Source organism: Castanea sativa, chromosome 12 (assembly GCF_040712315.1).
Source record: "Castanea sativa cultivar Marrone di Chiusa Pesio chromosome 12, ASM4071231v1".
Lineage (NCBI taxonomy): Eukaryota > Viridiplantae > Streptophyta > Magnoliopsida > Fagales > Fagaceae > Castanea > Castanea sativa.
Window position 1 is genome coordinate 28,360,531 of NC_134024.1, and position 72,089 is coordinate 28,432,619.

Sequence of the window (72,089 nt, forward strand, 5' to 3'; positions counted from 1 at the left end):
GGGGTACCTAATGAACTGCATATAAGATATTGTACCTAAGTTTTGCCACATATATATATATATATATATATATATATATATATATATATATATATATATATATATGTTTATGTATATTTATGTTGTAGAGTTCATATCTTGTGCACAGATTGACTCGTAAAACAGCCCAACAAAACTACAATAAGTCAAGCTCAATCCACTAACTATCAACACCATCCTTTGGAGGCCCAGGATCCCTCCAGAATATTGGGCCTGGGCACTGTCTAAAGTGAAAACCCACAAATCTAAAATTTACCCCTTTACTTTAACAACAAAATAAAATTTTCTTTTAATTACCATAAGAATCTCAGTTTGCTCTTTCCTTGTCAATCACAATAATATTTTCAATAGATCAAACTTCCTTTCTTCTTCAACAGAGATGTCGGTGTCGCATGCCTTAGGGTCCGTTTGGATGCAACTGAAAACTGAAACCTGAAAATTACTGTAGCAAAACGCGGGTACTGTAGCGGAGCTGAAATTTTTTAAAGCACGTTTTTTTTTACTGTAGGGGAGCTGAAAATCCCTTTATTTCTTTTTCTTCTAGAGTATTCGCTCCTCACCCACAGATAATAGTTCTCATGCCTTGGAGAAGAGACTTCCACGCCCACCTGAGAAATCCCCGAGGAAGACTGCCGACATCGGCGAAGAGCCCAGAAGAGATATCCACGAGGAACGTGACCTAGTCCGACGCCGGCGAAGACAACCCAGTCCTTCCATAAACCCATTTCTCCTTCTTCCCCAATTTCACTCCTCTCCCACCCATGACTGTACTCGTTGAAACCCAGAAGCTAAATTAGCCTGAGCTCAAAAACCCCTTTCAGCAAAAAAATATCGAAACCCACTTCCCTAAGGTGAGTGTTCTGTACTTTTTTTCACTATTTCCTATCCTATGTTATCCAAAATGCTGTTCTTGTTAATGGGTTTCTTTTCATTTGCTGGAATTTACTTCATTTGACCCACATACAGTGCAAGGTTAATGGCTTGGAATTTCAGCTCTTGTTAAGGGCTGAATTTCATTTTTTTTTTATAAAGTTTTGAGCTTTTAAATTGAGAAAGACCCATTTCTAACAAGTTTAGATTTGGGATTTTGTTAAGTCATAGGTTTTTGTTGTGGCAAGACCCATTCCCCTCCCCCATTCAAATGAAGAGGTATGTGTGCTGATGGTTCGACTTGCTGTGTGGTTGTGGCATTTTGCTTTTTGTTTCTATTTTGTTTATTGTTATTTGGGTTTTTCTTGTTTTGGCTGTTTTGTTTGTAGGAGTTTGGTTTTTTTTTTTTTTTTTTTAGGAATTGTGATTTTTTTTTGGATCTTTAAATGTGAATTTGTGGTCTAAAAGGATTGCCAAGTGCCAGATCAAGCACTGTACTTGGTATTTTTAGTTTATCAGCCATATCAACAGTGGTTGATTCTCCCCTGCATAGGGTACCCTCGTCACTGTGCAGCTGTAATAATGTTTTAATTCAAACTGTATCAAGCATGTGAACCTGTTAGCTACATGATAAGTAAACAGGTGATGTTTTACTTAAATTGTATGTAATTGTAATTAGTGTGATAAGTATGGCATGTATTAATGGTTTTGATTTAGCTACAAAATTCTATTTTTTGACATTTGCCTATAAATTTTGAAAGAGTAAACTATATGCGTATGTTTTCTTTATTCATCCAAAGAATAAACAACCTAGGAAATTGTCCGAACTGGTTCTTTGTTCTAATTGGAGAGTTTCTCTAACTGTTTTTAAAGATTAGGAGTTGTATCTAGTTTGGTTGGTAACGGTTGTTGTTTTGGTGGGTTGAAGCAACTTTTGCTGCTTGTTCCACCCATTTCAATTAAAGATGTTTCATCAAATCACTTCTGGATATATTACACATGGTATAGATAAGGATGTGAGCATATACTCTTTTCATTGATGAATGGTAAAGTGAGTTCTCATTCAGTTTACTAACAGCAAATGTACTAACAGCAAATGGTAAAGACTGCATTTTGGTGTTTCGATAGACATCTAAACAAACTAGTTTTTTTTTTTTTTTTTGCCATATGCATCGTTCATAATGATAAAAATGTTAGTCCACTGCTAAACAACAATTTCAACACTGGTTCAATTATTTGTCATTACACTTCACATAAAATCTACTATTGTCTAACTGATGCTTTAGGTCCTGAGAATTCTTCTATTTCAACAATATCTAATTTATAGCTTTTGTGGTTTGGTCATTTGTGGGTCCAAACATGTTAAAATCTACTGCCAGTTCCTACGAATGTTGGGAACAAGTAATTATCTCTCCAGTTCTGATGGCCATGTTTGTGATGTTGAGACTGCATCATTAGGACGTCCCTAAAACTTCATACATTTGGTAGGAGGTTTTATACTTGTCGCTATTGGTCACCAGTAAGTACCATATCCAAGTATTGCATGTATACATACTATTGTTGTGTGTTAACGAACCAACTCGTTGTTAGACTGTTTATGTGTTGTATTGTATTGTGCAGGATGACGACCGTGCATGCAAGTTCTTCAAGTGGTTAGACACCAGCATTTGTTGTACGCATGACGCAGCAATAACACCTATAGTTATAGCCAAATTCAAGCGATTGGAGTATGTGGTTGAAGTTTCCAATGAAGAGTTGAAGCAAGCACACGCCTTGATAGACGCAGCATTGGAAAGGGAGCGAGTTGCAAAACGAAAGGTTGAAAGAGCCAATACTGAACGCATGATTTCTATAGACACACGCCTTATTATTATTACATTTGTTTTGTATGTTAATCGTACTAGTGCAAGTTACAATTTTTGATATGTATGTAGTTGTACTATTGCAAGTAAGAATTTAAAACAGATGTGGAGACGTTTGATGGAGACAATGTCTATATTTCCTCGTTCAAGGAGATTGTAAGTTTTGTTGTTCTATATAGTTTGATATATATATATATATATATATATATATATATATATATATATATATAATATTTATTTATGTGTGTACACTTTGCCAGCAAATTACTTTAAAACAAACTTCATTTGATTTTGTTTTCTTCATTTTCGTTTTAAATTCCTGGCAAATTACTTTTGCCAATCTGAAAGACCATTGAGTTTGTAATTTGTTCAGATAAGATTGGACTTTATTCCGAAATGCGGTATGAGCTTAGAATCTACTAGTGTACTACTAATGAGTTCTACATGTGACGATATACACCAAATTCATAAATGATATGGTATTACAATCAAGTTTTTTGAGCCATCAGTTTCACTTTACCAACAAAAAATCACCATAAAACAAAATGAGGTTACATTGAAGTTTGTGACAGTTGTTAATGATCCCTACATATCGATGTAGTGATGTTGTTCCGAACCTCTCTCATCTCAGCAGAGTCCAAGTAAGAGACCACATGTGACACTCCATCGTAATGACCTCCCTCATTACCTCCATATGTGCCCCGTGCAGGATTCCCACGTTCACCGTCATTGGGTTCATGTGCTCTAATAAAATTGTGAAGAACCATTGTAGCAACAATGATGTGATTTTGAGTGCGTATATGAAAGGCTGGCATGCTTTTCAAAATTTTCCATCTATTCTTCCACACTTCAAAAGTTCGTTCTATGACCGTACAAAGTGAGGAATGGAGATAATTAAATTTCTCCTCTGGATGATGCAGTGCTGCACCTTGCTGAAAATCAGGGATGTGGTACCTCTCCCCCTTATATGATGCAAGGAACCCTCTCTTCATAGGGTACCTTAAATCAACAAGATAGTACTTCCTGCAAACGAACACGTTTATTACATTAGCATTTTCATTACATAATACATATTGATATACTCTAATTAAACTTCATCTTTACAAACCTTCTGGAGGTTTTGGGAAGTTGTCCCTCTCATTATTGTGGCAATTTAAAAAGATCCTTGTGTCATGCGCTGACCCTTCCCATCCAACACACGCAAATGTGAATTTCATATCGAAATCACTTGCGCACATGCAGTTCACTGTTGTGATCCCTTTCCTTCCTCTATATGGGTGTTGCTCCTCAACTGGTAAGACCATGGGGACGTGAACCCCATCAATCACACCAATGCAACCCTAACCATGTGAAATGAAATACGTGGTATGAGCATAAATATAATTCGAAAAAATCAAGTCAAAATGCCAAATTCACAAAGTACCTTGAAATGTGGCCAATATGACTGCGAATATGTGATGGCACGTCCTCGAATGTAGGATCAGCAAGCTTGATAATGTCTGCTGCCATAACGATGGCTAACAATGTCACTACCGTGGCCACGTGTTGATGCACTGTCTCCCCCGAATGCTGAAATCTATCCTGCACCATTTTGTTACCCATGTTATTACCAAGTATCACCAATGTCATCGCCACTGACTCCTCCAAGCAAACTCTTTAAGTACCTTGATATCCATACTGAGTGCGCAATGTATTACACAATTGCCGAAACACATGGCTTGACAATCTAAACGCATTGCGACATTTGTTCTCATTTCCATTTAATGTATACAGTACCCATTCATACCCTGTCTGTATATTCGTATGCATTGGTACTTTGCTCATATAGGTGTCCACGTAAACGTAGACACTTACACACCCAGCTATATATGTTGCGAGGATAATGTCGTCGCTTATATCGAAGTTTGCGTCCCTGCATATGCATTTGAATTTAATTGCATGTAACAACTGGTATATTCACATATTTCCATGAAAGTATTGAAACTCACTGGTGCTCGGAATCGGATGAGTCGTTTAGCAAATCCATCCTTCTGTTAATTGGGAACTAGTACAGTCAACTTTTACCTAATTTTGTTTTAATTGGCAGAGAAAAATGCCTTATAATCAGGCCAAGATTGACAAAAACTCCTATGTAATGAGCACTGTAACTATTCATAGCTAAATACCCCCTATCAATGTTCATACAAAAATATCACCACTAAACTGTAAATTAACAATATTCAAATCTGGATCCCTTGTGTATAGCAAGAAAATGCATTAAATAAGTTCCAGTTTTCAAATTCAAAGGTAATCATATGCTCAATATGCTAATCAATTCAGCAGGTACTAGAAGCTCTTGTGCGCATGTTAATCCTGCTATCAAAATTGCTTTTGCAAGCTTTGGTAATTTTCCATGGTCTAAGGTATATAATTTTGGTTTTTGGATATGTACAATGTGTAGCAGTGTAGGTACTAAAATTGAAGTTGTCCCTTTTTGCGTGATTGTGTAACAGGTTCCACTCTATATAATAGCACAAATATTGGGTTCTGTATTGGCAACATATGTTGGATAGTCAGTTTATGGTTTAAAACCAGAAATTATGACCACCAAGCCAATACAAGGTTGCAATTTTGTGTTTTGGGTGGAGCTGATTGCAAGTTTTATAATCATGTTCCTAGCTGCATCATTGACATACGAAGCTCAATCTGTAAGAAGTTTGAACCTTTACTGTGTGTTGGTTCAGCTTGTACTAAAATTAGGACTAGGATTTTGCTTGCTTTAGAAGCACCTGGACCCAAGAGGGTCCAAGATACCTTTAATAGCATTAATGAAGAGTTTATAATTTCCATTAGTTAAATTGAAAACATTTTGCAGATAGGCCACTTGTCTGGCTTTGCTGTTGGAATCAGTATTTGCACTTAACAAAGTGGTGTCATATATTCTTTTAAGGTAGTAAAATAATTTATAATTGAATTTTTAAGCAATTTTATACATTATTAAATAATTACTCAAAGATTAGATTTCCGTTTTATTATGAAGATTCATTTTGACGAGTCTCATGATTGCAAAAGCCAAAAAGCATGTGAAATTTAAGTGAAATAAAACATCAAATTTAGTAAACTGAATGGTGTCAAATAAAACATCCAATAATTTAAGTGAAATTTTCTTTTAACTCTATAAAATAATTACACATTTCACTATGACAATAATTTAAATTCAGCCAAAAAATGCCAAGTCAATAATTTAATTCCTTCAGCCATGGTTCTCAAATAGACAGAATAGCAGATCATTATTATAAAATTTGAAAATAAAATACAATGAAGTATTATAATGCAAGCTGAATCCCACTAAAAAGACCAAACTGTATCCCACAGTCTCACTGAAAAGCATTCACACACAACACTTATCATGTTATCAAAAAAAAAAAACACACACACACACAAGTTCTTGGGGCAGTTTGAGCCCATGCTTTGAGGATACAGGTCAACACAGTAAGACCAACCTTTGAAAGTAGGAACCTGTTAAGCCAACAGAAGGCATTTTCTGATTTTCAATGCATGATTGTGATAGAAATCAGAGCTAAAACTTCAAGGAAAAAGCTAGAGTGATAATGTTATTTATTGAACTTCACTAGTGGATTTCCAACGTGGCTTTTGATATATATGTGCATATTTACACTTCAGAAGGACAATGAACAAAGACAAAAAGTATTTATACCCTAAAGTCTTTATTTTTTATTTTTTATTATATCCTATATCACCCAAATGCCACCTATTTTTGGAACAATTAATACTAATCACACAACAAAAGTTTAAGTTTAAGACCTAAATAAGCCCCCCTCCCTACCCCTTAGGAGTGTCATAGAGCAATGCATAAAGGCAGTAGGATCATGCTAATGATTTTTACGCTAATATGATTAGATTTGGGAGTCCCATAGTGATATAATGTTCAAACCCAGAACTCTCTCATAGGCATAGTACACTCAAATCTCCATTGGGTTGAGGTTTCTTACAATTTTTATGTACTTTTAAAGAACATGTTCAAAACTGGTTGTACTTTAAGCACAAATCCTTAATCAATTGGGCCACCACAAGTCAATTTTCCACCATTGAGTCCATCTGTATATGCTAATATGTCTCCCAACACAGTGAACAAAACTCACTCACATGTGTGTGGAATTAAGGTAGCGTATGGATGGTGATATCATGACTCAGTGCACAGTGTTCCCTTGATGAAGGAGAATCAGTCAGATAACAACTCACTAATCACATAGGAAATTTCATGCATACTTCCCATTTTCAATAGATAAAACCTTCAAAGATTGTGGGTTTTTCAATGGATGATATAAGTCACCAATTTATAGAAATCATATAATCTCAGCTACACTCTAAAACAATAAGAGTCTTTTACACCTACAATATACTAGTTTTCTAGTGCAAACATGTTCCACCATAATGAACAGAGCCTTACAAGAGAAAAATGAACCGTTTATCATTCACATAAGATATTTACAGCTCAGAATACATTGATCCCATATGCATAACACCAATTTTTTAAAAATCAACCTCTTTTTAATCACTCAAACGAGATGAATATTCCAAAAAAAAACCCAACTGAATCAAAAGAAACAACATTGTTTTCAACAAAAAAAAAAGTTTCAAAATGCACCAATCAATAAGATTAGAATAGAACAGCTTTGACCCACCAGGTCTAGGAAACTCTGCTTATCAGTAACTCCATCCACACATGCAATTCCTACACTTAGCCATTATTAAGAAACTCAACCTTGTAGTGGACATATCATGATATAATTGTATGAAAAGGAAAACATGATAAGCATTTCACCTTTGGTGTAAGATCTTGATGCACCACGCCCTGAAGATGACAAAATGCAACCACATTCAGTATCTGTAGCGTTACACATTAAAAATAGAGGTAAGCAGTTTGTATAGATTTGTCATTAGACAACCCAACAAGTGTACAGATTTGTATAGATTGTGAAATGCCTTCCAAAAGCAGTTTCACTTCACCCAGCAAGTTGGAAAATGAAGAATTAATTATAGATGCCCGTTATAGACAGTAGCAGAACAAAAAGGAACAGGTAATCATACATAAGATTAGGTAGTAATAAGAGTCTTACATACACATGGTGGCCATATAGTTTGTGCCCATTAAAAATAAAAAAAATAAAAAATAAAAAAAATAAAAAATAAAAAAGACTGCAACAGGTACAACAAGAAATAATTACTGCTTAATTGTCTAAAGAGTGCAACATGTAAAACACCAAGGTTTTGGGAATTAGGGTTGTAGACAAGCCCCTTTCCTATAAAGCAAAATGCAACTGAGGGTTCATGGTGTACTGCATCTCTAGCCACTTCAGCTGGACCTCCTTCTTCTCTCTATTAGCTACAAACATGTTCCTACCGTCTAGGTTATTAACGAACAAACAGGTGTTGAACATATAAAGGCAATCACCGGCTTGCACCCCAGGAAGACTCAACACCATGTCCATAATTGCTTGCATCTCATTAGCGGCTGCGGAAGCAAATGGTGTACGAGTACTTACACTTCTACTTTCAACAATAATATTTGAGATGCTCTTTAAATAGTCGAACAACTCTTGCACAACTGAGCATTTTTCTTGGTTTCTTGCAAATTCCCCTAAAAAGGTGGACACCGTTTGCCAAGCCTTTCCCCTTATTGACTGCCGATGTTGCCCTCGACGATGATGGGCCTTCAACCTCCATTGGGTCAACATTGGCAGAGGGTTCACATTGGGGGTCGACAAATTCTATGCTGTTATTGGAGTCCCCAGACCCTTCAGTGCATGCCTTTGGCATTTCACCACTCGGGCAGAATGCATTTTTCCCTATTGCACAAGTGCCTTCAAACATGATTTCCATAGACTGAACATTTGGCAAAGGTTTGTTTTTATAGTTTAATGCCTTGGGACATGCCTACATGTGGACAATCGGTAGTTAGAACACAATATAGTTGTTGACAGTTGGGTTTTCTCAAATTATGTAAAGTGAACTAACCTGAAGCTTTCAGGTCCACCACTCATCACTGGCCTCAAGGTCCCCAGTTACAGGATCAACACCCAACCCAGAGTCACGGTCAAAACACTCCCTCCAATTCTTCCACAGTCTTCTCAAATGATCCCATTTGTTTTTGAACTGTACGTGAGTCACTACTTTTCCAATTTCAGTCAACTGCTCAATCACTGCATCAACCCCTTCCCTTCTCAAATATCCTTGATGCCTCTTGCCATCTAGGACTTGAGCAGCACTCAAATCACAAAAATCTTTTACTTCCTTACTATCTTTCCACCCAATTCTGACCTCATTACCACCGTCCTTCGATTTCCCCTTACCCATTTTTGCACCTTTGAACTGGTGTTGAAAGGAACATAATCACAGTAGATTTTAGGTTCCAATGTTACCAGACAACATATGGTGTATAAACAAAAATAAAATACCATTACCACTTCCTGAGGGGAAAATAACCCCCAAAGTTCTCACCAATGTACAAGTTGTTTCTACAGCCAGGCATGAACACAAAAGCCAATAAAATCTTTGGCAGGATACTGAGAACAACTTCTCAACCCCTCTATCTCAAACTGGAAGCTTGTCTTCCAATAAATTAAAAATATATATAAAAAATGTTGCTCCCTAACCTACCAACTTTACCAATGTGGGAAGAATCAGGGGAGTACTAAAGTTAGACAAGGGAAATACACTAGACTCTCTGAAAACACATTCAATTGTTAAAGGTTGATAAGCAATGGGGATAATGTTCGGGAATCCCTGATCCTGGTTCAGACAAGAGAAACCCTAATTCAAATTAAGTTGTGAAATATTACTAATTGAACTACAAAATACCAATGATTTTAGGAAAAGCCAAAAAAAAATACTATTGTCAAGAAGAGAAACACACAAAATTAGACGACGAAGAGCACAGCCAAGCGTAGAACACAAAACACACAAAATTAAACCCACATACTAGTGGCATGGAAAACACACAAAGCACAGCCAAATGTAGAACACAAAACCACAAAATTGAAGCCTCATTTGTACAATATAAGAACACACCAACAGATCAGAAAGTATGAGAAGTTAGACAGAACTTACCCGTGAATAAAGAGACCCACAGTGGCGGCAACGACGTCCCAAGCGAAGCGAAGCTAAGTTGGAGCGAAGGAAGAACAGAGGAGGGCTTTGTTTGTTCCTTCTAATGGGTTTGCTCTGTTTCCTCAGTTTTTATGGGTTATTGGTTGGTGGGTAGGTGCACTTCATTGAAGACGAAAAGGATGAAGCATTGAAGGAGATTGAAGGCATCACTGCCAAAGTGGTTGAGAGGAATCACGATACAATGAGAAAATAGCCGTTGGATCCAAACGCACTGTTTTGGGGTTGAGCTTTCTTTCGTGGGTTTGAGATTTGGGTTTTTGTTCAGTACAGTGTGTGCAACGCATTTCCTGGGATTTCAGTCCATGAATACTGTAGCTGCAGACGCGTTATTTTTTAATGAAACGGTGCGTGTAATAGTTTTTCATCCAGCGTTTTCCTGCGTTTCTTTCGTGCCCCTATAGACACGGGTCCCACAGCCATCCAAATGCAAACATCCAAACGCTGAGTAAAACGCTGCATCCAAACGCTCTCTTAGTCGTTGATCAAGGACCACCACTAAAATTTAAATATTTCTCAAATTTTTCTTAGAGATTTGTGTTATGCTTGAGTCCATATATATTTATAAACCTCAATCTAAATGGGTCTAAGTTTTGCTTGTTCTACCTGTACTAGTGTTTTTCACTATCACACAACTAAACGACTTCAATGCAATGCACATTGTTAGTCAATTCATGACAGCTCCACAATCTTCTCACTATGTTGATATCATTTGCATTTTTTGATATTCAAATACCTTGGTCAATGGGCTCCAATTTTGGATTTGGATTTGGATTTGAGGAGGGCTAAATCTAAATGTTTTGTTCGGTTAACTTAAAATGAGAAGAATTTGAATTTGACCCAAATCCATCATGGATTTTAGGGTCCAAATCTATTGATTTCAAATCCCCTCACAAACCATGGAATTTGAAAATCCCCCACTACACGCTCTTCACTATTCTCGCGTTTCTCTACCTCTTTCTTCCTCGGCGCCACAAGCTCTTTCTTCCCTCTCTTTTTCGCGGCAACACAAGTTCGTCACTCTCAACTCTTCTCTTCCTTTTTAATCTCTCTATTTCTCTATTTCTACTAAATATGAATCCATATAGGCTCGGGGTTGTGGGTTTCATTTGATTTTTTGGTGGGTTTGCTTGGGTTTCATTTGATTGTTTGTGGGTTTTGTTCATTTGTTTGTGCATTTTGTTTCATAATATTTTTAATGATTTGTTTTGGGTTTGTCTTTATTTTCTATTTCTATTTTCTTTTGTAAGTTTGTAATGCAAATTATGTGTTTGATGAAATGCTTCTATGAACTATCTATGAATTGTGAAGTAATAAGTAATTGATTTGATAAATATTTGTAAATTGTTGATTCGTTGTAGGGTAGTTACTTAGCTCCTCTGTCCATGGCATCTCTTCAATTGATGAATTTCAAATCTCTTCAAAGAATTTTAAAATCAAGGGATTTCAAATCAAGACATTTTAAATAAATAGATTTCAAATCCAAATTCAAATGTTGCCATCCAAACACAACCTAATTTATTGGCAAAAGGCAAATTATGATTGCTTGTTCCAACATAAAAACTGAGTATAGAGCACTTACTAACACCAACTCATAACTTTGGCAGCTATGATGACTTATTTAATATCTGTCTTATGCTCCTATCTCCTGTAGCATGCCTATGACAATTAGAGGGCAATATAAATTGCATACAATGATGTTTTTCATAGATGTACCAGCAATATTTTTAAATTAATTGTCACTTCGTTTATCACCACATTGTCTAAAGCACCTTATGAGCCATATTCATTTTCTTTCCATGATCGATTGGCTAATATCTTTACCAAACCTTCTCCACCGGAACTTTTTAGGAATCTTGCATCCAAATTTAAGTTGGCCTACCACAACGCAACATTAGTTTAATAGAGAACGGTAAAACATAGGTCCAACCGTCCAAACCATAGCTTGTTTATGTTCAGTGTATTAGTATGCATGCTTTGTTACATTGTATTATTATACTATCATATACTCAATGCCGGCTCAACGGCGAAAATGGGCTTTTGCCCTTTTCGCAAAAAAAAAATCACCATGTTGCTCCTTTTTTCAAACTAATTAGGGAAATGCCCATCTTTTGAAACTTGATTTTCTCAAAATCAAGTCCTATAGCAGTGTTTTAAGGAGCCTATAGTGGCGTTTTGAAACTCGATCTCCATGAAATCGAGTTATAAGGAAAAAAAAAAAAAAAAACTTGCATGGAACTCGAGTTCCAAAACGCCACTATAGGTCTTGAAAACGTTACTATAGGCTCCTTAAAACACCTCTATAGGGCTCCATAATTTTTTTTTTTTTTTGAAACTCGATTTTGAGAAAATCAAGTTTCAAAAGAGAGGCATTTCTCTAATTAGTTTGGAAAAGGAGGCAACACGCTGATTTGTTTTCACGAAAATGGCAAAAGCCCATTTTCCCCCCGGCTCAACACTATAAGTAATTGATGAGGTTGCATAAGGCCTCAAGTAGAAAAATGTAAAAAGGGCCTCAATTTTAATTTAATTAAACCCAAATATTAGCTAATAAATAAAATAATATCTTTTTTATTGTATGAAAAACAAAAAATGTTATGTGCACAACATTTCTCACAATACTTTTACAATAAATTCTAAGTAACAAATTTTTATTGACTATTATTGATGACAAAAAAATGATTTTAGTGGTGGATTCAAATTAAAACTAGTAACAACTTAACACCTAGTATTTGTTGTGAAAAATATTGTGAATATAGTACTTCTAAAAAAAAAAAAAAGCAATACACAGAAAAAAAAAAATTCATAACATTTTTCACTATAGTTGATTTAGCAAATTTTTACTAGTTCTCATCTAGATCCACCACTAACATCATTTTTTTACTTACTACTATCAATCTACCACATTAACAGGTGTAAAAACTTTTGTCAATTTTTTTGTATCTATATAGGCTTTCAATAAAAAATAAAAATAAAAATCTATATGGTTCATGTTAATCTATATATATATATATCCTGAGCTTCTTTAAATAGACTGGGTGGAGCTTAGGAACCTCTGAGGGAGCTTAGGATCCTTTTAAGATTCCTGAATTTCTGAGGGGGTAATTTGCTTTTTCAGATGGTGAAAACCTTTTTCACCAACAGTAGACGGGAACCTCAAAAGAGCAGCGTAGCTGTGACACCGTTCATGTTTTGTCTCTTTGTGTCAGCTGGTACTGTTCATGAATAGTAACTTGTCTGCTGGTACTGTTCTGCATAGTGATCGAATTTGGAACTGTTTGGAACTATTCTGAGTAATGACTGGTGCTACAAGAATAGTCTAAAAACTATCCAAATTATGGCCCTCGTAGGGGTCTTGAGAATTCTAGAAGGGGTCAAATGGTTGGTGACTGGTAGATGCTTCAGAAGAGGTAGGAGAACTCTTTTCTTCCTCTTTTAACTATGAAGCCTAAAGGAGCAATTGATCAGCAAGATCTTTTAATTTTCTGCTAAATTTTCTAGCGACTGAGATGGATTCTAGGCTAGATTGAGACCTTGTCTTCTGGGCAATATCTCTGGGGACTAGGGGAGGGAAATCCTTATTTATTTGATTGATGACTGGATCAATTTTGAGGCTAGCCCACCATTTTACTGAGAATTCTTTGTTTAGCAGATTGTTGCTAATTGCATAGGACCACATACTGATGGTCATATGCAAAATTGCTGGAAACTAGGAATTGTGATGGTTGACTTGTAATCTTGAACTAAAATACTTGAGGGCATCTTGGAGAGGTTCTAGGAAGATCCAAGGGATTGATCCAAACATTTCTCGCCACTTAAGGTACCATGTCGATATTTGGCTATTGAAATTTTTGTCAAACATTAAGAACCATGAATGATCAAAGTTCTTATTCTGATAAAATAAAATCTTTTCAAAGGCGTCAATATAGTCATAATAACTATATTGGATTTTTGAGCCTTCTATTGTTCTGAGCAAAGAGGGGTGTTGGCCCCATTCTTTGCAACTGACAAACCTGGTGATGATGAGCTTGTGGTAAAGGAAATGCCAATTTGGTGGCAAAATTTCCATTGCAAGGGCCAATGGATCTTTTATATGAATCATGTGAGGGAGGATGCCACCATAACCAATGTTAGAGGCATTTGTCTGGACAATCATGGAAGAATTTACTGAGGGAATTCCTAAACAAGGGAAAGTCTTGACATATTTTTTGATTTCTTGGATGACTAATGTATGAACTGGGTCCAAGGAGGTGGATTGGATCAAAGTCTATCAAAAAATGGTTTGCATTGCTGCCTAAGATTTTGATAGAAATTTGATATGTAATTAAGAAATTTTAGAAATCTCTGAAGCTGGGTTTTGTCAAGGATCCATATATATATATATATATTGTAAGGGCTAAAATTGACCTTCAACCCAACAGATATGAGCAGTGGCCCAATAGGCCCACAACAATAGATTTTAGAGAATGAGTTTAACAGATGAAGACTTAATGAATCAAGTATGAATCACAGTGAATTGGTTTAGTGTTGTAATGATTGAGAAGTATAATTTGAAGAGAAAAACACTCATCGATCAAATCCGAGGAACGTATGTTCTTATAGATATCTTAGACTTACACGAATACACAGAGTTCCTAGTTTTATAGAGTTCTTTTCTTCCATCTTCATTTTTTCAACTCCCCCTCAATGTCAAGGAATCCCTTCCCTTATATACTCATTCTTCTTCTTCCCATCTTAACCTTCCACTTGTTGATCAAGTAAATGATCTCCTTGATTTTATCCCATCAGAATCTTCCTGAAATCTCTATGTGTAGCTGTAAGGCTAAAAATCACTGTTTAGGCATCACCTCCACATAAATGTGGCCAGTTGGTTAGGTGTAGAGCATTCAATGTGGTGGTAGCAGCCTTCCTCCCAAATATTTTTTAGTTTTCTGTTGACTTATCTCTTTGAAGCTTATCCTCCCAAGCATGGTTGCCTCTTGCCGAATATTTGTTGGATGGTCGGGCTCCAAACTCCTGTTCTACTTTTCAAGGAAGTTTGGCTCCTCGGGCAACATTACCTATTTGTTGTTATCGGCCCTTGTCCTCAGCCCACTAACCTACTAGCCCTTATTAATGCTTGGTTGTCCTCGAGCTCCTTGGCATCCTCGGGCATGGCCCATGGCCCAATACCCTTATTCGGTTCTCTTATCCCCCCCTACACACACACACACACACACACACACACACACACACATATAGATATATATATATATATATATATATATATATATATATATATATATATATATATATATATATATATCAATAGGTAAAGCTGAGAGAAAATCCAATTAGATTTCAAATTAAAATTCAATTAGAGTCTAATTTTGCATCACGTGTCTCATCTAATCTAAGTTTTTGAATTTTTGTACCAAGTGAGTTAATTTAGTGGGAAAATTGGATTTCAATTAGAGTTTAATTTTGTGCCACATGTTCTCATCTAATCTAAGTTTTTTAATTTTTGTACCAAATGAATTAATTTAGTGTAAAAAAACGAGAAATCCAATATAAATAAACCATAAAAAAACTAAATCGTTTATTTAACTCTATATATATATATATAATTAGAGGAAAGAAGAGTTTGAATGATTTTATATTTATGAGCTTTTTTTTTTTTTGTATAACTAGAAACAATTCAAATATATGTCATTTATATAATATACCATTACTATGTACGGTCCATTACTAACTAGGTAATATATATATATATATATATATATATATATATATATATATATATATAGAGAGAGAGAGAGAGAGAGAGAGAGAGAGAGAGAGAGAATTCAATTAGAAATCAAAATTGGATTTTGCTTTTATTAGTTTTCCATACAAATTAAATTATTTAAATTTTTGTTGTTATTTTTTCTCTGAACTAATAAGCATATTTTTTATACTATTTTTATTCATATATTTTGTATTCGAAGATATTGAACATAAAAAATTATAACTGAGCTGAACAATCTCATGCACCTATTCACATTCAATATAGGAGATACTATTTGACCAACTTATCATATTATTTTGTGTTTTATTTAGTAAAATTTCATAGACAATAATTGTGAATTGATCTAGTATATATATCCAATAATAATTTTCAAAATTATATACGTAATAGCAATGTAATAAAAAATTTAGCGTAACCAATATCATGAAAATTGTAAGTAAAAACTATTTTAGTACCTCTAAATATCCTAGTTGAACTATGTCTTATATGTTTAATAATCCAAACTAATATCAATAGCACCACTACAATTCATCATTCATGTGCATAAGCACAGGTTATATACTAATTGTATGGGGAGAGGCCCGGGCCCATTGGGCCTTAAACCCCAGCCTTGTGATAACGTACGAGACGGGGCCTCAGGCCTGCTTGGCAATGGGCCCCCATCTTGAGTTACAACACCTGACATCCCCGGCCTAAGCATACCTCAGCACCCAGCAAACCCCCCTCCTGAAGATGCTACTTCTCGGGGGTACTAGGTCCCATCAGTTCAATATTGTCTTGGCGAGTATCGCCGCCGAACAACCATTTGGAGGCAGAAACCAGTTCCAATGCCATTGCCACAGGCACCAACGGAACCTCCACTAAGACCACTTTGGAGCGATAGAATTGTACCCCCATCTCCTTTAATAGTCAAGGATAATCATAACATCTCCACTGGTCTCTGCCTATAAAAAGGAGAAAAGAATGAGGAAGAAGGGTTGGCAATTTCAGAAAGAAACATAGAGAGAAGAGAGAGACTACCATGAGAAGAGGAAGAGAAACTTAGAGAAATAGAGGACCTCGCAAAGTCCTAAGTGATTGCATTGGTCTCAAAGCGAAGGATCATCCATAGTAGGAAACTCAAAACCCACGAAACAAATAGATTGTGAGCCCAAAAACGTTAACTGCATATTTTTGGCCCACACAATTGGCGCTATTTGTGGGAAACTCCTACAAAGCTATGGTTCTACTGAGATCAAAGCGAGAAAATGTCCAAAGGCCAGTCAAGGAGCTACGCTGAAAGTGGCTCTAGGAGGTCTTCCCAGGGATCTACCTGGCGAGAAAAAAGGCAAAAGAGACGCGAAGATAGGGAGTATGAGCGAGAAGAAGAGCAATTCGGCCTTGGGGACAGGTCGTATCAAACTCACCGGACAATGTCGGGTGCTTCGGAGCGTCGACTTGTCGATGAGCAGGGCTAGGAACTTAAGTGGTTACGAAGGTTGGTGAGAGATTTGGAGTTGGAAGCAAGAGGGAGGCATCAGAGGAAAGGTCGTGGGGAGTGCGAGGAAGAGTCGACAAGCATGGAAGGTCGATACGAAACTGGGTCTCGTCAGTGTGGTCCCCATTGTCACCAAGATCGCTCATGGTCACGAGAATGTGCAGATATGGGTTTAACTTCCCCCGAAGAGCGAGGGCCTAGGAATGCCGCCATGGATGCTATGAGTCGAGCCCTACGCCGAGCTACTCGATCACCATTCTCCGGGGACATTGAGCGAGCCCCTATGCCAAAAAAATTTACGCGGCCATCGTTTAACTCTTACAATAGGAAGACGAACCCAGTAGAGCACGTAAGCCATTATATACAAATGATGCCGTTACACGCCCATAATGATGCGTTGATGTGCAAGGTGTTTCCTTCGAGTCTCGGGCCCACTACATTAAGGTGGTTCAATGGATTAAGGAATGACTTAATTCACAGTTTCGCCAAGCTGATCCAAGAGTTCAGTGTCCGGTTCATAACTTGCAGCCGAGTACCACAGCCAGTAGACGCACTGTTATCAATGAAAATGGGGGCTGGAGAAACCCTTCGTAACTACACTAGCTAATACTGGGAGCTTTACAATGAAATCGGTGAGGACAACGAGAGAATTGCGGCAACCACCTTCTGGTTAGGATTGCCCGAGGATTCCGAGCTTTGAGAGTCACTAACAAGGAGGCCTCCCGAGGATATGAGGCAACTGATGAGGCCTGTCGAGGAATATAAGCGTTTAGAAGATGACCAACTCCAAAATAAAGGTAAGGACCCGGTTGTAAGCAATCCTCGACAAGGCAATTTTCAGCCGAGGCCCAGGAAGGATTTGAGGATTCAAGAACCAGAAGCTTGGGTAGGAGAAGTGAATGTGGCATTCAAGGAGCTGGTGCACAAGATCGTGGATCGAATCAAACATGAGCCATACTTCTGGTGGCCAAACAAGATAGGGAGCAACCCGTCGAGAAAAAATCATAACCTGTATTTAACATACCTTAAAGATAAAGGGCACACCACCGAGCAATGCAGGGTGTTAAAGGATCATTTAGGGCAGTTAGTAAAGGCAGGATATTTGAAAGAGTTCATGGTGGGCCCTAAGAACCAAGAGACTGGGCATAATGCTCGGCCACGGGGGAATCCTCTTCCCCCTCCGCTAGGAGTGATAGAAGTCATTCATGCAGCCCCGAGGGGCATGTTGGCACCCAGTACGAGGAATGTGTTGGCGGTAGCGCTCGTGGGAAGCTACACGGATGAGCGACCCCCCGAAAAGAGGTCGACATACACTCGGGAGAGTTTAGCCTTTGATGATGATGATCTAAAGGGCACGATTCAACCACATGATGATGCTTTTGTGGTTACGGCTTGGATAAGTGGTTTCACGGTAAAAAGAGTGATGATAAACCGGGGGAGTGGTGCCGACGTGATGTATCCCGACCTGTTCAGGGGGCTTGGACTAAAGAAGGAAGATCTCTCCAAGTATGATACACTCCTAGTGGGGTTCGACGGCTAGATGGTGATCCCAGAAGGGCAGATTTCCCTTCCTATAAATATGAAAGATAAAGAAGTGGTGGTAGCCTTTATTGTGGTCACGTCATATTCTTCGTATACGGCGATCCTCTACAGGCCATGGATTCACACAATGGGAGCGGGTACCGTCCACCCTGCACGTGAAGGTCAAATTCCGCACCGAGCAGGGTATCGCTATAGTGCGGGGTGATCAGTAAGTGGCCAGGCAATGCTTGGTAGCCGCAGTTAGTCAGGAAATCAAGCAAAAAGAATCAATCGAGGAGGATCCCTTATAGCAATCACAGGAACCCTAAGAGGAAATGGGGGCTAGTTGTGCCGAGGACTTAGTGAAAGCGAAGATACTGCCAGATTGTGAAAGGAGTTTTCTAACAAGAGCAAGTTTGAGGGACGAAGAAAGGGTAGAGTTACTGTTGTTTCTTGTACAGAACGTAGACGTATTCACTTGGAACCCATATGAGGTGCCCAGGGTTGACCCTAAGTTTATAGTTCACAAACTCAACGTAGACCCTTTGTACCCTCCTAAGAAGCAAAGACCCAAGAGATCAGCCAAGGAGCATGTTGAAGCCGTCAGACAAGAGGTCGGGAAGTTAAAGGAAGCCGGGACTATAAAGGAAATGTTCTTTCCAAAATGGCTTCCGAACACTGTGGTAGTGAAGAAGAAGAATGGCAAGTGGAAGGTTTGTGCTGATTTTACTGACTTGAACCGAGCATGTCTGAAAAATCCATTTCCCATGCCAAAGATTGATCAACTTGTAGATGCCACTTACGGGCACCCGAGGATGAGCTTTCTAGACGTTTTTCAAGGATATCACCAAACTTCCCTCGCTGACGAGGATCAGGAGAAGACAACATTCATTTTCCCTGATGCCAACTACCATTACACCGTGATGCCATTCAGACTTAAGAATGCTGGAGCCACATACCAATGAATGATGACGAGGATGTTTAGGGATAAGATTAGGTATACGGTCGAGGTGTATATTGATGACATGGTGATAAAAAGCAAGAGAGAGACGCAACATATTGACGACCTAGAAGAAGTATTTGAAATACTCTGACGACACCAGCTACGTCTCAACGCTAATAAGTGCACTTTCAGAGTGGGAGCCGGCAAGTTCCTGGGTTATTTGATCACTAAACAGGGAATAGAAGTTAACCCCGATCAAATTGAAGTCGTGAAACGCCTCAAATTGCCAAGCAGTCCAAAAGAAGTTCAGAAACTGACCAGCATGGTAGTTGCCCTTAACCGGTTTATTTCCAAATTCACTGATCGATGCCGGCCATTTTATCAGCTTTTAAGGAAATGGAAGGGATTCCGGTGGGATGAGGAATGTGAAAAGGCTTTTCAGGACCTAAAGGAGTACCAAGGACAAGCACCAATGTTGATAGCCCCAGAGCCCGAAGAAGATTTATACATGTACCTTTCAGTGTCTGAGCATATTGCAAGTGCTGTGTTGCTGAGAGATCAAGGTGTGCAACTACCTATATACTATATCAGCAAATCCTTGATCGATGCTTAGATGAGGTATTTACCGCTAAAGAAGTTGGTATTAGCACTCGTGCACTCTACACAAAAATTGCCCCTTATTTCTAAGCTCACACCGTCTATGTGCTGACCGAGTATCCTCTACAGTCATTGTTGAGAAGATCTGATTTTACGGGGAGAATAGCCTAGTGGAAGACTCAGCTAGGCTCTTTTGACATTAGATATAAACCTAGAAGCTCAGTAAAGGGTCAGGTTCTCACCGATTTCATCGTAGAATTTTCCCCGAAGGGGGGATTGGAAATGGTCTGCCACATAGAAGTCCTCCCGTGGAAGGTATTTGTGGATAGTGCGTCTAACGCATTAGGGGTTGGGGCTGGAATCGTAGTTATCACCCCAAAAGGAATAAAGTTGGAGCACTCTTTTAGGTTGGGCTTTAGAGCTTCTAATAACGAAGCCAAGTATGAAGCCTTGCAGGCTGGATTAAGAGTTGTCTCAGATTTGGGTGCTAAGGAGGTGAAGGTATACTCAGATTCCCGATTGGTGGTTAATCAGGTACGAGGGAACTTCGAGACCAAAGATCCCCGAATGATTGAATATTTACGATTGGTAAAGCAGACTATAGGCCACTTTTCGAGTGTGAGAGTGGACCAAGTGGCTAGAGGGCAGAACCGGCACTCCGACTCATTGGCCACATTAGCATCATCGGTAGCCGATGGGGTGCCCCGATTAATCAGAGTGGAATTGGTGGCCAAACCAAGTATTAAGACGGGGACAAGAGTTTCACAGATTACCACTGCCTGGCAATGCTGGATGGATCCTATTGTTGACTTTTTAGCTGAGGACCGAATACCGAGTGACGAAATGGAAGCGGCCAGAGTGCACCGGGCCGTTGCTCGATATTGGTTATCTGCCGATCGGAAGCTATACCGAAGGTCATTTGAAGGGCTACATGAGGGGGTGTGTGGCAATCACATTAGGAGACGTTCATTGGCCCACCGAGCGATGACTTAGGGATTTTTGTGGCCGTAAATTTGAAAAGATGCCATCGAGTATGCACGGAAGTGTGAGCGATGCCAAAAGCACGCCCCGATGATCCACCAACCTGCTGGGAATTTGAACCATGTTAGTAGCCCGTGGCCCTTTGCCCAACGAGGGCTAGACATAATTAGTGCTATGCCTCAAGCAATAGGCAACCGAAGATTCATATTAGTGGCCGTGGATTACTTTACAAAATGGGCAGAAGCGGATGCACTGGCAAACATCCAGGATGTGGACATCAAGAAATTTGTATGGAGGAACATTGTAACGAGATTTGGGGTACCAGAGTCCCTTGTGTCAAACAATAGATTGCAATTCGACAACAAAGCTTTCCACAAATTTTATGGCAATGTTGACATCAGAAACCGGTATTCCGAAGAAAAGGTTAAGCTGAGGCCACCAACAAAGCCATCGTGGATGATCTGAAGAAAAGGTTAGAGAGGGAAAGTGGGTCGAGGAATTGCCTAGTGTTCTGTGGGCATACCGAACGACCCCGATGAGGTCCACAGGAGAGAATCCGTTTTCTCTGACATTTGGAGCGAAAGCAGTAATACCAGCTGAGATAAACCTATATATGCAACGCCTAAGTTTTAGGATTCACTCTAGCCAAGAATGCAGAATTGATGTTCAGAAAGCTAAACTTGTTGGAAGAGCACCGCGAGACGGTAACCATTCGGCAAACGGAATATCAGTAGAAGCTTGCCTGAAGGTACAACAGAAGCGTGAGGATAAGGGAGTTTACCGCTGGAGATCTAGTGCTTCGAAGGGTAGTGGGGAAGACCCGAGAAGTTAATGCAGGGAAGTTAGCCTTGACCTGGAAGGGCCATACAGAGTGACTGCCATTGCTGGCACGGAAGCATACTATTTGGAAGACTTAGATGAAAGGCCACTTCCTCAGCCATGGAATGCTCACAATTTGAAGAAATTTTATTATTAATCACCAGTACATGAGGGCGCAGCCTGAACATAACATTGTATGTGCATATTATTAATATGAATGTGATGTTTATCCATGCTGGTGTGTTTGTACCTACGACCCCGTCGTCAGTTAATTCATTTTCTTGTCTAACAAATGCACGGAAAACTAATGATAATTATACTAAGGACAAAAGCCTGCTTTTTGGTTCGATCCCAATCACCGAGCAGGTGGAAACCTTACATCGAATTATCCTAAGGACAGAAGCTTGTTTTTCGGTTCGATCTCAATCACCAAGCAGGTGGAAACCTTACATCAAATTATCCTAAGGACAGAAGCCTGCTTTTCGGTTTGATCCCAATCACCGAGCAAGTGGAAACCTTACATTGAATTATCCTAAGGACAGAAGCCTGCTTTTCGGTTCGATCCGAATCACCGAGCAGGTGGAAACCTTAGATCCAATTATCCTAAGGACAGAAACCTGCTTTCAAGTTCGATCCTGATCACCAAGCAAGTGGAAACCATGCGTCAAACTATCCTAAGGACAAAAACCTGCTTCTCGGTTCGATCCCAATCACCGAGCAGGTGGAAATCTTACGTCGAATTATCCTAGGGGCAAAAACTTGCTTCTCAGTTCGATCCTAATCACTGAGCAGGTGGATACCTTGCGTCAAACTATCCTAAGGACAAAAACCTACTTCTGGGTTTGATCCCAATCACCGAGCAAGTGGAAACCTTACGGCAAATTATCAAGGGTAGAAACCTTTCCCAGTTCTGATCTTCATCCCCAAAGCGGGATGAATTTTATCCAATAGGAATCATTCCCGGTTCTGTCCTGATCACCAAATGCATTAGTCCGGCTGTTGAATCCGATCTCTTGGACAGGGATACTTACCAACGTTAAACCTTCCTAGATAAGTCGAATACGTTGAATTCGGTATTTATTGTCAAGGAGCCAATTCTTTCTAAAGATAAGCAACCCCACCATACCGACCATGGTCACTATACATGCACGAATATAATCTCTCCTTGTGAAAAACGATTGATAGGCTACCCGGACACTAGAATCATGTATAAATACAAAAACAAAAACAAGCAAGTTGAACACGGCAAGAAGAATAACTTAGTAAAAATTTGATAAACATTCGTAAATAAGATTAAACCAAGTGTTTGTCAACCGCGTCTAGATGATTGATAAAAGTGAACAGAAAAGAAAATCACATCATTGTTCTGTCACCACAACCCGGTGACCCTAGGCAATCAAAACAAATAAAAGCATAAACTAAAACACGAGCGAAAAGTAAAAAAAAAAAGAAAAAAAAAAAGAACTGTAGGATCGGTGGGCGGGACATGAACTACATCATCGACCTGTTGTTTTGATATACCCTTGGTTGGCTGATTGGCTGGTGGTTGCTGGACTGGCGCATTTTTGGCAACGTTGAGGTTGTCGGTAACTTCGAGATTAATACTCTCCACGTGAGTATCAATTGCTCGCACCAGCTCCCTCATGCTAGGAGTATCCTCTTCGTCAACAGCAACAGCCTGACTCTGAACGGGGTGGGGAGGGGCCGAGTATAGGATTTGCTTCGGATTCCTCAGTGGAGAATCTTCGGCCACCCCCATTACTTGAAGGGCTACTAGCCACCCCTCTCTGAACCCGTGAGACCGGGATTCTTGAATGACGGGCTCCACAGAGTTTTCGTCATCTGTAAAACCTTTGTTGTACCACTTGTCCTCACAAGCTTCGAGGGCTGCCGTCAGGTCAACTATCTTGTTAGCATTGGTCAGGTCTAAACTTGCTGCCTCCGCCTGTTTAAGTTCCACACCCCTAAGCTTGGCCTCCAGCTCGGCTAACTTCTTTTCTGCCAACTCCTGGGCCTTCTCGGAGGTCTGAACCCTCTCTTCGGCAGCCTCAACAGCCTAACCCTTCTCATTTGCCGTGGCAGCTGCAACATCCTTGAGGGCCTTCTCCCGTTCGGCATCCTCAGCAAGCTCTTTTAGCCTCTCATCAAGAACGTGGGAAAGCTGTGCGGCCTGATGTTGTAATAATGATTAGTATGAAAGCTAAAGGAGTACACACACATCAAAATAAATGCAAAGGTGAGAAAGTTACCGCTATAGTGTGCCATTTTAACCGTTTGGTCAACGACTCCTCATCCTCCTCCGAAAAGAAGTGAACATCTTCAAGCAATAGAAGGCCGTGCACCAGGCTCTAGGCCACCCGCTCCCCATGACCTGGGCCCAGGTCCTCAAGCTGGCAGATGCTGGCAAAATCCCATCACCAAATTTGAAGGTAGGCTACCAACCCACCTCAATTCGGGATGAAGATGCTACGCCAGTGCCAACCTGGCTATCTTAGGGAGTCGGTCGAGAAGCACCCTCCAGATCGTGATCCCGCCCGAGGAGGGGTCTTCGTTAGAACACCACCTAAGTCCTTAGGCAGTTGATCGGTAACATGCTGTCTCTTTTTACTGCGGCCAACGGGGGGAGGAGGGGTGCAGTCCTTGTCTTGAGGCTGAGGTTGGGCCATGGGACGAGTGCAGGACAAGAACCAGTCAACTGTCATTTTTCGCCTTGTAACCATCTTTGCATCTAGGTCAACTTCGATTACTTCTGGCTCTGTTGCTCGGACTTGAGCTTCAGACTATTCAATAGCTACGTGGTCTTTGCGGCTAAGAGATACACATTCGGCAGATTCGTCTTTCACTAGTGCAAGATCCTTCGCGGTAGTGTAATGGGGGCCAAGGTCCCGAGCTTCATCGGTGGTAAGTGTAGGCGGGAGGAAGTTTGCGTGCCAAACGTCTATATACAAGAGAAGTGAGCTGTCTACCAACAACGCCTGGCTGAATGACTGCCAGGTAGTATACACCGGGTTGACATTAAGTATCAAATGGGATGCTCTGAGTTGTCCATCATTGTGTATAAAAATCTCTGACCTAAGTACAAAGTTAAGATCTCTAATGTGCATGACTCTAAGATCCGGAAGGAATCTTCCTCCTTCTGTAATAAATCAACAAACAGACCGGTTAGCATACACGTAAATAGCTAAGTAAATGATTTAAACTTAAAGTGAACAAAGGTTCTCTGTACCGACCAATGCTACATGGCAAAAACAGGCAAGGGAGCTCATCGGCAAGCCAGGTGCCGCTCACCCAAACGAATTCCCCCACCGAGTATCTATTGGAATCGGGAAGGCAGGATATTAACCGTACCCGTATATCCCTAGTTTTTAGGTAGTAATCGGTATTAAATTTTCCGCACAAACTGTACATGAAATTAATATCATGGTGGTTTAGTTGCAGACCAAATATTTGGTTTAACCTACTAACACAACCCACGACTCAGTAAAAATTGGGGGAGAGTTAGTCAAGACACAAGCCGTAAAATCTAAGAGTACTTATAATAAGAGGGTCCATGGGGAACCTAACCCCACCCTCAAGAATAGTCATTAAAGAGAAAAATACTATATTTGAATCGGAACGCTTGTGGAGGTCAATATCGCCCTCATGGCAGTAGGCAATATCAACATCTCTAGGAACATTAAAAGTTGCTCTAAAACTAGCCAAGGACACTTTAGAAGAGAGGAGGTGAGAATAGCCCATTCCTAAACTCAAAGATTAAGGGTAGACCAAAAGAAAGAAGATAGAATAAAAAGAAAGAAAGATGAACTCATTGTGGGCTCTAGGGAATGATGTTCTAGGTTGGAGAATATGTACAAGAGAGAAATGTGCTTGGCAGTGAGGGAACTGAAGAAGAGAGGATGTAAAAAGTGAGATGGGAAGTCAGGAGAAGCTATATATAGTGATTAATGCATTTAATGAGGCAAGAGGCGGGAAAAATCCCTCCTAACCCTTTTTTTGTAACTCGCCCCACACGTGCGGGCACGGTTCACGAACCATCAGGTTATAATTACTAAAGTGATAGCCTGGCCCAGCGCTACCTTCAAGAATGCTTTGATAATCGCCTTGTCCGCACAGCGAATGATGCTCAGGATTCTCAAGGGACCATCAACGCCGGTTAGATTATCCTTGATTCGTTCTCGGTGATCTAGCACGAATCAAGAGGGAGTTATTGTACAAGGAGAGGCGCTGGGCCCATTGGGCTTTAAATCTCATCCTTGTGATAACGTATGAGACGGGGCCTCAGGCCCGCTCGGCAATGGGCCCCCATCTTGAGTTATAACACCTGACATCCCCGGTCTGAGCATACCTCAGCACCCGGCAAACACCCTTCCCGATGTTACTTCTCTGGGGTACCAGGTCCCAACAGTTTAATATTGCCTTAGGGAGTATTTTCGCCGAACAACCATTTGGATGCAAGAACCAGTTCCAATGCCATTGCCACCGTCCCCAATGGAACCTCCACTAAGACCACTTTGGAGCGATAGAATTGGACCCCCATCTCCATTAATATTCAAGGATAATCATAACTTCTCCACTGGTCTCAGCCTATAAAAAGGAGAAAAGAATGAGGAAGAGGGGTTGGCCATTTTAAAAAGAAACACAGTGAGAAGAGAGAGACTACCACGAGAATAGGAAAAGAGACTTAGAGAAATAGAGGACCTCGCAGAGTCCTAAGTGATTGCATGGGTCTCAAAGCGAAGGATCACCCATAGTAGGAAACTCAAAGTCCACGAAACATATAGATTGTAGTCCAAAAATGTTAACTTCATATTTTTGGCCCGCACACTAGTTAATAATAATTTTGCATTTATAACAAGATAATCGTGTTTAAGTAATATTTAAAATTTTTAAATCATATTTAAATATATAAATTGTCTCAATTTCATTTTTCGTCTTAGGCCTTCAAATGCATCAAGCCGCCTTGATTATACTCTTGTATGACTTGTCCTACTCTATATAAAGGCACACCCTATGTACGGTTCTAAACTCATGTAAACAAATATAGACATTAAGTTTTTTCATATTCTATTATAGAACTTACAGTCCACGATGGAGGTTTACTGGGGTTTTTAAGGGAATTTAAGGCATTTAAAGCATCAACCTAAGAAAACGCCAACCCTTTACAAATATATATATAGAGTCTTCTTTTAACAAGGAGGAACTCAAAGAGCATTGGCATTAGGAATGCCAAATGCCAAATTTTTAGCATTTGACACACCAAACACCAAATTCTATGCTTTATGAGATGTTTCAAATCTTAAATTTTTTTATGACATGCTACAATGCCATTGCTACAGTGTCATTTTATTAATGGAACCGCACTGTAGCATATTGCAAAAAATAATAATAATAATAATCTTTTTATTCGCTCCGGTGGGATTGTGTCTCTCTCATCTCATGTTGCAAAATTTTTGGGTTTAAAGAAATTAAATGATTTTTAATTGGATGTTTATATTATTTTAATGTGTGGAAATGTTAAAATAGAACACATGATGTATGATATATTGTTAAATTATGTGGTCAAATAGATAAAGTAAGATTTTATGTGTTAAAATGGCATTTACAATAGCACAGCTGATGCTAGTGCCCTAATACAAAGTGCTAAAATACAAGACACGTTTTTAACTGAAGCTGTCAATCAATGATTATTGCAGCAATAAATGGATATTTGTAGCTATTTCTAAATAATAAAGAATAATGAAGACAGTCACAACAAAGGGAAAACATGGAGAGAGAGAGAGAGAAAGAGAGAGAGATCTTACCAATTTGAGAGTGAGAGGCGTGAGAATGAGGTTAAGGTGAGAGAGAGAGAGTTATTGGGTATTTGGGTATTTAGGGTGTGAGGGTCACTTTTTTTGACGGTGTCTAGGCCCAAGCTTAAACAAGGACCTCGGGGCCCTCTTGTTGTAGTTTGAATGGACTGGGCTTGGTTTACCGCAACTAATGGGCTGTTTACAAACTAAGTGGTGCACAGGGCAAGGTTCACACAATACGTATACACTAGCAAGTGAGAATATATGTATTGAATGACAAGAAAACAACAAAGGAAGACAATGTAATAAAGAAACACGCAAAATAATTGTTAGGGATCCTCAAATCAATAAGAAATACTCCATTAGTTTTCTTAATTATGATTACAATGTGCTCACTAAGACGTGATACAAGGTCCAAATAAGCTCAAAAATTATAGACTTAGATGGCTATCTAAGCCTCTAAGACTTGCAAAGTTTGAATCCTTTTAAATCCAAGTATGTACTATAGTGGCTGTTTCTAGGATACCGGGAGATATTTCCCTATTTTCTTTGAGTTTTGACAGAGTTTTCTCAATGATTCTATTATGATTTCACTATTGCTCAATAATGCCCTCCACTGTTGCTGCTTCCTCCTTTTATAGCGTCACCTTAGGGCTCTAGGGTAACACTGGTTCCCTCTCTTTGCTTTCCTGGGTAACAAAGCCCGCAGCGTGCCAGTAGCTTTGGTAGCCGACCCATTCCTTGTTTCTCATAGTTCTCTTCTTTTGGTGTTTTTTCTCCAAAAGCCCCTTACTGACCTTCCATTCTAAGGTGTCTTCGGGGGAGTTGACCTTCAATTTCTCTTCCTCCAAGGCTTCTCTATCTTCCTTTTTTCCAGACTTAGCCTTTTGGCCGCCTCTCCTTTTATCATTTTTTCCTAGTGAGCCGGATCCTTCCCTACCAAGTCGAAGGTTTTCCTAGCTACTTCCCCTTATGGTTCTTCTTTCTGGGTTCCCCGAGGTACCGACATTTTGCTCATGAGTTGTTGCTCTCCAAGCCCTCTGATTCTGCGCTGCATCACTGAGTGCTTGAGAAGGACATATTTGTCATACGTTTCTTGTGCCTTTTGGTTCCCCTTTTGACTATCTCAATCCCTCTTAAGCTGTGTTGCACATCCCAAGGATCCCGGGCCCTTGGCAATCTCCAAGATCCCGACCCAGTTCTTTCTATTGGACTTTCTTTGGTCCTCTGATTCTTGGCAGGCTAGGCCCTTTTCTTTCTTCCCTTTGTTTCATGGATTCTAAAACTTGCCCCTTCATGGATCTCGGGCCTCAAATTTATTAGGCCTACCATCCTTTTCTTTTTTGTGAGCCCAACCCCTTTTTTTCAATTTTACTTTTCATGGGTTGGCCCAATGTGCTATTTTTTTTGGGCCTTGTGTCATGATTTTTTAGACCTCAACATAGGGTTTACGCAAAAAAATATTAAAGGAAAAATAAAGAAAAACAATTTTGTACTCTAGCTCCCAAATTAGCAACATGCACTCTTATTTTTTACATATTGGGTAATGAGAAATTATTTCCTCACCAATGAAACCCTAATCTTACATATTGGGTGACGAGATTATAATTTCATCACATCTAGTAAGTATTGGTGACGCGAACCTTTCACCACCTTAGATCTCGCTTTTGGAGACAAAATATTTCATCACCATAGACACCAGTGCATCTCGAGCCTTAAAAATTTCGATAGCGCCATATTTTTCATGACCTATAGTGACGAAAAAAATATTTTGCCACCAATTTGAATATCTTTAATGACAAAATATTGATTTCGTCACCAAATTTAAATATTTTATCAAATTTGATGATGATTTTTTTTTTCCTCGCTAGATTTCATCACCATGGTCCATGTTTGTTGTAGTGTTACAAAATGATCTTTAATATTGCAGTTGATGAGCACATTTTACACTAATAAAGTTGTCATAGCTTCCACCCAAATTAGTAGCCCTCTAACATCTTCATGAACTCATGCTTATATACTAAGTTACCCTTCTTGTTTCTGTAAATCATAGCTAGTATCACTAAGTTACTTAGTCTCTTTGCATCAAAATTTAGTTTAAAACAACCAACAAGTGGAGGGAATCCTTACCAAAACTGATTCATATTCATCTTGATTTCTTTCCAAGCCAATCGACATTCCATGTAAGTTCTATTAACATTTCTGATAATTTAAATGGGTTGATAATTTTATCTTCACACAAATGCTTCTTTCTTTGTTCTTTGTTCTTTGTTTGATCTCTAGGGCTGCACATAAAGTGAAATCTCAAGTTTCTATCCTATGCAATCCCAGTAATTAACTAGTTAGGATCGATTGTTGGTTTCACCCAATGCATTCTATATTAATGTTTTCTGAATTTCTGCATTTGAAGAGGTCAAGATGACATTAACCACACTTGCTTAGTTATGGGACACTAGAGAAATATGCAATGATTGCAGGATGATTTGCAAAGAGCAAACATTCTAAAATTAAAAGGCATATGCTTTAAATTGGAAATCTTTGCCTGAGCATTTTCTCAACTAAACAAAACATTTTCGGTTAGGATGTAATCATTTCTGAATTGGAAATCTTTGCCTGAGCATTTTCTCAACTAGCAATATGCCCTAAATCAGTTTCCATATCAGCAACTTCATCCTTGCATGAATGTTCAGTTTCCATAATGCAATGCATTGCTTCTTCTCCAATAATAACTTCAGCCTCGCATGAAGTTTCAAATTCCATAATGCAATTCATTACTTCTTCCCAAAGGGCATATGCTGGAAAAAAAAAAACAGGCATATAGTAAAGCTTCAGTCCATTACTCATGTGCACTGTATGGGATTCACCATTTGTGTTTGGTTTCTAGCGAACCACCTATTGCTTCTGGCCTATGATTTTTGCTCAACCCCAAGATGGATTTGTTACTCTTTATAGTGTTCCCCTATCGATTTTTTTTCCTTTGTAAATACTTTCTAGTATAACTACCTGCAATGTCATCAGTAAATGAGCAATACAGGTTTTTTCTTTTTTTAACAAAAAGTGCAGAGCAGGTACTTGAACCTAAATTCTCTTTTAAACTGTCCATTCCTTTTCTTATTTGCACAGATATCCTGCCCAAAAAAAAAAAAAAGTTTACGAACACAATAAAATCTGAACATTTTCGCATTGTTATTAATACCGTTTCGGACCCCGTTTCGGTTTGTCTAGTGGAATGGAATATTTCGGTACCGGCCGATTTCGGCGTACCGTTTTAAGGTGTTTCGGGTTCCTAAAAATTAAATTATATATATTCTTATAAAACATAAAATTGTCAATTCTAATAAATAAATAACTAAATTTCAAATAATACAAATCATTTAGTCTTAACTCTTAAGTCTTAAACATCAATATAACATCTATTTAACATCACAGAATAAAAAGATTTAGAAGACAATAACTAAATATCAAATAATACAAAACATTTAGTCTTAACTCTTATGTCTTAAACTTCAATACAACATCAAATAATAAGAAGATTTATAACAAGTCATTACTCATTACATAAGCCCATAATAATTAATAACTAATAAGCCAACAAAATTTATAACATAATATTAGCCATCAAATAATAAATTTTTTTTTTTTTTCCATAGGCCAAATCAAGTACCGGCCGGAATTCACATCTCGGCCGGAATTGGCCGGAATTGGCCGGAATGGCCCGAAATTTGGCCCGAGGTGGAACGTTAAGTATCTCGGTACCGGTTTGCATACCGGAACGAAAAATTCCGGCCGTTCCGGCCGGAACGGAACGGAATCAATAACAATGCATTTTCGTAACATCTTTCCTTTAAGTTGTGTTGAATTTTGGTGTATCATTTAAATAAAAAAAAAAACTGAAATTGAGTTAACAGCTCAGCACATTATGAAAATGTTATGATATTTTAAGGCCGGGTTGAAGAAGTCAAGAAGATAAAAAGACTTGGAAATCAACCTTATCCCAAGCTATAAATAGTGTGTACTTTCTCTTGTCAATTACATTACAACGCTATTCTTTAGCCAAAGAAAAAAACGGCAAAAACACTGTTGGATGGCTAATTATGTACGGGGAATAAATGTAGAAAGACAGGCCAAAAATTCCAAAACAAGCAGAAAAGGTCTATACATATATTAACAGACACAACAACAAAGGAATTGATTACCCCAAATCCAACAACGCAATCTTGATAAAAATTGACCGCATTGGATCAAGCCGATCTCCAGTCTCACCCAAAAAAAAAATCCTCAAATTTTCGTGGCTAGCAGTAACACCACGTGTCATATCCTCAACCAAGTGGGACCCAATCCTTTCACACCACGTCATCTCTTACACCACCAAAAACCCACCTCAAAGATATCATCAACCTCATCTTCACACTCCACAACTTCACACACACACACTCCACAGTCAGTCAGAATGAAACCCATAATCCCTCTGTCTCTGTCCCTCTTGCTCAATTTTTTAGTGTTGTGTGCAGCGGCGGACCATGAATCTTCAAGCAGCACCACCACCATACTCTTCGCTACGCTGGGCGGAAGATCAGCCAACGCCTTTGATGTCTTCGCGCTCCCAACATGGGACCCACCTTCAATCGCCACCGAAATCAGAATCACCGATGGTCGGTCTCTCAATTTCAACGGCCACTTCCCTTCCTCCTCTCTCTTCTCTCTCTTAACCAACCAATCCCTCATCCTGACCCGACCCGAACCGATTCCAACCGAACTCATCTACGTCACGGAGCGAAACGGCACGTGGAACATCTACTACGACGCCGTTTTTCGCAACACTCCGCGAAGCACCAGATCCCGGTCGGCACTTGAAGAGGTAGAAGAAGAAGAAGAAGAAGAAGACAACCTCGTACGCTTTCAACTCCCTTTGTTGAGTTCGATGCAAAGCAACAATCAGATTTCGATGAAAGATAAGCCCAGTTTGAGTGGGAACTATTTGGTCTACGTGTCCACTCACGAGGACACGGGTGAGCCGAGGACGAGTTGGGCCGCGGTGTACTCGACCGATTTGAGAACCGGGTTGACTCGGAGATTGACGCCTCTTGGAATCGCCGATTTTAGTCCTGCGGTGTCTCCGTCTGGGGTTTGGACCGCCGTGGCTTCTTATGGAGAGAAAGGTTGGAACGGTGATGTGGAGGAACTCAGTACGGATATCTATGTTTTCTTGACTCGGGATGGGACTCAGCGAGTCAAGGTTGTTGAACACGGCGGGTGGCCGTGCTGGGTTGACGAGTTGACTCTGTATTTTCACAGGAGAGGTAGTGATAATTGGTGGAGTATTTACAGGGCGATTTTGCCCAGTGAGGGACCGGTTTCTACTGAGTCGGTTGTGGTTGAGCGAGTCACCTCACCGGGTCTCCACGCGTTCACACCAGCCGCGTCACCAGGGAACAAGAACTTCATCGCTGTGGCTACGAGAAGACCCACCTCGAAATTCCGCCACATAGAGCTTTTGGACCTGGTTAAGAACGAGTTCAAGGAGCTAACTCGGCTCGTGTCACCCCAGACCCACCACTTCAACCCGTTCTTCTCATCCGATTCGAACCGAGTCGGGTACCACAGGTGTAGAGGCGAATCGAATGGAAGAAAAAACACACAGCTGTTGCTTGAGAATCTCCAAAGCCCAGTGGATGACGTGTCACTCTTTAGAGTGGACGGTTCCTTCCCTTCTTTCTCACCCGCAGGTGACCGTATCGCTTACGTGGAATTTCCGGGCGTATATGTCGTGAACCGGGACGGTTCGAACCGGCGTCAAGTTTATCCCGATTCAGCATTCTCGACCGTGTGGGACCAGGTGCGCAAAGGGGTTATATACACCAGCACAGGCCCTACATTTGCTGAGCCCACCACTGAGGTTGATGTAATTTCCATTAATGTTGATGATGATGATCTTAACGGCCAACCAGAGTTCAAAAAGTTAACTACCAATGGGGAAAACAATGCCTTTCCTTTCCCTTCACCCGATGGTAAATGGGTCGTGTTTCGTTCGGGTCGATCGGGTTACAAGAACCTTTATATTATGGACGCTGTTGATGGGGAGAGGGGTGGGCTCCATAGGTTAACCGAGGGTCCATGGAGTGACACGATGTGTAGTTGGTCACCGGATGGTGATTGGATTGCTTTCGCATCGGATCGGGAAAACCCGGGAAGCGGGAGTTTCGAGCTATATTTGATCCACCCGAATAGGACCGGGTTGAGGAAATTGTTTCAAAGCGGGTCGGGTGGGCGGGCGAACCACCCGACTTTTAGTCCGGATGGGAAAAGTATACTGTTTACTTCAGACTATGCTGGCGTATCAGCTGAGCCAATCTCAAACCCACATCACTACCAGCCGTACGGTGAGATCTTCACAATGAAATTGGACGGCTCTGATTTGAAGAGATTGACACATAATTCGTTCGAGGATGGGACTCCTACGTGGGGTCATAGGTATATTAAGCCACTTGATGTGGAATGGTTAAAGGGTGGGCCACAGTGCTCGTTTGAGGATTGTCACTGGCTCAATCAGACGCCTAATCAAAATCGTGATGATGTCTCAACCAAGCCTCAATGTCGTGCATAAATGTTTTTGTGGTTTATGTTAATAAATATATTTTATAAGCTAGAGTACTATGTATTGTGTTTGTGTGACTATAGTAGTACTAGTAATTAGTGATTAAATTCACCAATGGCAGTAGGTGTGCTGATGTGCTCCTTTGGTGCTTTTTGTACAAAATATTAATGATGATATGAAAATAATGACCACGAAAACAAGGAGGCATTAAAGGCATTAAGCTAATTTTGTATTGCTTTCTCAAAAAAAGAAAGCTAATTTTGTATTGTGCTTTTGTAATTTATAACTTTAATTGAAGGAGCCACAGTGAAAAATGAAGTTCAACTCTTCCAAAGGAAAACAAACTGGGGTCCAATATTTGCTATATAAATTGTCCTTGCTTGGACCCATGTTGATTAAGATATAAAAGACATCAATTTTTGTCATGCATGTGTTATGTAAAGCAAGATTTGAGATCTGAACAGTCATAGTTTTTAATTAATAATATACAATCAACAACACTTGGAATTTTGGAAAAAAAGATTCTAGCTCTTAACCACTCCCGTGGGATTGATCCTACAAATGTCATTTAGTAATGGATTAGAAACTATAATCTATAGGAATGAGGAACTTGAAGGGGCAAGGGGCAGAGGAATCCAGAGCTCACTCGAAATTCTTCTCTTCAATTTTCTATATTTTCATTTGTTGTTTTATGAATGCAGCATCAGCATGAATAACATATTTCAAAATGTCTGTTGGCTGCATTGCAAGCACACGATTAAAAAAAAAAAAAAAGCTCAGGTTGCAACATCTATCTGTGCATCATGAAATCTCGTTGTTGTTTTGTCAAAAACAAAATAAAATAGTGTCGTTGAAGTAACCCCGTGGGCCGTGGGTGTCTTTTGAAGTTACAAATGACAAATCCTCCATAAAATAAAAACATAAGTAAAATGTTGCTGCCCAGGATCGAACTGGGGACCTTTAGTGTGTAAGACTAACGTGATAACCACTACACCACAGCAACTGTCTTTACTCCACAGTGGCGGTAAGAATATCTTTGATAAATTCACCATTTCTTCTTTTTCTTTGAAACCAATTAATTTCCTCCTTTATGTAACGAATTTAGGTGGTAAATACCCCAAATTCATTACCTTTTCAGTTAAATCCAATGGAATCACAACAATTACAAATGCAATCCAAGAAAAAAAAATGATATCCTTAACTTTTTTTTTCTTTCTTATGATGTATGACTAATAATTTCTTCAAAAACCTGGATTTAACTAAAAAAAGTAATAAATTAGGGGAATTTGCTCATTTATCAAACATGGAGGAGGCAACTGGTTATTTTCAAAGATAAGGGAGGAATTGTGAACTATCTCAAACATAAAGATAAAGAGGAGAAAGTTTTTTTTCTCCAAGAACAGATATATATATATATATATATATATATATATAGGTAATGAAAGAATATATGGTACTCTAAACCATGAAACAACTAATTAAACTAAAATATTAAATAATAAAAAAGCGATAACATTAGGTAGGAGGAAGGAAAATAAGATCAGTTACTAACAATTTCTGTGGATTATGTTCTGTTTCAGTTGGAAAATATTGTTCCAATAGTAAACAGGAACAAGAAACCCCCTCAGGCTTCCGATTGATTATTCCAATTCATTATAGTCAAATTTTGACTTGCTCCTCTTTTTGAAAAAATAAAAAATATATATGTTAGAGTCAAATATAATTTTAAAGACAAAGTTTAGCTACAAAACTAGTTACAGCTTGAAACTATAACCTTATTCAATAAAATAAACATTACTACATGTTTTGAAAATCTAACTGTTGAATTGCATGTTCTTTACGCTTTTAATACACATGTCAAATTTTATATCAATCAGATATTATTTACTATATGATCTAGAAATTTATATTTTACGCATAATTTTAAGTTACAAAAATTTTCAATTTAAATAATTTTGATAACATAACTATTGATCTTTAAAAAGAAGATGTAATCCAATAGTAGATTTGTCAAAATTCACTTCTAATAAAAAGATATTGAGTAAGGTTGTAGCTAAACATTGCCCTAATCTTAAATAGGACATGTGATGCAATAGGAGATGTACAAAAAAAAAGTGTAAATAACATGGAAATCCAAGTAAAATAAATAAAAACTATGAATAATGCCCTCAGATGCTAACAAGCGGTGTTAATCTTTGTATAATTTGAAGTGGTTAAGGAAAGGGTGGGACATTTGCCTCACAGTGCAGTTAAGGACAGTTACCTTGAGGCAGTTACAGGAACAAACATTAGTGATAGTGACACACAAAAGCATAACTGATGGTAATCACAAAAGCCTTAAGTATTTATTGAGCCTCATTTCGCAGAAGAATGCGCCCAAAACACAGCAAAGAACTTACTAAAGATCATTTGTAATTAGTTTCTTAGGAAATCTTCTAGTGCTATGTAGCAACAAATAGTTTATGCGTGTTAGTGCCCACTTTGGACTTTGTAATTATCTTTAATCAAGTTTGATTCGAGTATTTAATTGTTAGCGGTGTTTGATCTGAGCTACGCTTGCTTTCAATTAGTTTAGTGTCAGTGAGTTGTCTTAGGTTTTGATCCGTTTACTTCAAACCAATCCACTTCAAGTTGGTTTACTTCGAATCAATGACACTAGAAATGACTTGGCCTCAAAATTCAATGATTAATTTATTAAGAATTGTAGTCATTTTAGTATTCATCTCGAATTGTGACAAAAAGTCCTCTTAAGTAAAGCGTTTATAAACCTTTAACCTTGATCCACAAAGTCAGATCTCACATCGAATCGAACTTTCATTTCGAGTTACCTATAAATCATTAATAAGTTATAATACCAAAAATCGTCAGCAAATCATACAGTCCTCACGTGCCCTCGGCAAGACCTGCACAACACAAAGAGAAGAAAAAAACCCTACGAAGAGTACCGGTGTGGTACCGGCCAAATACCTTTCGAAGGTCAAGTTAGAAAATTTTCACAACTCTAGAGTGTTAAAACTGGGGTGAATTATGCGTATCTTAGTCTTTGAAGGTTTTGAGTTTTTATAGTAGTGTAGAATCGACATTAGTTTCTTAGCAAAGAGGAATATTTTCTTGTAGAGAAGATCCTCATAAATGCACGTATTTTATGAGATCTTTTCCATATAAAGATTCTGTTGACTAGGGTTAATCGTGGAGTATAAGTCATTTCCATTTGAAGTTCCTTGATGACCAATTAAACCATGTGGACGTCACGTGGCTTTGCCACCGTCCACTTTGTATCTGTCTACTTCCTTGTCCGTCCAACACGGGTAATTCATCGACATACTACACTCGTTGACGTATTGTCTCCTTCCTTTGTTCGTCAACCCAGTGTAATCATCCATGGTAGTTTCTGTAAAATCTAACCATCTATCTTAATTTTATCCTCTTCAACTGCCTCTCACTCTATGGGTCCATCGTCATGTTTCCTAAACGAACCCGTAGAGTGACGGTTTTAGCACAACCTTTTTAGGAAATGTGTCCTGATTTGACAAGCTAGCCAGGTACCATTAATGCAATAGAGGCGCGTGGCATGTTCTTAGTGGTTTATTGCTCGTACCGACGCGTCCCTTCATCTTCCATTCCATTCCCTCTAGATATATTTGTGTGTTTGCCCTTCTCAATTTTACTTTCCATAAATTTTCAAAGCCAGAGTGACACTGTCTGATTTTCATTTCAGTTTTGCCTTTTCCATCGCTTCTTGGTGACTGTTCCCTAGTTGCATCCGCCTACTATGCTGTGTCCGTTTCTTCTTCGAATTGTTAACAGGTAAGCATCTGTTGCCTCTCACTTATTTTTAATTTCATTCGTTAGTTTAAATATTGTTAGTCTGTCGTCTTCATAAACCTATAGAGTCTTAGGGTTTTACCCATCACGTGTAGGTGACTGATATCTAGTCAGGCGTCGAGTGATCAATCGTGGGTCCGCGAAGGAGCGGGCTACGATAAGGTGTACCCGTCTGGTCATGATGACCTCGACACATCTCATGATGAAAGGGACCCATCTGCCAATTCTCTTCTTGACCCAATGATTATAAAGAATCACGAACCAAATGTATAAAGTTTGAACGCCACAAGGAAGGATCCTTGATAAGTTCACAGTTCTTGAAGAACCAAAAGAGAGCAAAGCCTCACCTTTTCTGATTTTTATTCAATAATTTTCTGAAAAACGTTTACAGACTTTAGGGCCTATTTAAGGGCTCCATAAAACTTGACAGACAAGAAAATATATTCTAAAATAACTCCTAATTGATACCTTACCATATCAGGAATCAAATTTGACCTAAAAGCATTAAATGCACCTAAAAATAAGAAAAATACCTAAAAAAAGTACTAAATAATAAAACCCTAAATAAAAGTTGATTTGGTCTGAAATTAGCAGATCCAAAATAGGAAAAAATCTGCCTTAACTGATATAGAGCTGGAAAGTCAATCAGCCACTAATTCATGCCATAAATCACTCCCAATTAAGCCAGATCAGCCCTAAGTAGCTTGAATTAAATTTATTACACTTTCATCTTCCTTTGGACCAAGCTTGGAATGTCCTGTGTTAGAATCAGCTCAAATCTCTTGAATCAGCCCAAATCTCTTGAATCAGCCCAAATCTCTTGAATCAGCCCATTAAGTGCTTCTTGGATCTTCTTGGATCTTGCTCTTGTAATAGGCCCAACTGGAACATGCAATGGATCCTTGAATGCTTGTTAATTCTCATCAGGAAGAGTCATTATTTCTTTATGCGGGATGACGACTGGATGTATCACCCTAATGAACAGGAGTTCATGCCCATAGACAAAACTTGGGGCATAATGCCTCTGTTTGGTAAGAATCCGTCCTCTTTAAATTTTATCTTTTATTTACCGTCTCTAGTCTAGCAGTCCCTTTCTTTGCAACTCGAGACTGTCCAGAAGTGACCTTGGAGCAGTGGAGCTTCTTGGAGAAAATTTTTGCAATTAAGTTGAAGAAGAGGACGTGGGCTAAACTCGTCACCTTGGAGACAATCCATTGGTATTGCAACGCTCCCGAACCTAGTGAAGCTACCCGTCGCTACAACAACCAGGCCTGTAGACGTAAGTTCGTTTCTCTTTATAGTATTTTCTTTCTAATTGTAATTTGCCTAACTCTTTTCTTTCCATCCACATTGATATAGAAATGAAGGAAGGCAGGAGGAGAGCTTACAAAAAGCAACAGGCTGCTGCGAAGAAGAAACAGGAGGGCACCTTGCCTCTTAAGGCTACTACCTAAGTTCCTCCGTCAAAGAAAAGACCATTAAAAAAGTCTGGCCGTCCCCCTAAAAAGCCCAAGGTGGCAAAGTCCACCGCCGAAGTGAGAGCTGAAACAAAGAAGATGGCTACTTTGCCCAGTCTAGGGAAGGGCAAGAGTTTGATGACGGGTCATGTCCTCGTCACTCAAAAGCCACCCATCCTCCTCCACAAGGACCCCAAATATGCCCTCGAGTAGCTGTCATCCATCATCAAAGCTAATGACTACAAGGACTTAAGCAATTACGCAACAAAAGTGATAGGGGAGACAGGTCTCTTTAGCATCACACGGGTAAATTTTCCAGTTCGTTGGCGTCCTTGCTGTCATCCTGTAAGCCCACAAAACACTTTGTAATTCCTCCGACCATATCCCCTTTACCCCCTCGAGCCGAGTCTTAATAATTTTAAGCAAGGATCGGTTCGTCACCTCGACCTGTCCGTTGGCTTGTGGGTGGGCAAAAGAAGAGTAGTGATTCTTGATAATCATTGTCGATTTTTTTCCAGTTGTTTGAGACCAGTACCCTAGGTATACTGTACCTGTAGATAATATTCTTCCATACAAAGTCTCGTACATTCTTCTCCGTGGCCGTGGCCAGGGCTTTGGCCTCCACCCATTTGGTGAAGTAGTCTATAACGACTACTAGGAATTTCAGCTGCCTGACTGCTGTTAGGAACGGTCCTATGATATCTAACCCCTATTGAGCGAAAGGCCATGGGGTCGTCATTGGGGTGAGCTCCTCCGTTGCTTGCCTAATGAGCTCTAACACTTATCATAACTTGTGAACTAAGGATAGTGATTCTAAATGGTTCCCTCACACTCTTTCGTGGACTTCTCTCATGACATAATTTGCTTCTTCATAGTCGAGACATCTTAGGTACAGACGGGAGAAACCCCGTTTATATAAGATGTCTTTTATCAGTACGAACCGTGCCACCTGTACCTTCATCTTCCTGGCAGCTTCCTTCCCATCCAGTAACACACTGTCTCTTAAGTAGGAGGTTATAGGCATGGTCTAGTCACTTATGGAGCCTATCTCCTGTACACTTATGCTGTCTATTAATGGTGAGTTTTGAACAAAGGACAATACCTGGCTAGTAATAAGCATGTGTTCTACTGATGCAACCCTAGCGAGGCGGTCGGCTTGCTTATTCTCCTCTCGTGGGATTTGAACGAACTTCGCTTAAAGGTCGTTCATCTGATACCTCAGTTTCTCCAAGTACTTCTTCATCTGTTCTCCTTTGCATTCATAATCGCCGATTACTTGGCTTGTGACTACCTAAGATTCGTAGTACATGACCACATTCATAGCTCTTGCTGCTCTAGCTAGGTCTATCCCTATTATTAAGGCTTCATACTTTACCTCGTTATTGGTCGTAGGAAAGTTAAGTCAGATTATGCACTCGATCCTGTCGCCTTCTAGAGAATGAAGCACTATGCCAGCTTCGCCCGCCCGTTTGTTGGACGATCCGTTCGTGTGGATGCTCCATTGCCACTGCGCTTCTACCCCCTGGTCTTCCGGACTGGTGAATTCTACGATGAAGTCAGCGATGACTTGACTTTTAACAGTCGTCTGTGGGCAATATTGTATGTCGAATTCACTCAACTCAATCGCACATAGCGCCATCAATCTAGCTACCTCCGGGCTGCTCATTGCTCTCTACAAGGATTTATCTATCAAGACAACAACAGTGTGGGCTTGAAAGTATGGTTTGCGCTTACGCACTACAATCACCAACGTGAAGGCGAGCTTCTTTATAGGGGTATCTCTCTTCTACGCCTCGGAGCCCCCGGCTAGTGTAGTATACGGGCTTCTGTACCTTGTCTTCCTCTCTGACCAAGGCTGCACTAACAGCGGCTAGGGATACGGCCAAGTAAAGGTACAGTTTTTCACCTAATTTGAAAGGACTAAGCAATGGTGGGGAAGAGAGGTAGGCCTTCAGATCCTTGAATGCTTGTTGGAACTCAGTCGTCCACTCAAAAGAATTTTTTAGCGTGCAGAAGAAAGGTAGGCACTTGTCCGTTGCCCTTGACACGAACCTATTCAACGCGGCTACCTTACCGTTGAGGCTTTGTACTTCTTTCACATTCCTTGGAGGGGCCATCTCTATTATGGCCTGAATCTTGTCTGGGTTGACTTCGATACCCCTCTGAGACACCATAAACCCTAGGAATTTTTCAGCTGTCACCCCGAATGCACACTTGCTTAGGTTGAGCTTCATGTTGCAAAAGCGAAGGGTGTCGAAGGTTTCTCTGAGATCATCATCCCTCCGACTTTTTACCAGCATATCATCAACGTAGACTTGGACTTTTCTTCCAATCTGATGTGCGAACATTTTGTTTATGAGCCTCAAAAATGTCGCGCCCCTGTTGTTGAGGCCGAACGGCATCATTCTATAGCAGAAAAGACCCTGGCTTATGACGAAATAAGTCTTCTCCTGGTCGGCTTCATCCAGCTTGACCTGGTTGTAACCAGAAAATGCATTCATGAAACTCAGCAACTGGTGTTTTGCCGTTGTATCTACCAAGATGTCAATTAGGGGAAATGGGTAGCAGTCCTTGGGCATATTTTGTTCAAGTCTGTGAAATCCACACACATCCTCTACTTTCTGTTGGCCTTTTTTACCACCACCATATTAACCAACCAGTTATGGTAGTATACTTTTCATATAAACTTTACTTCTTGTAACTTGCGAACCTCTTCTGCTATGGCATGGTCCCTTTCTTGAGCAAATACTCGCTTCTACTGGTGAATGGGGGAGAAAAAGGTGGTACATTCAGCTTGTGCACCATGACCGAAGGATCGAATCCGGGCATGTCTTCATGGCTCCAGGCGAAGATGTCTTGGTTCTCTCTTAGAAATTATATTAAGGCCTGACGGACTGCAAGCTAGCAAGAGTACCTATTTTTGTCGTTCGCTTGGGCTTAGAGTCATCAAGGTGTACCTCTTCCAACCCTTCTACTGGTTCTACTGCCATTCATTGTTCTTTAATGCACATCATTGGCAGATGGTTGTCCATCTCTAGCATGGCGATGTAGCACTCGCGCGCCGCTACTTGATCTCCCTGTACTTCTCCTACCCCGTATTCAGTGGGGAATTTGATCATTAGGTGGTAAGTGGAGGTTACGGCCTTCCACGAATTAAAGGTAGGGCGGCCCAAGATGGCGTTGTAAGCAGATAAACAGCCCACAACCAAGAATGTGACATCCTTGGTGATCTGTTGAGGATAATCGCCGATGGTTATGGACAGAGTGACTGCGCTGAGTGGGTACACTCTTGTTCCTCCGAATCCAACAAGTGGTGCGTTAGTTGGGATCAACCGTTCTTTCCCAATCCTTATCTGCTAAAAGGCTGGGTAGTAGAGTATATAGGCAGAGCACTTGTTATCCACTAGTACCTCGTGTGGATGATGGAAACGCGAAGTGTCCTCCTCTGTGAATCCGATTACAGGGTTGTCGATACGCGCCATCTTCGGGACCAAACCCTGTCAGCTAGTCGTTCTGAACCATCTTGAGGTAGGTCTTGCGCGCCTTCCTAGTCAAACAGGAAGTTGTGGTGCCCCCTACAATCATCCTTATGTCTCCTACAGGTGGTTTGGGACGCTCGTTTTCCCTCCGAGGGCCTTGTTCTTGTGGTTGGTCCGTCTTCTCTTTGCTGATGAACCTCTGTAATTTTCCTTTTCTAATCAGGGCTTCTATCTGCTGCTTCAAATGGTAGCAATCGGACGTATCATGGCCATGATCTCAATGGAAACGGTAGTACTTGTCTCTAAACCTTTTGTTAGGGTCACCCTTCAGCTTGCCAGGGAATGTCAAGGATCCTTCGTCCTTGATCTGCATCAGTACCTGATCGATTGGGACGTTCAGTGGGGTGAAATTTGTGAATCTTCCAATGGGGGGTTTAGAGCGTTTTTCCTCTCGTTCGTCTCCTGTCCTTGTGGCCTTCCGTCCTTTTTCTTGTCGTGTTTCTTCCTGTCTTTCTCTCTTCCTAGGCTTTTCCTCTTGTGCAAGCAAGGCGTCTTCCGCGTTCATGTATTTGGTAGCCTTGTAAAGTACATCTGACATGGTTTTTGGGTCGTTCTTGTATAAGGAAAACAAAAACTTCCCCTTCCGTAGCCCGTTGGTGAACGCAACTACGAGTATCTTGTCGTCAGCTTCATCAATTGAGAGGACCTCTTTGTTGAAGCAGGTGATGTAAGATCTTAGTGTCTCATCCTCCCGTTGCTTGATATTCATCAGGCATGCCGTTGACTTCTTGTACCTGTGTCCCCCAATAAAGTGCAAGGCAAACTGGGCACTGAACTCTTTGAAGGTACTGATAGAGTTTGGCGTCAACCTGCTAAACCATACTCTTGTAGGACCCCTCAATGTAGTGGGAAAAGCTCGATACATGATCTCGTCTGCTACGCCTTGCAGGTGCATGAGGGTCTTGAACGTCTCCAGGTGGTCCAAAGGATCCCTTGACCCGTCATAGGCTTCTACTTGCAGCATACGGAACTTTGATGGGAGAGGGAACGAAGTAACGGGTGCAGTGAAGGGTGAATCTGTCCAGTGCACCAGTTCGTCGAGATCACTTGATACCCGTTCTCTGAGGGCATTGATCATCAGGTCCATTTGTTCCCTCATCATCTACATATCTGCAACCAGGTTCGGCAAGGCGATATCTGTAGCTGTCGGTCTACTCACGACATTGCTATCTTCTGGCCCTTCCCTATTCTGCCTACCATTAGCGTGCTAAAGGCTATCACCCTCCTGCTTCTCTTCTTGATTTCAGGTCTCTGCGTCCCTTCGGCATAGCTTCTCTTCTAAGTCATGGTTTTTCTTGGTGAGGTGTTCAACAATCGCGGCGAGAGTCTGAACCTGTCTCTCAAGGGCCGTGGTACGTGGCTCGTCTCCTTGGTTGTTGGTGGTGGTTGCCAACGAGCAAGTAAGCACCATGCAAATTTTTGTTAGGGAAGCTGTAATATGGCTTACCTAGTTTCTCACAAATGACGCCAACTAATGATGCCGAAAATTGTTAGTAAATCACACAGTCCTCATGTACCCTAGGCAAGACCTGCATGACACAAAGAGAAGAAGAAAATCCTACAAAGAGTACCGGTGTGGTATCAGCTAAATAAACTCCTAAGGTCAAGACGAAAAATTTTCACAACTCTAGAGTGCCAGAGCTGGAATGAATTATGTATACCTTGGTCTCTTAGGGTTTTGGGTGTTTATAGTAGTGTAGAATCGACCTTAGTTTTTTGGCAAAGAGGAATATTTCCTTGTAAAGAAGATCCTTATAGATGCACGTATTTTACAGGTTCCTTTCCATATAGAGATTCTGTTGACTAGGGTTAATCGTAAAGCACAAGTTATTTCCATTTGAAGTTCCTTGAGGACCAATTAAACCATGTGGGCATCACGTGGCTTTGCCACCGTCCACTTTGTATCCGTCTACTTCCTTATCCATCCAACACGGGTAATCCACCCACCTACTACACGCGTCGACATATTGCCTCCTCTTTGTCCGTCAACCTAGTGAGTCATCCATGGTAGTTTCTGTAAAATCCGATCGTCTATCTTAATTTTATTCTTTTCAATAAGAGACCAAACTTAATAAAAATTGGATTCTTCTCAAACAACATACCTTTGATTTTTTATGTTTTGAAAAATATATGAATTTGAAGAGGATGAAAAACATAAGACGGATCTTTCCTCCGTCCTAGGTGGACAGAATGGGAGTAGACGGATTAATACCGTGGGTATGCATATAAGACGGTGCCGATCATTGAGTACCCGTCCGGTAATTGATTAATTGTAAATCCTTAGTTGTTTGCCACATGATGTGTTTGACTTGGCTTTGCTTTATCTCCACACAAAGCGTGTACACCTGGAGTTCTTGCGTTACACGTTTGATCATAATAAGAAGACTCCTATATGGAAAAGGGCTCAAGAAGGAAGTAGAATCCTAAAAGGAAAGAAGATTCTACGCCAATATAAATACCCCAGAAACCCTAGTATCGAGGTACGTACAATTATCTCAACTCTGGCACTCTAGGGTTGAAGAATAAGACTCTAACTTGACCTTCGGAGGGTTTTTGGCCGGCACCACACCGGTGCTCTCTTTTAGGTCCTCTTTTTTCCTCTTTTGCAGGTGTTGCTTTGGTGAGAGGAGTGCTTGCAACTTACTGGTGATTTTTCGGCATCATCAGAATTAATTGGAATTAATGTTAATTGTAGGTTTTAATTAATTTAACTGGTATTGTAAAGTCTATTGTGTAAGAGATTTAAAGTTTGAACCCTAAAAATACACCATTGAAATTCCATTAATGTCTTAGTATAATGATATGAGTAATCATTATGAAATGAACATCATTGATTAAAATATATTCCTCATTATATAGTGAAACCCAATGGATAAGAGACCTTGCTGAAGAGATCACAGCCAACCACAAGATAACATTCTATAGTCGAGCATGGTATGCCATTCTCTCTCCCCCTTTTTTCCTCCATATGGACCATAGCTCTCTATATTCTCTTACTCTCGTAAGTCTTATGTTGCATAAATCATTGAAATTTGTTGTGGTTATAATCTATCACGTAACCAGTCTAAAATAATTAAATGGAAATTCAATTATTTTTACATTAATGACTAATTAGATCGAGAATTTGCTGCCGACTCAATTATCTTCCAGAATGAATGACTGAAAATTGACTGCCACTTTATTTCCATATTGTAAAACTGAACACTTGCTGTTTTGTTTATTCAACCAAAAAATAATAATAAATTAAACTATTTAATTATTGTGTCTTTAGTTTAGTTAGCAAATATGGCATTAGTTAAATTATTCAATTTATTATAATAAAAATAATACCTGTCAGAAACTCAGCATCAATGTAGGCATATGGAATATATACGTGGTGCAGAAGATTTTGATTCCAATTATTTCTATAGAAATTTGAGCAGTACTGTACTTGCTTTATAAAATATCCATTTAAAGAGAGCAATAATAATGCACAACTTGCCCCCACAGAGGATATACTCTTGATCGTAAACTAGCTTGTGAGTTGTGATGATGATAATCATGCTAAAGATATTCCTTTTTCTTTTTTCTTTTTTTCAGGGCACTGAAACCCATAACCAGTTTTATAAGTTTTGTTCTTTATTTTTATTTTTTTAATTGCAGCTTTATGAGGGTTGGTTGGGGTGGAAGTCAAGGATACGTGAGAAATGAGGAGTGGGAAACCCTGAATTAGGCGCCGCCTTAAATGTACGTTTCTAAAGGCTTTGAATTTTTTGATGAAATAAGGCTTTGAATTTTTTTAACCCAACTGAAGTCTCCCATTCATTCCCCCGGGCATGTCAGTATAGATTAAGAATTAAGATATGAATTTGATTATATCTCATAACTAACTTCACTTAATATCTTTTTTATTAAATAAATTTTAACAAATCCACAGATAAATTTTATTTCTTTCTTTTTAGAGCAAGATTTTTATATAACCTAAGCTGCAAGAATTCTTATGCAATCCACTTTTCTTTTCTTTTTTTAACCAACTACATGTACTTATAGTTGCATAATATTTTTAATGACAAAATTTAGTTACAAAATTGGTTACAACTAAGACTACGACCTTACTCCGTATCTATTTACTGGAAGTGAATTTTTACAAATCTACCACCATTGAATTACATTTACATTTTATATCCTTCATACTTACGAAATTTCTATAAAATTATAGATCAATAACTATATCATCAATGAATTGTTTAAATTGTAAGTTTTTATAGTTTAAAATTATGTATAAAATATAATTACGCTTATAAATCATATAGTAAATAATATCCGATTAGCACAAAATTTGACATGTGTATTAAGAACGTAAAGACCATGCTATTCAACGGTTAAATTTTCAAAATATGTAGTAATTTTAATGATATTGAGTAAGGTTATAGTCTTAGATTACAACCAATTTTGTAACTAAACTTTGTCCTATTTTTAATAAATCATATGACTTATTTAAATAGCACATGTGGGGGTTGTATAAAAATTCCTGCAACCCAAGTTGCATAATTGTCATTTTTCTTATATCCTTCATACTTGTAAATCTTTTAAAGAATTAAAAATTAATAACTATGTCATCAACCAAATGTTTAAATTTCAAGTTTTTATAATTTAAAATTATGCATAAAAAATAAGTTTATTGATCGAATAGTAAACAACATTTGATTGACATGAAATTTAACATTTGTGTTATAAACATTAAAAAAAAAAATGTAATATAACTGTTAGATTTTCAAAAATATGTAGTCATATTAAAAAAAAAAAAAAATTAGTGGGAGTTGTAGTTATTGGCTATAACCAAATTTATAGCTAAATTTTAATTACTTATTTCACTTTGTTCTAGATTGACAAAAAAAAAAAAAAAAAAATTCCCTAATGTGTCCAATTGAGTATTATTTGGGTTTTTTTTTCTTTCCTTTTTTTTTATTTTTTATTATTATGTGTAGCCCTCTCCTCTTACACACACCAAACAATATTACAAGAAAAATCCTATTGTAAAACCACAAATTTGATGGATATTCTTGCCAAGATCCTAACTCCTAAAGATTTTAGGATCGTATATATGTTTGTTATCTTAATTTTCATCCGCTACGTACATAGATTTATCATCAAGTGTTTGTCACTCTCAATTTCATGATGTATTGATCTAGATAGAGTTATTTTCATACTTTCATTGTCATTGATATTTTGGTAGACAGAACCACGTGGGTTAAGTAGAATATTTCTTTTATCAGGACCGTCTTTTACTTTCCAGGTGATGATGTATTATTGCTTTTTTTGTTTTTTAACGTGCACTAGAGAGCAGGTAGCATTCAACATATAGTTCTCTTGACTCTGAGCCGAACACAAACGAAATGCCTCTACATACCTAACCAATGAGACAATTTTGTACAATAATTTAGAACTTAGTTAATAAATCTACAGACACTATAATTGGCCACGTACATTGTTTTTTTGAAAACAGAAAGTTTGTTCAATGAAAGATCAGAATTCCGCAGCCCCCAGCGGTCACATGATGATATGAGCCACTTGCTATTTTCTAATATAATATAATACCAGCTTGATGCACGTTTTTTAAATTATTTTACTCTTAAAAAGGAAACTTTATAAATATCAATCATTTTTCAAACACTATAGGATCCAGCTAACTTTCCATTCTATAGTGTGTGTTTGAGAGAGAGAGAGAGAGAGAGAGAGGGATTCTAAAGTGAAGATGGGTAGGCTTCCTTGCTGCTCTAAGGAGGAAATGAATAAGGGAGCTTGGACTGCTCAAGAGGACAAAATTCTCACAGATTATGTTGCAATCCATGGAGAAAGAAAATGGAGCAATGTTGCAAAGAAAGCAGGTATGAGAAAAACTCATCATGAAACTGAAATGCCCTCTTGGGGTTTTTGATTTATTACTCAATGAAAGTCTTACTATCCTAATGGATTTGCGTGGAAGCATATATATATATATGAAATGTGCTTGGTAAGTTAATAATATTTTGCTGAACGCAGGTCTTCAGAGGTGTGGAAAGAGTTGCAGGCTACGATGGTTGAATTATCTGAGGCCTGATATCAAGAGGGGTAACATTTCACCCGCTGAAGAGGACCTCATTATTAGGCTTCACAAGCTCTTAGGCAATAGGTATTTCCCAATCATTCTTTCTTAGTTTAAATTTTATTTTTCTATTGAAGAAAGCAATTGCTTTATTGTATCACTATTGCTTTTTTATGATTCGATAATTACAACTAGGAGGTATAAGGTATTAGACTGTCAGTTGAGCTATACGGCTCGTAGCAGTGCTGCTATTGTTTTGAGTATTGATTGTTTTACTTCATATTTTTATAGATGGTCACTTATAGCTGGGAGGTTGCCAGGCCGAACAGACAATGAAATCAAGAACTATTGGAACACTGTCATGAAAAAGAAGCTGATCGATGGTAAGCAACGCAAGCAAAAAACCATTGTTCCTTCTGATGATGAGATCACAAACTCAAACACAAGTGTGTCAAATGTGGTCAAGACCAAAGAAACTTCTGGTAGTAATGCTCTTGAAGAACCTTTCAAGGACAGATGCTTGGTGAGTGATAATATTGCAAATGAATCGAAATCCAATGAGGAATTCAAGTCAATTTTTTCCGAAGACGATTACTCACCAAACTTCTTATCAAGCTTTAATTACATGGATGAGCTTTTGATGGCTGATGTTTCTGGTTCAGACTTCTGGAAATTATGCATGTCTCATGATAATGTAGAGGGAGGGTGTACTAATTATGGTGCCATCAATGATCTTTACTCTTCTTTGGATAAGCCTCTTCCATTGTTTAATGATGTATAGTGAACTGATGAATCACAATGATTCACTGGGCTGCAGGCAGATTTCTATCTTAAGGATTGTAATTCAATCATAATTAAGAAAGTCATTAAGCACTAATTATTGTAAAAGGCCATGTTCTTTCGACTGTATCAAAAAAAATTCCCCTTTTTATATGGTGATTATGTATTGTTCTTATCATAATCAAGCAGTCTCTTATCACTTTGATAGATATGTTGTTTCATAGTGATAATTGTAGAGAACTAGCTCACGGGTTGAGATTGACAGGGACAAATAACATTAAAATATTTAGTAAAATCAGATCAGTGAGACTTAAACTTGTAAATGAGACTTACACTTGTTCAAAGCAATGTAAAAATATAGTTAAAAACTAGTTGAAATAGTACAGTGATACTTATGATAATATCAGAAAGTGTAATAAAATATATAAATAATATCAAAAATAAACTAAATAATAATAAAAAGTTTCATTTTTTCATAAATGCCAAATGCAACCTTAATATTACAGAATTTGCTACAATCTTGTGTGCAGGCATAAAGGGTAAGGTGGCAACCAAAAAGAAATAGCAAATGTCCAACAGTCATATGCAATGTGAAAAAAAAAAATAGTAGTTTCTTTCAGTTAACAGAATTTTCTTTTTAGTGGGTCGGACCAAACTCGAATCACTGTCTCTATCCCATGGAACTTGAATTATGTTACCATTAAAATTGTACCCGTGCACGGCAACAACCATTCTTTAGCCGAATTTTGATTTGTTTTTTTTGTATAAAAGTTTTGTTAGCTCTTTTTGATCAATTTGACTTCGAGAAATCTAACATATGTATGTTGAGACTTTGTCAAAAAGTGTGCTGTGCAGCAAACAAGAGTTCTTCCAAGAAATTTCTCAACTCTTTTATTGTTAGAGAGAGAGAGAGAGAGAGAGAGAGAGAGAGAGAGAGAGAACCACTATACTACCTAATTTCCATATTGTTCAAATAAGGAACTCATTGTCACCCATGGACATAATCTTAAGGTTGAAACCACATGAATCCTTAGCGTTCTCTTTTGTTGGTGGTTGTATATATTTTTATTTACAATTTTAGTTGAAGTATTTTTAATATGGGTTGGATTCAAATTACACCTAGTGTAACTCTAAACAAAGTTACATCAGATGTAACTCTAAGTTATGTTATACCACCCAATAACTTTTTATAGAATTCATATATTGAGAATCTCTCCGTTGAGTTATATGTTCTTAACATATATGCCAATTTCCAAGTCAATTGGATGTTATTTACCATTTGATATATAAACTTATTTTTATACATTATTTTAAATTACAAAAATTTAAATTTAAATAATTAATTGATAACATAGCTATTGATCTTTGATCATCTTTAAATTTTGATAGTATGGAGAATATAGAAAGATAATGTAATCTAATGGTAAATTTGTCAAAATTTGCATCCAATTAAAAAATATTGAGTGGTGTAACATTACTTAAAGTTACACCTAGTGTAACTTTAAGCAATATAACATCACTCAAAAATTTTTAATTAAATGCGAATTTTAACAAATTTACCGTTAATTTTATTCTCTTTGCATATTCTCTATTTTTGAAATTTATAAAAATGATCAAAGATCAATAGGGATGTCATCAATCAATTATTTAAATTCAAGTTTTTATAAATTAAAATAATGCATAAAGATGAGTTTATAGATCGAATATTGATGTAGAACAGACCACCATGACCTTTCTAGACTCTCACACGCACTTGAAATCATCATGCAAGGCAAAAAGGCACTAGTAGAAATCACGGGCGACAGAGTCAAAATTGCATGAAATTTGGCAGGTTGAGACAAAACGACCTTCTAAGCAATAGTCATTGTTTTGCCACGAGGTACTCTCTGAAAATGGCAAATTTCTCTGTTTAGCCCTCGAAAACTACGATTTTACCGTTTATAGTCATTTTTATTTACTTAATAACTTTTTGCTCAAAAGTCATAATAAGGTCCCAGCTTGTTTGGTGACAACCCTTAAGGTCAATAATTTATGATTTTGCATTTAACTCAATATTATCACTTTTGGTAAAATTCAGTATTTTGCCACATAATCTCGTAATTAGTGCGAATTAAGGTTTCAGAAGTTTTCTAATCGTCTTAGGGTTTTACTTTCTTAGTATTTATATGTTTTATAATCGTCACAAGCAAAATAGATTATTATTAATAAAATTGCAGAGCTTCTCTCAAACTTATGGATCCTAGTTTATTTTCTTGTGGATTCATGAGGGAACCCCTCGTGAATTCTAGGTTTACTACTTAGAAACTAACCATTAATTTTCCATCCATCAAAGAAAGTATCGTGTGTACTTTCTTCAAGTTTCTGCGATATCAAATAATAAATAACATTCGATTGATATGAAAATTAATATACATGTTAAGAAAACATGTAATCCAACAGAGAAATCTTAGAGAAGTAATGCGAAGAAAAAGTAGTTTCTTCCAGTTAACAGAATTTTCTTTTTAGGGGGTCGGACCAAACTAAACTCGAATCACTGTCTCTATCCCATGGGACTTGAATTATGTTACCATTAAAATTGTTTCCGTGCACGACAACAACAATTTTTTAGTCGAATTTTAGTTCGTTTTTTGTATAAAAATTCTAGTATAGCTCTTTTTGATCAAGTTGACTTCGAGAATTCTAACATGTGTTGAGACTTTGTCAAAAGCTGTGCTGTGCAGCAAACAAGATTAGAGTCAAGAAATTTCTCTACTCATTTATTTATTTATTTATTTTGAGAAGCTTCTCTACTCTTTTATTATTGGAGAGAGAGAGAGTATTTGTAGACTTTAAGTTTAGGTGTGCCAGCTAAAGTGTATAAACAATTTTTTTTTTTTTTGGGTTAAAAGGCCTTCATCCATTCAACAAAAGCTAAACAGATACAGATGCCATACTGGCAGTAGCAAGCCTAGCATAATACAAGCCATTAATATCCTTAGCAACTAATGTTTCAAGTTCAACAGCAATAGGAAAATCAAAAACAACAAAGTCTTCTTTCATTGCACTACCCCATTTAGCTAGCCAATCCGCGCATTTGTTGGCTTCTCTAAACACGTGGGATACCTTTGCTTGAGGAAATTTGTCCATGAGAAACCTGCAATCAGCAAGCAGAGGACCATAAGCAGAGTTAGAATTCTTTTTTGAGTTCAGCAGCCCCACAATCACCTTAGCATCTAACTCTATTTCCATTTGCCTTATTCCTAGCTGATCCGCAAGTTTCAATCCATCTTTTAAAGCCCACAGCTCAGCAATAATGGTTGAGGTAAACCCGATGGATCTTGCATAGCCCTTGGCCCAAACGCCTTGCCTATCTCTAATTATCCCTCCTCCCCCTGCCTTACCTGGATTACCCAAAGAAGCACCATCAGAGTTTAATTTAAACCATCCCTCCCTTGGTTTGATCCACGCCACTGGTATAGCATATCTTGCAGCAGCAATTTTTACTTTGCTTACACAAAAGTAGTATTCTCTTGCTTGATTAATACACACCGTATAAACAATTGATGCAGTTGTTTAAGGCCCAAGTATAAAAAATATCCCAAATTATAAAATAAAATAAAAGTATAAAAAATGTCCCAAATTTTAATTCAATTAAGCCAAATTATTAGCCAATAAATAAAATAAATTTTTTATCAAATGAAAAACAAGAAAAAAAATAAAAAAGAGATAAGAAAGTTGCGTTTATAATATTTTTCACAACACTTTTACAACAAATCCTAAGGAACAAATTATTACAGGTTGTTAGGGCTGTCCAAATATATTTGGTGACCCGACCCACCTGGAGACCCGACCAGAACCGATTCGAAACCGCCCGACCTGACCTACTCCAGTAGTCGGCAACGAATTTTCTCCACCAGAAACCGACTCCGGCGGGTCGGTTTTGGTTTCTCTCCCCCAAAGACCTGAAAAACCCGAACCGACCTGCGAAAACCCATAATCCGGCAAAAAACCCGAATTCTAACGAGAAACCTAGATTCCAGCGAGAAAATTCCAGATTCCAGCGATAAAAAACCCAAATCTCGGCTAAAAAACCTGGATTTAGGCGCTATTTCACGTAGATCCGACGAGATTTTGACCAGATCTAGCGAAATTTCATCGAATCCGATGAGATTACCGCCGGATCTAGCGAAATCTCATAGATTTCGATGAGATTTTCGCCGAATCTAGGTTTTTCTCACATTTTCTTGCCGTTTTCTCAGATCTTTGACGCCAACCAACCCGTCCGCCACCCATTGAAGATCTAATCCGCTCGACACATTTACTCCAGCGGTCGACGACTGGTGAGTTTTCCCAAAACCCGATTCTATCGGGTCGGTTCCGGGTTGGGCATAAACTCAACTCGGACTGACTCGTGGACAGCCCTACAAGTTGTTATTGATAGCAAAAAAATAATTTCAATGATGAGTTCAAATTAGAACCAGTAACAAATTAGCACTTGGAATTTGTTGGAAAAAGCAAAACACAAAAAATTTCACAACATTTTTCGCAATAGTTGAGTTGGTAAACTTTAACTAGTTCTCACCTAAGTCCATCACCAACATCACTATTTTACTTATCACTATTGTTCTCCCACATCAACAAGTGTGAAAAATTTTGTTAAATTTTTTGTCTATAAACTTTCTATAAAAAAAATTCTACATTGTTCATATTAATTAGTATTAATTTTACATCTAAAACAAGATAATAGAGTTTAAATAAATATTATTTTTAAAGTCATATTTAAATATATATATATATATATATATATATAATGTCTTAATTTCAAATTTCACCTTAGGCCTCCAAATACATCAAGTCACCCTTGAGTTTAGGGTTTTTTTGGGGGGGGGGGGGGGGAGCTTGAGCTTAGGTTTTGTGAGAGTACCACTATACCACCTAATCTTCATATTCCTGAATAAAATTTCATCTCATTGTCACCCATGGACATAGAGTTAAGGTCAAAACCACATAAATTCTTAGCGTTCTCTTTTGATGGTGGTTGTACCTATTTTTGTTTACAATTTTAGTTTGAATATATATATGATTAAATGCTCATATAAGTAAAAAAAAATATATATATATATATATATGTTCTATCAAAAATCAAAACTAGTATTAATATGTTTTAAATAGTCACCAGTTTTCTTCTCTAAAAAACAAAAATAGTAATCAAATTTTTTTCTTTAATATCATCATTTGACAATTTTTCTATTATGAATTGGCTCAAATAAACTAGGCATTAGAATATATTATAGTTATTCTTAAATATTCATTTGGCACCAATGATGTTAGCGTCACTAGGCCTAGGTACAATTTTCCAAACTTTACTCCTCTTAAACTGGTCATATAGCTCTACAATATGGCATTAATATCATGGTTTTAAAACCCGGACCATTTAATGAACCGTAAAAAGAAGAGGTTTAAAGTTTTTAAGGTTTGACCGAGGTCGAACCGTTATGATGTCATAATTAATTAATTAATTAATTAATATTAAAAATATATATATGAATTAACAATCTTGGCAAATGTAATATTTATAAAGGTTCAAGTATATCTTAATTAAAGATAAGGTGATATTATTTTACAAATTTATACAAAGATAATTAAATATTCTTCTATTTCAAATACTTTACCAAATTTGTGCCACATAACAATTTTTTAGTATACCAATATAATTCAAAAAGTAACTTCAATCTTAAATGTTTGGATTACTGTATCCTATTTAAACTTTCAAACGAAAATAAAAAAAATCACAACCACAAATGTCTTGTCTCATCTTAAATAATTATTTTAAATACAAAATACTATACCTCTAGACCCTGGACTTGTAAAAGTTGTAATTTGAACCTACTCACCTAGAGTTTCAAATGGTAATAAAGAGAAGAAAAAAAAAATCTATAGCAGTCAATTAAAGGTGAAAATATCATCTTATTTAATTAAAGGTGAAAATATCATTTTGGTCCCTACATTTTAGGGTCACTTTCAATTTAGTCCCTACATTTTGATATCAGTCAATTTGATCCCTATTATTTTCAATTTGCAGTCAATTTGATCTCTACCATTAATTCACTAATAGAAAATGCATACGTGGCAAACGATTTGACCAGTTAGCATGTTTAATGTTAAAATATTAAATCAAATGCTTATGTGTCTAATTTTTAGTTGCCACATCAACAATTACATGGAAAAAAAAAGCCATATCTTCTTTAAAAATATTTTTTTTTGTACCAATTTTTTTCCTTTCCTAAATAAAAAAACTAGACCACAAACATACATTTGATTTCAAAAAAAAAAACATTTCTCCGACTTACATATGCAAGTCTCAGTAACATATATTAAGTATTGTAAAAATCTAATCTATGACTACGACCAAATATAGGTCATCATCATCCCTATTATGAACTCAATCCATCTCTTTCTCTGACCCTTCACCTATTGACTTTTGTTATTGAGAAATATACCGAGAAAATCTATGTCTTAACTCTGATTTGTTTTTCTTTATTTTGACGGGACTCTAAATGGATTCTTTGAAATCTGGGATTCCACTAAAAAGAGAACATTTTCTAGTATTTCTTTTGGTAGAACCAAGAGCACCCATTTTCATAGAAACCCAGTGCAAGATTCTCAAGGTTATTGTCGTTTAAGAAGTAAGATTAATTACTTCTAATGGATTTGTGTTGTGGTTGTGTTTTTTTTTTTTTTTTTGTGGTGCTCTTCCAAATGTTTCTGTCAGGTTCTATGGTGGAAAAGTCTAGGTGTCAATTTTGAAAATTTCAAGTTTTTGAAGAAGATGGGTGTGAAAACCTAGCATCTCCAAACTCAGATTCAACACAACCCAACATTCAAGTATCACAAAACCACCATGGTACCCAATCCGTGGCCACAAATCCGCCCCACTAGCAGCCGTGCCACCACCGCAAAATGCCTCAAGGGTTAAGACACCATTGCCGATCTTGTATTGAAATACATGTAACATTGCCGATCTCCTTGCTCTATGATGGATCTATGGTGCTGAACAGTTGTGTTGCAGTGAATCTGGGTATGGGGTTTAGTCTGAATTTGGGGATTTTGGTTGAAACTTATGGAGTTAATTTGATCTTTCTTTATTGATGGCATAAAATTTTCTATGAAGGAAAGCCAAATTGAAGGTTAGAAAGAATATGATCTGTGATTGTTGGACTATAGATTAGTGTTTGGTTACTAAGAAATGGAAAGAAATGAATTAAAATGAATTTGGTTAAAAAATTGTAAGAATATTCAAAGAAGAAATAAAGAAAAGGAAAAAAATTGGTTAAAAAAATATTAAAGCTGATGTGGCTTTTTTTTTCATGTAATTGCTAATGTGTCTGATTTAATATTTTAACACTAAACATGCCAACTAGACAAACCTTTTGCCACGTAGGCATTTTCTGTTAGTGAATTAACGGTATGGATCAAATTGACTGCAAATTGAAAATAACAGGGACCAAATTAACTGCTATCAAAATGTAGGGACCAAATTAACCGTGACCTCAAAATGTAGGGACCAAAATGGTGTTTTCGCCTTAATTACAAAACTACACTTCCCCAAGCAACTGTCTCACATGTCATGTCATCCTCTCCCCAATAAAGCGTCAAATCCCGCCTCCCTCTCTTAAATGTCTTCATCTTCTTTCTTTTCTTCTCTCACTCTCCCTATCTCATCCTCTATTCCTCTAATCTATCTTCACCAAAATAGATCCATCCTCCCTCTGACCAAATCACCAAACACTCAACAGTAAGATCCAGAGACAATAGAACAAGATCTAATGATGGTGGAGCTCTTGGTGGAACGAGATATCAAGCCTAGGCTTCCAGCAGTGACAACAGATGGACCACCACCGCCTATTTTCAGGAAATTTTTTTTAAAAAAAAAGCTGTTCTCCAACTGGTAAAACCGTGTCTAGTTTTGTAAACTGGGCGATCTGACCTCGCTTCAAGCGGTTCGCTGCAAATTTTGAATTTCTGGTTTTGTTAGTTTTAAAAACCAGATTGATGATCGGTTTCTGGTTAATTCGGTTCGACCGTACGATCCGGTCTAGATTTCAAAACCATGATTAATATAAGATTATATTTTCTTTAAGAAATCTTATGTGACCCACATTTGAATAGGAAAAACTTTTCTTAAGTTTTTATTTGTGAAAGTTACATGCTAGTGTAACATTGTATAATTAATTCTCAATTGGTATATATAACCCCCATGGTGAGTAAACACCATGGAATTACAATTGGTTAAACTCCTTGATGGAAGGAGAATTATGGAACAAATCTTAAACTAAAAGATTCCCTAATTTAGCCTCTATATATATATATATATAGTTTGTGTCTCCATCAAAAGGATATGTGTGTGGTAAAAACCATAGACTAGAACAAACATTTTATCTATATATTATCTTTAGTCAATTATGTCTAATACACTTGAACAACTATAGCTGAATGTATGTTTGCTTTCTTCCACTACTCTCTAAATTTTTCTTACAATTAAACCAACTTACATCATGAAGTGCTTCTTCTACCTTCTTAGGTAGAATGAGTATGTCACATGTTGGAAACTTTCGTTAATGGTCTTTCTTCTCAAGTTCAATTCATTCAAACTACCCACAATATTTTTAGGCAAATGCATAGTTGTCAAAACGTAAATCACATTATAATTCGATTTTTTTAACTTTCTGTATCATGTATTGTAAAATATACAAGCACCTATAAAATATATGTACACACACACACACACACACATATATATATATATATAAAGTATGTACATTATAAAGTTGGAATTTATTAAACCAATGACATAATTAAATATCACTTATGTAATACTATTTAACAAAAATAACTAAATAAATCAAAATAACATATGTTTATGACAAACATTCATTGATTAAACTCAAAGGTGATAATTTATGACATTTGAGCCAAAATAATGATTTTTTTTATATATCATCTTTCGTAATCAACTTCATCTATGTCAATGTTATCACCATATTCATAATCTTGCAAAATTAATTCTTCGTTGACATTTTTTTGTGATCATCAACTAATGACAAATTTAATTATCACTTATGTAATAATATTTAATAAAGTTAACTAAATAAATCAAAATAACATGTGTTTGTAACATAACATTCAAATTAATTAAACTCAAATGTGATAATACAAAATAATTTTTGTTTTCATCATCTTTCCTGACCAACTTCACCTGAAATTTTGTCTAAAGAAAAAAAAAACTTCACCTAATAATTTAAAGATGAAGCCTTCAATCATTAAACCATTGAAATTCATCTAAGGCATTACATTCTACATGAGACTCTAGGCTATAATGGTCCATGAAAATCTTATTACACTTGGAATAGATTGGGGTTAAGGATTGATCTACACTTTTCAAGAGTTTTAGGGTTTGAGAGATTATTTGGGCTTCCAATTTAAGATGAAAACAAAAAGAACTAAGATCAAATTCAAGCTAGGATGTTCATAAAGAGAAATGTTCCAAAAGAAGAAAAAAGTTTCTTCCGTTTTTTTTTTTTTTTTTTTTTTTTTTTGAAGAAACAAAGGTTTAGAAATTGGTAGTTGTAAATGGTGACTTCAAGGACTCTCAAGAATATATTTTCTTCCTTACTAGTTTTCATTGGTAATGCCTGCTTTGTATTCTCAAAGATAACTACAATTTAATTTGTTACATACAGTTAAACAAACCAATCATTGCCAAAAATTTAGACTCAAATTACAATCAAGTGTTGATTTATTTTCATTAGTTTGTTGAACTTTAAAATACAATAAGTTTCTATAAAATAAAATAAAAAAGGAAAAAATACAAACTCTATCTAGGAAAACTAAAATTTTAAAAAATTATATAAATTGGAAATAAGCTTTGACAATGAGCCCTAAGAATAGGGTAAATTGTGATTAAAAAATTTATAAAACCATATATATAATAATATGTGAAGCTGAGAAAAACTCAAATTAGAGTTCCAATTTTACACTATGTGTTCTAAATTATTTATTCTTAAAGAGTTTATTTCTTAATTTTAGAATCAAATGTAGGACTTGATCATAAATATTCATCTAAATGAGCTATTAAGTACAAAAACTAAAGAGTCTAGAATAAATGAATCGTAAAAAAAGTGCTTCACAATAATAAATAAATATGGACACTTTACTATACATAATAACATCCTTACAAAAATTTTTGAAGGGTTAACAAAATATAAAAATGAATATCAATAGTATTTGAATTATATATATATGAATTATATTATGCATCTTATTATATATCTTTAAGTGTATCCATGCATATACACGGGATTACAAGTTAGTTTATAATATAAAAAAATACACACACACACAACTAAAACAAATACAAAGAGAATAACAAAAATTTACTAGTAATGGCATATTTCAACTCATAGTTGTCAAAACTTGAATCGATTTTTTCTTTTGTATCGTGTATCATAAGATACATAAACGCCTATAAAAAAAATATAGATATAGATATAGATATAGAAAAAAAGTATATTCATTACACATTTGAAATATATTCAACTAATAAGTAATTTAATTATCACTTATGTAATAATATTCAAAAAAACTAACTAAATAAATCAAAATAACGTCTGTTTAGATATCCATAAAAATAAAAATAAAAATAAAACATATTTTTATATCATAAACATTCAAATTGATTAGATACAAAAGTGATAATATATGACATATGAGCCAAAATATGATTTTTTTTATTTTTATCATTTTTATCACCTATGATAATTAACTTCATCTTAGTCAATGTTATCACCGTGTTCTTCACCTTGAAAAATTATTGCTTCACTAACATTTTCTTTGTGATCATTTACATTTACTACCACTTCTTGTTCTTTTATTTTAATAATTTTTTATTTATTTTTTAATCTTGGCATTCGAGTTTCTTATACTTCTAGCAATAGTATCAAAAAAATTCATTTTGTCCGATTAATAGCTTATTCATAGTGTAGAAATTTTTTATGAAAATATCGTGTCAAGTGCGTAGTCCAATTTTTTTAGGAGAAAGAAAAATTGAAAAATAAATTAAAAAAATACTCTTGAACATGTTATTTTATTGGCCTCGATCAAGTAGCCCAATAATTTTGCATTAAAAAAATTCTAACTTGTTGGACTTTAAACACATGTGTAAGTTTAAACCCAAAAAAAAAAAAAAAAACTCTTTTTTTTTAACACACATGTATGTATTGTACAATACAATGCAATTTATCCAATACGTGCATATATCTTATGATTTATGAGCAGTTCCAATACGTCGTTACATTACAAAATATTTTGTACACAATACAATACTAACAACCATGGGTGAATGATTTAACTTTACTCGTGAGGGGGGCTCTCTAGCCATAGGAGGAATATAAGGGAGAAGTGACTGGATCATTCCTGTTCTCTTGAAGTTGGGAAGGAGGTTCGGTATGGGGTGCCGGACTAGCAAGTGAGTCAGGGATGAGTCTTTTTATCCTTTTTCTCTTTTAGATATGGAATCTCATCCTCTAATTGAGATAGTCCTTAGTAGTCTAACTCAAGCTCATCTTTTAAGGGAAGCTCACTTGATTCATCAATAACAACGTTGATTGTTTCCAACACTTGTTCTATTATTTAATACCATTTAAGAACAACTAGTGGACAAATATCCGAGAAGAAATCCTTATCACTCTTGGCATCAATCTTTCTCCAAAGTTCTCATTGTCCTTAAGAATGAAGCACTTGTTAGGACCAAAAAGTCCAAAAGACCTCTTAGGTGGGGCGAAATGAGGGGAAACCATATCTTAATTAAGTCCTACGTCGCCTAGGTTGAGAGAGGTCTTGTGCCTTATATGGAGGCATTGGGCACTAACTGGTATGAGGTCTTTTAACACCATGCGGGATATCCAAAATGAACAATATCATGCCAACTCAGCCAAGAAGCTCAAAGTAATCCCTAGAGAAGTTGGGGCATGACAAAAATGGGTATTAGAGCAGACCCCTAAACGACAGGATGGTGGGTGGACACTCCTTTTCGAAGAACTGAACAACAAGATCCTTGTCACAGATTTTACAAATGTTCAACAAATTCATATAAAGACCTTCAACAAATAGGACATCTTCATGGCAAGCCCTGCAAGGTCACGGTTTCTCTTCCACATATGTTGGACCTAGCTACTATCATCACCAAAAGTTACAGACCACCAATTTCCTTATATGCCTAATACACTTTCTAGAGGTAAGCCTACAAGTGGTTATGGTGGAGCAATTTATCTTATATTCTTAAGTGTTTGACCCTTCTCTAAGCTCACAATTGTCCCCCTCAAGTTTCTCAACTAAGCTTAGTTTATCCGTTTCAAAAATGATTCCTTTATCTATTCATCAAAATAAATGTTTAGAGCATAAATGACTAAATGTACACACAAATGCTCATTTGAGTAACTTTCCTCCAATACAAGAAGGCTCTACCCCCCTAAAAATAACAATAATAATAATCAATGGCATGACAAAATTTCACATAATAATTACTTTGTCTATATGCTTTTTTTACTCCTTGGTATAGCACATTTTCTGTTCTTCACATCTAGATCAATGTCTTCTACATGGAATCTCTCAATACATTTTATTCTTCACATCTAGATCTTCTATATATCTAGAGAAGAGGCCTAGGGTTTACACCACAAAGGATTCCTTAAGTTGTTTCTTCTTGAGGTTCGTAGTCTAAGTATCACCAAGCAAATTTCGTCGGCTCTTTAATAAACTACAAGTAAAAAATCATCAGCAGATGCTTGTCCAATGTCATTAAACTCTGTTAAGACATGTTTGTTAAAAGTCTTAACGAAAATTAAACCCAAACGAAAAGGGGGAGGGGGGTGAGGTTAATAAAATGAGTCCAACTCTGGGATAAACTGAGAAAGCACTGGGAAAGAAAGAAGGCATGTCATACAACATTAAAAGTTTTCCATTTCACTGAAACAGTGGAATCAGCCGAAACCAATAGTATGCACAAAACTACAAACGTACTACATTAACAATAAAACTAAGAAAAAGAAAACATTATACAAAACGGTAGTGGAAAAGGAAAAAATAATAATAATCCATTGCTTGCAACCAACTAGCTGCTAGTATCCGTGAACTAAAGTCTATATACAACAGAAGCATTGGACCAGTAATCCAAATGACTAGTGACTTAAATTGTCGAAAAACTCAGGAGGTATCGTAGGGGGGCAATACTTCTTCGCCACATATTTGTACTGAGGAAGAAATGAGTATCTCAGTTAAAACTTCGGACATTAGCAGATCAACCAAAAAATACAGCAAAACGATGGTTCTGATTTCTAACCCATCTAAACTATGGACTACATAACCAGCTCATTCAATTGCAACTGACCAGTCCCATTGCGTCTATGAATTATTTGATTTGTTAATTTGATTATTGTCATAATAAACCTGACACAACAGGCTTGCAACAAAGGACACCCTGTCGATGCCTCGCCTCGCAACATGCCCTTCAAGCACCCATCTCGTCGACACTCGCGTGAGCCTGTTGGCAGGCTCGGGGAGCTCGTGTGCTTTCTTTTTCGTGTGAAGGAGGGTCGTTTTACCCCTGGAACTTGATTGGAATCTAGGTCAATTTTAAGTGATTACCAAAGGTAAGTGAAGTCGTCACCAATTATTGAGTTTTTCTAAGGTGTGATTGGTCACCTGGCTCTATTTGATTTTATTACCGTTCTTAGGCTAAAAAAAAATGCCATTTTTCTTAATCTAATATGTTGAAAGTTCACCTAATGTGTAAAACACTAGTGAATGTTTAGACCTCCAATTTCAAAATTACCAACACAAGCTTATATTCAAACAATGTATGTGCAGAATGATAAATATAAGCTATACCCAAATAAACAAACTACTCTAGGCCATAATTTAATCACAATATAGCAGTAATTAAAAACAAAGAGTAAGGGTTAGAGAGATGCAAACACAAGATAACACTGGCACGTGTTATCGAAGAGAAAACCGAAATACTCAGCGAAAAACCTCTCTGCCGCCCTCCTAGCGATAAAATGATCCACTAGAAAATCAGTTGGGATACATGAATAGCAATAGACCCTTCAAGCCTAATCTACCCGATGCACCTAAGCCCTCCAAGCTTCTTGCTCCAACAGGGTTAAGCCTAACCTTGTCTTCTCTAGTAAATGTTTAGACCTCCAATTTCAAAATTACCAACACAAGCTTATATCCAACTAATGTATATGCGGAATGATAAATATAAGCTATACCCAAATAAACAAACTACTCTAAGCTATAATTTAATCACAACATAGCAGTAATTAAAAGCAAAGAGCAAGGGTTAGAGAGATGCAAACACAAGATAACACTGACACATGTTATCGAAGAGGAAAGTGAAGTACTCGGCGAAAAACCTCTCCGCTGGCCTCCAAGCAGTAAAATGATCCACTAGAAAATCAGTTGGGATACATGAATAGCAATAGACCTTCCAAGCCTAATCTACCTAATGCACCTAAGCCCTCCAAGCTTCTTTCTCCAATAAGGTTAAGCCTAACCTTGTTTTCTCTAGCTTACCGGATCCCGCAATAAGCTCATTGCATCAACCAAATGAATTTGTCCTCTCTGAACTGCTTTCCAAGTACCAAATAACATTTTCACTGATATGGGTATGGTGAGATAAGAATTTGGCTAAAGGTCCTCTCAAGGGTATGTCAATGGAAATGGTGAGAGTAGAGGAATTTGAGAATCAAAGATATAAGATTATGGATGAGTCAATCTTGTTTTCTCTAGGGTTTCTCTCTCAAAATTCTCTTTTGAAACTCTCTACATTTCGTGGGTATAAGAGTATTTATAGTAGAGTATGAGAAGGAATGTGAAAAGTCATTTTTCGGCATAACAGGGGGTTCTAACAACTTGACTCGCAACTGGGACTAGTCGCGAGTTTTAGTCGCAAAATAACTAACTGGTTAGACTGTACTTTTTGTCCTGTAGTGCTCCAGCTGTCACAACCCTTCAGCTTCCAACATGCTTCACACATGTGGCACTTCTGGCGAGTCATTACTCGCAAGAAACCTCTTAATTGCACACACACTTGAATTTTTCACACTCTCTCACACACAACCCTTACATGATTCTCACCTAAATACAGGGTATCTAATTGCTGAATTACAAGTAAATTTCGCACGAAATAAAGCCAAAAATTGGTTGAATAAATTCAACCTTACAAATATGGAGGCAAAAAATCTTGATTCTTGAGTTTGGAAGTTTAGTTATGTGTGGGGAAGGTGTTAGGCACCCAACAACGCCTATCCAATGACTGTCCTTTGTTTTGGCAAAACCTTAATTTTCGGAGATTAGCAATTGAAAATAGGACATTGGTATTAGCTTTTAGGGCTTTGAACGTGTTGGGCTTTGAGGTTTGGTTTTGGAATAGGTGTGGTCCCAATCAATGTTTTCCTAGTGCATTCAGGATTTGGTGCAAAATTTCTATAGCAAAAATTCGGTCACATTTCACCTTGTTTTCATGGCAAAAATCTGGCGGCACTTCGCCTCAGGTGCATCATAGCACATAAAACACTATTCTCACAAAGCTTTCCTTGTGAGAATACGGCAATGAAGGTGCCTCATTTTCACGACGAAAATCTGACAGAGCTTCACCTTTGGTGCGTTATGGCACACCGACAAGGTTTCACGTCTGTGTATATGGTGTGTATCGACATGCTCGTACCGAGACGAGCTGAAGCCCTTCAACGCATCAAGTATCTTGATGAGCGTTGCATACACAGGGAAACCAATGTCAACCAACTAATATGGATCGAGACAATCAGACTGTGATGACCGTGCACATAGTATAGCATGAATATGCACCTACAGCAAATGCATTGAGCACATACCCACACTATAAGGTCAGGAGTGCTTGTGGTCAGCGAGGGTCACTCGCATAACCAAAAGAGTCTGTCATACAAAGTGCACAATCACCCACACACGCGTTGGTGCATATACACACACACACACATCATGCACAATGCTATCATGCAGAGCAAAAAAGTAAAGCAAGCATATGCCGACATCCCCTGGCAGCCCAGCAAGGTACAGGAAAAGTAAATTAGACATTGTCACACCTAAGGAACGCAGCCCAAAGCAAGGTTCAGGAATGATAAGAGATACATGCCTACATCCCTAAGGTATGACCCAACAAGGTGCGGGAAAGATAAAATCAAACATTGCCATACCCTAGGAATGCGGCCTAAGAATGGTACATGGAGGATAAGCCTAATAAAATTCCTTAAAGAAGAGGTTAAAACAAGGGGGTAGAAAGATATAACCGCTTGGGGAGGCGAGGCCTCTAATCTACTATACATCGCCCTTTTTAGAATTGTGGCTTTGCCCTTTTTGCTCGCGCCTAGGAGGTTGTGCCTTCACTCCAAGCGTCCATTGCACCATGTGTGTACATGCAATAGACAAGGAAACAAGCCAACAGACAAGCCAAGAAAGAAGCAAAGAAGATAGAGAGATAGAAAGCATGCAAAGAACATACTCATAAAAGGGCAAAACAGGGGCGAACAAACATGCTAAGCACACGAAGGGGTAAGCAAACATGTTATCAAACAAAAGGTGATGCCCTAGGAGGACAAATGTAGGTTTGGATGACACATGTGTGCCATCAAGCAAAGTTCCTAAACGGACTTGGGGTCTCATGTATCGAAAACGGGGGTGAACCAGCAGGAGATAGTAGGAACTAGGCTTGATGACACAAGCAAGATTTATGTATGAAATGTAAGCAAGCGTGCAAAGATGCATAGAAACAAAGAAAGCCAACAAGGGCACAAGCAAGCAAGGCAAGCATATCATCACATAGACCGAAGAAATGGTATGCATCTGACATCACAAAGATGCATCTCACAAGTGGTTACACCCAAACAAAGCCACATGGGGGTTGGATGAAACCACACAAGATCAAGCCCACGAAGGGCACTAAGCATGGCAAAACCTAGAACTAGAGAGGCAAACATAGACACAAAGCATAGAAGCAAACAAGGATACACATGCATATAGGGGAATGATCCAAACCATTTAATGTAGGCCTAGACCACGGGATCTAAATCTACAATCCACCAATATGGGCTAAAACTCAAGAAAGAGAGATATTAAGGACAAAAAGGCTACAATAGCACATGGCATAGCAACCAAACATGTAGATCCAAACATAGGCAAAATACGGGGCCTAAAAAGACATAGATCCAAGCAAAGGAATGGCAAAGAGCACATAAAAGCATAGATCTAAGCATAGATCTAAGCATAGATCTAAGCATAGACATGACAAAAAGCACTAAGCATAGGCATGACAAAGGGCACATAAAAGCATAGATCTAGCCATAAACATGGAAACAAGTATAGTAACATGTAGATCTAAGCATAAGCAAGGTATTTAGACATAATCTAGCACAAGAAGGCTAGGCCAACAACATCAAAGCAATAAATCATGGTAAAAGCTAATAGACATGTTATGTGTTGGGAAATTTAGACCCCGATTGATAGAAGTAACAAGTTATAAACCTAACTTGTTAATTAAATTTATTATGAATAAACCTTGTTAAAACAAACAAACATCAATATCATGCATAGCGAAAAAGTAAATGAGACAATATATGATAACCTAGAAAAACTAATGAAACAAACTAGTTTCACAGTAAAAAACCTGGGGGAAACCTTCCCGAAAAGCAATTCATTATAGTAAAGAGAAGTTTCAGATCTAGTACAAAATCTTTACTCCTAGACTTTACAATCTCCGTAGATGAACTTACAACAAAAATCTTCTACTGCTTCAGAACCTCTGAACTCTTCAATATATGAACGCCACTCTTTTGCACAAATCCCAGTACGTGACTAACCAATGATGCACGGATCCCAATACGTGACTAACTCCACCAACTTGAAGAAGATGTTGGTTTCAAAGTTCTTCACTTCATCAACAATGAAGATCAAGAAGTACTTGATTACAAAATCCTAAGGCACAAAAGACACAGTAACTTCTTACAGAGAGAATAATACACATGGTCACTTTTTCATATGTTCTCTATATGCATACACACTGTGACGGTCTTTAAAATGAGCCTTATATATGTCTAAGGTTGTGAGAAAAGAAACCCTACACAAATATTTTAGCTTGGGCCGAAAATCAGATCCAGAAATTCTGATTTCGTAGATCTCGATAGATAGGCTATCTATCGAGCTTCAAGGAAAAAGTTTCTTTTAAACCTCGATAGATTTAATCTGTCAAGCTTTAAAATACAACAATTATTCACTTGTTTCTTAAATAGATTTGCATGGCTTTAACTCTTGACTTGAACACAAAGTTGCTTGAAGATTTAAACCATCTTAGATCTACCCAATTACAAGTAAAGTGCGTTTTGTCAAAGAATTAGCCAATTATATAAAATATGTCATTAACAATCTCCCCCTTTGGCAATCCGTAACAAAACCAAAACAAACAAATGAACATATGAGAGAAGTCATAAATCACTCAACTCATACTCACTTGTTGAATACAATAAAATATATCCTAACACAAACTCTTGAAAAAAATTTGCAAGAAGAAAGTTCATGGTATGGAAGACTTTAACAACCTGTATTTTTGAAACACTTCAAACAAAACTCATCATGACATCTTAGTGTGAAACAGAAATAAAAGATTGCATACAATGAGAAACATGTGTATAAAGAGAGAAAAGAAACAACACACGTAGAGATAGGTGAAGAAGACATACATCATATATATATATATATATATATATATATATATCAAAGATAAGCACAATGGTCACAAGACCGGTGTACAAGAAGCTAAAAGAAACTCATACGACAACAATGAGATAAACACCCCCTAACAAGATGAAACACAGCTCCCCCTAACTTGTAGAATCTTTAAAAGAAACCACATTTTCTCCCCCGTTTTGTCATGATTGACAAAAGGTACAAGAAGCTATAAAACTTCACCTGAGAAACATAAAGATGATCAAGGGGGCACAAGGAAACCATATAAATGCATGAATGTAATGAAACAAGATGCTATGGATGACATGCTATGGATGACAAGATAAAAGACAGATGCAAAACATGTGAAAAACAATGCATGCAAGAGGATCTCGATAGATCGAGAAGTTGTCGAGTTGTTATCGAGCAAAAGCCAACCTCGATGGATTGAGAAACTGTCGAGGATCTATCGGCCAAACAGAAAGTTTCTCGATGGATTGAGAGCTGTCGAGAAGCTGTCGAGCTTGAAGAAAATGTGTTTTCAAAGAGGAGAAAAAACACACAAATGAATGCAATCAAGCAAGCTACTCAACCAAAGATCCAATCAACATGTTAAGCTTTTAAAAACATCTCTCAACAAGAAAATGTAGAGCATTCATAGATCCAAAACACACACACACACACACACACACTAAACAAGTCTAACCAATTTTATATTTCAAAAATAAGTCAAGACAGTTTAGTGAGTATACATTAACATATGTATTCCTTGTGATAGCCAAATCACATTGTACCTGCACATGAATCAAAAGTAGCAAAGAATTTTTGCGTGTTGTATGTGAAAACATCGCAAGATTACACAAGTTTCTCATATTATGACAATTTGAGAAAACTGTCATCTAAGCTACAAAAGATATAAAGTTTAGAAAACTTTATTTCAATGGTCATTCAAGGTACATAAGTACCAATGTACACAAAACACACACTGTTTTTGTATTTTTCTGATTTTTTTTTTATTTTGAAAAAAAAAAAAAAAAACTAAACAACCAAACAAAAGCAGACAAACAATATGAAAGCCTGAAAGAAAGATGCAGATGCATGAAAGCATGATTCCAAAAACAGATAAGAAATCAAGCAAAGAAAGTCCTACTTTAAATAGAAATAATTAAAGTATAGGACAGATCGAAAAGACAATTAAGTCTTAGGCTTCTTTTTCACCCACACAGCACGAATCTTTGGCCGTGAAGATGAAAATGCACATGTCCTAGTATGTCTACTAAAGGACATAAAAGAATTTAAACTCTCCTGAAATTGAGTTGAAAAACTCAAACTTTTTAATAACTCTCCAAAAAAAAGGTGTAGTTCCTTGAGAAGAAACCTGTGACCGTTTGGACACTTATTTTCAAGTATACAATTTAAAGCAATTAGGACGAATGTGCCCAAAAATACCATAATGGTGAAAAACATGAACAATTTTAGGACTACTAGACTTCCTAGAGTGAGGTCTAACAAAAGATTTAGAATTAGACAAATCAATTATGGATTTTGTACCTTTATCACCATTCTCAAATTGGGGCACAAAAACAGTCCTTGATCTAGAAGCCGTGGAAGAGGAGGGGCTGAAGGAAACATCATATCCTAAGCCAATCTTATCAGAACTAGGCTTTTGAACACTCAACACCTCATCAAGCTATGCACTAGACATCCTCTTCATTTGAGTTCTAGCTTGACTAAGCTCAACCTCAAAATTCTTGACCTTCTCTTCTAATGAGGTGTTCTCCACAATAAAAGTCTCAACTGACCTTATAGTCTCATCTAGTTTGACTAACAATTCAACTTTTTCAATTTTTACCTCATTAAGCTCTTTTCTACAAAGATGAGAAGTCTCTTCAAATTTTATAAATTCAATACATAGCTTATCATAGGCTTCCTAAATGGTCAACTTCTTTGGTACTTCATCATCAGAAGAATCCTCACTAGCACTCTCCACAATCACCTTATCAATTGTGGCAGCAAAAAGTCATAAAGTGACCACATTCATCCACATACTCATCAAAAGAATCATTCTTAATATCACTCCAAGTAGCAACCAACCCTTTTTCTTTTGACTTCTTGGTCTTTTCCTTCATAAGATAGTTTGGGCACTCTATGCTCATATGACCAAAACATTTCATGGTATTAGATGAGGGGTTTCTCATTCTTGCCCTTCCTAGAGGATTTAGATTTCCTAGGAGATTTTTCCTTATCTTTTTTCCTATATTGAAGAAGCTTGATAATCTCATCAGCTATGAAAGTTAGATCATCATCCTCATTATCATATTCATCTTCATCTTCGCTTTCATCTTCAATTTCAGAGTCATCAATCTCTTCTTTTATACCCTTAAGAGCCAAGTTTTTACTCTTTCCACCTTTTCCCATTAAACCTAATCTCATCTCATAGGTTTCAAGGTTCCCTACAAGCTCAGTCAAAGGAATTTGATTAATGTCCTTCACTTCTTCAATGACAGTGATCTTGGCATGGAATCTTTCAGGTAGGGACCTAAGGATTTTTCTAATAATTTTGGGTTCTGCAATAGATTCTCCAAGATTGAAGACAGAATTCACAATATCCTTGAGTTTAAGCATAGAACTCATCGAATGTCTCATCCTCCTCCATCCTTATTTCTTCAAAACTACTAGTGAGTTTTTGAAGCTTCACAATCTTTACTGCCTTGGTACCTTCATAGATGGTCTCAGTAATGGTCCATGCTTTCTTGGCAACTTTTGTAGATGATATTTTCTTGAATTCCTCATTAGTCACTCCACAAAACAAAGCATTCAAAGCCTTACTGCTGAAATTTGCCACTTTAATTGTTGCTTCATCACAATCCACTAGCACTTCCTTTAGCTTAAAACTTGTTAATTCTATCAATTGGGATCTAAATTTCCTAACAAGTGGTATCAGAGTGATTAAATAAGACAAGATATAATGATCCAGAAAAACCAATAAAACAAACTAGTTTCACAATAAAAAATCTAGGGGGAAACTTTCCCAAAAAGCAATTTATTATAGTAAAGAGAAGTTTCATTTAGTACAAAACCTTTGTTCCTAGACTCTACAATCCTCGTAGATGAACTTACAGTAAAAACCTTCTACCGCTTCAGAACCTCTGAACTCTTCAATATATGAACACCACTCTTTTGCACGAATCCCAGTACGGGA

The 72,089-nt window shown here is 37.5% G+C and overlaps 6 protein-coding genes, 1 long non-coding RNA gene and 1 other non-coding gene across 8 annotated transcripts; 5 read left to right on the forward strand and 3 right to left on the reverse strand.

The window, feature by feature from the left end:
• Nucleotides 1-8,437: 8,437 nt before the first annotated feature.
• On the reverse strand, nucleotides 8,438-10,156 carry LOC142619242 (uncharacterized). Its single transcript, XR_012841468.1, has 3 exons — nucleotides 9,882-10,156; nucleotides 8,790-9,143; nucleotides 8,438-8,708 (listed from the first exon to the last, which is right to left on the reverse strand). It is a non-coding gene; the product is annotated as an uncharacterized LOC142619242 (long non-coding RNA).
• Nucleotides 10,157-17,912: 7,756 nt separating this feature from the next.
• Nucleotides 17,913-18,722, forward strand: LOC142620477 (uncharacterized). Its single transcript, XM_075793841.1, has one exon. The coding sequence runs from the start codon at nucleotides 17,913-17,915 to the stop codon at nucleotides 18,720-18,722; it is 810 nt and encodes a 269-aa protein (XP_075649956.1).
• Nucleotides 18,723-20,525: 1,803 nt separating this feature from the next.
• LOC142620478 (uncharacterized) lies at nucleotides 20,526-21,236 on the forward strand. The gene has a single exon (XM_075793842.1). The coding sequence runs from the start codon at nucleotides 20,526-20,528 to the stop codon at nucleotides 21,234-21,236; it is 711 nt and encodes a 236-aa protein (XP_075649957.1).
• Nucleotides 21,237-21,314: 78 nt separating this feature from the next.
• LOC142620479 (uncharacterized) lies at nucleotides 21,315-21,689 on the forward strand. Its single transcript, XM_075793843.1, has one exon. The coding sequence runs from the start codon at nucleotides 21,315-21,317 to the stop codon at nucleotides 21,687-21,689; it is 375 nt and encodes a 124-aa protein (XP_075649958.1).
• Nucleotides 21,690-32,239: 10,550 nt separating this feature from the next.
• LOC142619666 (uncharacterized) lies at nucleotides 32,240-34,655 on the forward strand. The gene has a single exon (XM_075792872.1). It carries the CDS (start codon nucleotides 32,286-32,288, stop codon nucleotides 34,437-34,439), a length of 2,154 nt encoding a protein of 717 aa, XP_075648987.1. The 5' UTR covers nucleotides 32,240-32,285; the 3' UTR covers nucleotides 34,440-34,655.
• Nucleotides 34,656-35,360: 705 nt separating this feature from the next.
• TRNAV-UAC (transfer RNA valine (anticodon UAC)) lies at nucleotides 35,361-35,433 on the reverse strand. The gene has a single exon. It is a non-coding gene; the product is annotated as a tRNA-Val (tRNA).
• An 8,035-nt stretch (nucleotides 35,434-43,468) lies between these two features.
• LOC142620480 (uncharacterized) lies at nucleotides 43,469-44,338 on the reverse strand. Its single transcript, XM_075793844.1, has one exon. The coding sequence runs from the start codon at nucleotides 44,336-44,338 to the stop codon at nucleotides 43,469-43,471; it is 870 nt and encodes a 289-aa protein (XP_075649959.1).
• A 4,569-nt stretch (nucleotides 44,339-48,907) lies between these two features.
• LOC142619962 (transcription factor MYB1-like) lies at nucleotides 48,908-50,306 on the forward strand. Its single transcript, XM_075793374.1, has 3 exons — nucleotides 48,908-49,118; nucleotides 49,273-49,402; nucleotides 49,607-50,306. The coding sequence occupies exons 1-3, from the start codon at nucleotides 48,986-48,988 to the stop codon at nucleotides 50,094-50,096; spliced, it is 753 nt and encodes a 250-aa protein (XP_075649489.1). The 5' UTR covers nucleotides 48,908-48,985; the 3' UTR covers nucleotides 50,097-50,306.
• Nucleotides 50,307-72,089: the final 21,783 nt, after the last annotated feature.

Bases quoted from the DNA above. Each gene is read 5' to 3' on its own strand.
- LOC142620477 (XM_075793841.1), top strand. From the start codon at position 17,913: ATGAGGCAACTGATGAGGCCTGTCGAGGAATATAAGCGTTTAGAAGAT.
- LOC142620478 (XM_075793842.1), top strand. From the start codon at position 20,526: ATGGTCTGCCACATAGAAGTCCTCCCGTGGAAGGTATTTGTGGATAGT.
- LOC142620479 (XM_075793843.1), top strand. From the start codon at position 21,315: ATGATCCACCAACCTGCTGGGAATTTGAACCATGTTAGTAGCCCGTGG.
- LOC142619666 (XM_075792872.1), top strand. From the start codon at position 32,286: ATGAAACCCATAATCCCTCTGTCTCTGTCCCTCTTGCTCAATTTTTTA.
- LOC142620480 (XM_075793844.1), bottom strand. From the start codon at position 44,338: ATGGACCTGATGATCAATGCCCTCAGAGAACGGGTATCAAGTGATCTC.
- LOC142619962 (XM_075793374.1), top strand. From the start codon at position 48,986: ATGGGTAGGCTTCCTTGCTGCTCTAAGGAGGAAATGAATAAGGGAGCT. The intron at 49,119-49,272 runs GTATGAGAAAAA...TGCTGAACGCAG, and splicing joins CAATGTTGCAAAGAAAGCAG to GTCTTCAGAGGTGTGGAAAG. The intron at 49,403-49,606 runs GTATTTCCCAAT...ATATTTTTATAG, and splicing joins CACAAGCTCTTAGGCAATAG to ATGGTCACTTATAGCTGGGA.